The sequence below is a fragment of the Clinocottus analis genome, unplaced genomic scaffold (assembly GCF_023055335.1).
Source record: "Clinocottus analis isolate CAN_PGR_092001 unplaced genomic scaffold, fCliAna1.0.p SCAF_4, whole genome shotgun sequence".
Taxonomy (NCBI): domain Eukaryota; kingdom Metazoa; phylum Chordata; class Actinopteri; order Perciformes; family Cottidae; genus Clinocottus; species Clinocottus analis.
Genome location: NW_027176153.1, coordinates 10575711 through 10636722, shown reverse-complemented (window position 1 = coordinate 10636722; position 61012 = coordinate 10575711). Strand labels below are relative to the sequence as shown.

Below are 61012 nucleotides of genomic sequence, written 5' to 3'. Positions count from 1 at the left end.
TCCTTTTTGTCTGATCTTTGTGCTTCACTCCTGGAACCAGTGCTCGGGTTCATATTCGCTATAAATCATGGGAATGTAGTGGAAGTCATGCACTAAAATGAGAATAAAATGAAAAAACTAGTCACCTGGATGTAACTCCAGTTCTGTGAATGTGAACACATTGAAGGGCATTTACATCCAAAGAACTTCCTCTTCACTCTTTGAGCAACAAGCCAACACATAACTTGTTTTATTTATCAAGAACCTTAAATTAAAACAAACTTGTTAACAAACTTAAGGTTCAAGTTGGACAATTAACATGTCAAAAAGCAGACTAAAGTTAGTCAAGGTTGGATGTAATTTACAGCAAGATGAATAAAGCTATTTCAAAATGAAAGCAGCATTTTATATCGAAGATGTTGGTCAAAATTGTTGACGTCTACAAACACCAGTACTGCAATAAAATACAAATAATTGAACAGGAGGAAAAGCGTGTTGGATGAAAGGCTCACAGAACAGTTCCTTCGACTAAAAGTTGCACCAATCGACATTAAATTATTACCACAAAACATGAGCAATGTGGGACTCAACTCTAACACGAGCTCTCCTGCTGTTTTGACTATACATGTTCATACATGCACTGCATACTATAATGTGACATTTCTAATGACATACTATATATATGTATATATATATATATATATATATATATATATATATATATATATATATATATATATATATATATATATATATATATATATGCCATTACTTTTTTATGACAAACAATACTATTAATTTTTATGACTTGAAAAACTGCTTTATTACCCAGCACAAGTATAATGTACAAACATTTTATGAACAAGAGAAACCTGCAAAGTGAGATCATTTGCAGAAACCTGCAGCTAGTATGAATCTAATTGTTTTCATCTACGGTGTTGCTGACAAGTTGAAGTTCCACTCATCAGCATGTGTGCTGAAGTCGCAGTCACAATTGATTGTTAGTCATTTGGCCCTGGGTTTTGCCTCTCAGGTCATTGCCCAAGCTACCACTGTGTTTAAGTCGACATGGTCTGTTCACTGATCAGGAGCTGCAGTTTTAAAAAGAAGTCGATGGTGTTTACAACTGGTTACAGCTGCGACTGGAAAAAGTCTGCCTGATGTATACTGGTGTCCCACTGTCCCGGTTTTTTAATTATGTGTCTATATATTATTTTGAATTATCTCTAAGGAAATGTAGCAGAGTTTAACACGATAAGAATCAGAAGACCAATTACAGTTTGTTGTTTTAATACATTACTGGATCTATGTGTTCTCACTTCAACATCGGGGCTCTTGATTGTTTTGTAGATCCTTCAGTAAAATCAATACATCAGTGATATGAATAAGAAGCTAGGTCATGAAAAGTTTCAGTCTCAACATGTTTGAGGCAGCACTTCAAAACTGTGACAAAAAAAATACAATGATGATAATTAATTATAAACATCAGTAGACAGCAGCTTACCAGCAGCTCCTGCTCGACCTCCGACCCTGGCACACAGAAGTTGACCACCGACATGCCGAGTGCAAACACCACCAGCGCCTGACAATAACGCTTACTTCTTAAATATACACTTTTGTATTTGCACTTGTATACTTTGTATATCTGAATGTTAAGCCCTTATGAGTCAGTATACAGTCATGTTTTAAACAAATTATTGTCCTGATACTGGAACTACATTGATTTCCTTTGCTTTATTCTTATGTTGGATAAAGGCGGGCTGGTAATCAACCAGTCAGACAAAAACACACAAGGGCAAGACGTGAAGCTACCTGAAACGAGATATAAGTTGAGTACAAGCAAAACAAACAAAAACAAAACATGAATAAACATTATGTCTGCAGTGCACAAGGGTCAAGTGCTACTTGAAAAGTCACATAATAATTCCATACAATAAATGAAATAAATAGCCGAAGGTTTTACTCTGGTTTTGACTGCATTATTTTGAAAGTTGTGATTATCTGTTACTATTTTAGTACAGCACTGGATGGTTCGATTACAAACCAGTGTCATTGAGGTTAAGAGAGGTGGAGACTTACTAAACAGGGTTAAAAGATACTGTTGGCTGTTCAGCATCACAGCAGAAAGATTATCTTCTGTGGCCTTGCTTCGACCATTAATCACATTTTAATCACTATTGTCCTCAAAATATAACTCATATTCAGTGTTTGCTGCCCTCCAGTGGTCACAGTGGAAAGCTACAACTCATCAAAAATGTTTTACAGCCCTAATATTGATATACTTATTTAATGTATATATTACAAAAACATCAGCAATTTAATGTTCTAGAAATTTGATTCTACCAAATTGAAAACAACAACAACGTCAGTATTGATAAATTTAACAAGGTGGCAGGTCTGGTTAAATAATCCAAGATAGAAAATAACTTATTAGTTAAATTGAATAGATTGTGGATGATGATTTCCCCTTTGTGGTCACAGGACTAAAGTACACCTCAAATTAATTAGCCGACAGAAATGAATGTTATTAATGTCACTTTTAGGTGGAGTAGTAGTAGTGCAGCATAATGTATTCGTATACAGAATAACTGCAAATATAGAATTGTATTTGTATTGTGGTTGCTGGCAGTGTAATGTAATGTATTTGGAGTAATAACCTCCATCGTAGTCACAGTTAAGAAGTACAGACTTCATGCAGAGGCCTTCTAATTATTTATGTTGGTTCAAGTTTCTTAAAAAAAAGGAATATGGAATCAAAACATATTATGTATTACCGCATATTTAAATAGGCAACGGTTTGAACACATAATTTGAAGCACCATGTATTTAGTCTCGTGGCATCTGCAACAAAAATCGACCGGAAACGCAGATATTGCATCTTGCAAAAATAAAACCATATTTTTAACTCGAAAGATAGTAATTAACAAATTACTAATATTCTTTTCACATTTACAGAACAACAATTTCAATTTGGTGAGTTTGAACCCTCGCTGAGCTTCACCCGCGGGTGGCCTAGTGTGTCCAACTGAGCAAAATTGAAATGGCGAGTGTCGGTCTTATTTTGAAAGGGTGTTCCGCTTGAACCGTGTTGGTCTCCTGTTTTTTTCGATTCTGCTCGACGCGGCGCGCTGACTGTGATCGGCCACGTCTCAGGGGCAGGTGCACGGACTCTCGACCTGCAGGACCCCGACAGACAGGTGACGTTTGAGCAACAGTGAGCGTTGAGGAACATGGCGGACGGCACGGACGGCTCTGTAGCCCGCGCTTGTTTTGACCCCACGCCGTCGCCAAAAACACGCAACGGCTAACGTCAACGTGCATCGTCCTCCTTTCACGCGCTGCTCTCTCGTGGTCCAAGTTGAAGCAGCCCGTCGTCTCAGGGGTAAGAGGAGTTTACGTTGTGAGTATGCGTTTAACACTGATACTTGCTTCCTAGCTAACAGTTTACAGCCCGTGTGGTTGCATTAGCATGTAGTGACACGGAACCGCCACGTGGGGGCGTATTAACGATGCACAGAGAAACTGCGGCTGTGTGTGAAAAGTGGTACATGTTTGGGTTTGTTCTCGGTCTTCTTTCAGCGACATGCTCATTTCAGTTTGGCTCAAACGCCTCTTCACGTTCACAGGAGGAGCTCTGTGATGCTACGGCTGTGTGTCTGTCAGACGAGACCACGAAATAGTTCTGTAATGTAGGAGCCTTTAAGCATGTGCTTTACGACATATTTACGACACGCTTTACTGTGCTGTTTCGTCATTTAATAGTCCAGCTTTAGTCCCGTGCTGTGAGGAGTTTGTGGACATCAGTTCTATAATGTATTTGGGGGCAAAGTCTGTTTTGAAGAGATGGTTGTATGTAATATTTAAAAAGCTTCAGCAGGTGAATCATCACTGTGTGATTGTTGTCTCTCGTCTGACAGAAGCCCTTCAGGGGTCTCCAGGACATAAGGCACCCCAGGCGCTGACTGCAAGACGGACACACGGATCGCTCAGAAGATGGACTGACGCTCGAAGCTCTCGGCGAACCCTCACCTCCCTCTCATCACCCACCTGTCGGTTGGTGGGGGAGGGGGCAGGATGCCGGGCAGCAAGCAGACGCACCCGCTGTGCGGCCTGCTGTCGTCGCTCCGCACCCACCAGGAGCGGGTGGTGCTGTCCCGCAGCGAGAGCCGACCGGGGGAGCAGGTGCTGAAGCTCACGGTCACCGAGACCACGGTGATAGAGGCGGAGTCCGGGGTGTGGAACTGGCGCTCCCTGGCCTACCTGGGCCTCTGGTACTTCTTCAGCTTCTGCACCCTGTTCCTCAACAAGTACATCCTGTCGCTGCTGGAGGGGGAGCCTAGCATGCTGGGTAAATAAAAGGACACATTACGCGTCTGCTGACGAGACCAAATGAGGCAGGGAACCTTATTGTAAAGTTACCGCATCGTATGTTGTTGTGATTTAGTAACGGCTCATAGTACCGTGCTGGTGGTTTTATAAACGCATGTGTATTTTGTGATACTGCTTAAAGTAGAAGTATTTAAATACATCAAATTGTTCACTATGATGGGTGTTTTAAATTAAATTACTGTTGCGACTCCCCAGGGGCTGTTCAGATGCTCTTCACTACGGTCGTAGGCTTCATAAAGATGTTTGTGCCCTGTTGCCTGTACCAGCACAAGTCCAGAACTGAGTACCCCCCCAACTTCATCATGATCATGCTGTTCGTTGGGCTCATGAGGTGGGTGCCCTCTCTCTATCTTTTTTTGTTTTCGTAATTTAGTAAGTCATTTATGTAGTAATGTATTGTGGAGTTGCTTATAGATTTAAAAATCCGGATGCAATCCCCATGCAATGGTTTTCATTTGTCCAAAGTCCAGTATCTGCGTCCTCTTTCTCTCCGTCTGTCAGGTTCTCTTCAGTGGTTCTGGGCTTGGTGAGCCTGAAAAATGTGGCGGTGTCCTTTGCAGAGACGGTGAAGAGCTCGGCACCCATCTTCACCGTCATCATGTCCTGGCTGATCCTTGGGGAGTACACAGGTAGAGGACAAACTGGCGTATGTTATGTATAAGGGGCTGGGGCGGAAGATGTCAGGATACAGGGGCTTTAGGGAAATGGACTGTCTTTCACTTCTGATTCATTGTGTGGGTTTGGGCGTCCGATCAGGATTTCTTGACAATAAGAAAAATTTAACACCTTTTTAATTTGACTTTTTATGAATCTCTCGTTGTAGGCATCAAGCCTAAAATAAATAACACTGTTCAATGGTGTCAAGTGTCAAGATGGGTCAAACAGCAAGTCCCACAAACCAGATCTACTAGTTTAACTTGTCAGCTGTTGGAACACTGCGATCAGCCATTTTGACTTTTTTATGTTTGTAATAATGCATTAATTACGGTCCTACCTTAGAACAAAAAGTTGTTTTGTGTGCAAATAAGTGGGGTGAATCATGGCATTGTGTCATCCTTTGTGCAGGGCTGTGGGTGAACCTCTCCCTGTTCCCTGTCATGGCTGGCCTGGCCCTCTGCACCGCCACGGAGATCAGCTTCAACATGCTCGGCTTCTCTGCCGCCCTCTCCACCAACATCATGGACTGGTACTGCAGCCCTCAACGCGGCTATCCCACGGCTGTGTGACGCTTTTCTTTAACCCCTTTCTGTGTCTGATTTCAGTTTGCAGAATGTGTTCTCCAAAAAACTGCTCAGTGGAGACACATACAAGTTCAGGTAAAAGACTGCGGACCCTTCGATTCGTGAAGGCAAAGTGATTGAATTGTGTGCAATCAAACACGTGTTATAAAGACTTTTTCCAGCCCTCCAGAACTGCAGTTCTATACCAGTGCAGCGGCAGTCATCATGCTTATACCGGCCTGGGTGTTCCTCTTGGTAGGTCAACACACAACCGCTCCAGTTATTGCTCTACTGAATCACTGTTTATAATGTGTTAATAAGCTAAAGTCTCTCGTCATTTGCAACTTTTGTTTCCTTAAACAAAAAGCAGAATGACACTGCTGACTTCTATCAGACAATACGATAGCAATATTTGCATAATAAAACTCGGCAGGGATCTGTGAAAACAGATGCGTTAGTATATTAGGAATTAGATGTGCAGTTTGTGATGTTCATGTTTGTCACGCTGCGTCTCTTTGTGTCCAGGACATCCCAGTGATCGGGAAGAGCGGCCGGAGCTTCATCTTCAATCAGGACATCATCCTGTTGCTGCTCTTCGACGGCGGCCTGTTCCACCTGCAGAGTATCACTGCCTACGCTCTAATGGGACGGATCTCCCCTGTTACCTTCAGGTGGGAGACATTCCTGACGCGGCTTTCAATCTTTACTGAAGCCGTCCACATCGTTTTGTCTCTTCTAGTCGCTTGTGTCACCGTCCCTTACTCGCTCATATCAGCTGCAGGTTTTAGTGTTCTGAAAAGGCTCGATAATTATACACCCTGTTGGCCCCTGTATTGGGTAAAAAATACCTGAATATGATCCCTTTTTATCTCGGTACAGAGTTCTAGGTAAGGTTTTTCAACATGCTGAAAGTGGTTTGTGATTAGTGGATAACAACATGCTGCGTGTGCTCATATTCCAGCCATGCATGCTGCAAATCCTCTTTTTCAACTTATCTTTAAAGGGAACTACACCGATTCCACACGTACCCTCTCCACACAATACTGTGGCACTGTGTTTTTGTTCATACAGGCCTGTAACTAAATGGACGTGAGCCAGACGTCTTCATCATGTTTCTCAGAGCAGATAATAATCTCATCCAGGCCATATTGATCATGTTTGGAGTTCATGCCAACAGTAAAAACGCTTTTCTCTTCCTCAGTGTGGCCAGCACCGTCAAACACGCCTTGTCGGTTTGGCTGAGCATCATCATTTTCAGTAACCAGATCAGCATCTTCAGCGCCATCGGGACCATACTCGTGTTCATTGGGGTCTTTTTGTACAACAAGGCCAGGCAGATCCAGAGGGCGACCTTCCAGGCCATGGCTGCTGAGCAGAGCCACAAACAACCACTTCTGCAGGACGAGAACGTGCAAGCCCCTCATTCCCACTGAGCACTCAGAACCTCCGGATGAAATGCTGGCCTGAAACGGGATCACACCGTGATCATTTGCTTTCCTGTGTTTGTCCAGCGAGGATGGCGGGATATTGGTTTGTTCTTCACCGTGCAGACATTCCAGTTAAAGAGGACCCACTCGAGTTTTGCTTTCCCAGGATGCATCAGGTGTCATTGTCCCGTAGAGTTTGAGGATTACGTTCTTGCACATCTTTGATACTTTGCTTTGTCTGCTATTGGTCGGTAAAAAGGGGGAAAGCTCAGGGTGTTTGAAGGGAGTGACTTCTGTAAACTCCCTTTTGTCTTGCACGCCCTCCAGAGTGTGCTGGTTTATTTTTTTATCTCACACTGTGGTTCTTTTGCCTTTGTGAATATCTGTAAATCATTGACACTGTCAACATTTTAAATTCTGTGTTTGTGTTGCCTACACTGTATCATAAAATGTAAAAATAGATCTTGACTGCATCTGAGGTGTTAATAGAGCAGTGGTGCCTGAGACCAGGAGGCCTTTTGGAGGCTCTTTTTTAAATTTTTTAAACAATGTGTGGAACATTTGAAAGTCACATACTGCATTCCAGGAATGCTCATCCTCCAATCACTATGTGTGACTGGCTGCTGCATGTAGTGGTTGTACTTACCTTTCTCTTTGTAAACTGACTCTTTTCCCGATGCATGCTGGGATTGCAGCCTTCAATAGCCAAGGGGCCTTTGGGAATGAACGAATGGATCGACGAGGTGCTGTAGACCACCCTTTCATCTTTTAGAAAAACGCTCTATTACAGCTTGGGTTTTATTTTTCACGACTCCGTCCAGCTGTCACATTCAAGCGGGTTTAAACGGTCCAGAGCTATTCTCATCAGTAGGCAAACTGTGGAATGAATACTCAAATGGTTTGTCCTAAACCTAAAGTGACCGACTGTACTTGCTGCAGTTTATCTGCACCCAGTTTTCTTGCGCAAAGAGGCGGACTGTGAGCGACGTCGCAAACACACTCATAATTGTTTTTTCCACCAAACGTAGAGTCAATTTGTGGCAAAACCAGTTTTAATTTTATAAAAATGTTTCCTGTCTAATGGATCAAACCACTAGTGATTGATCCCAGTATGGTTCAGTGTGAAACCTATACCATTCATGAAGGTGTCTTCCCTGTGAGCGTTGGTATTTTTAAACGCACATCGGCTGCTCATGAATACGTCTGTGATCATTTTGAATTCACATGACCCAACTGATATTTCACATTGACACCTTACCAAAAATGGTTGCATGGTGCCGATAATCTAAGGTACATATGAATTTTATTCTGACCATACGGTTTCAGTCACACAACCTCAAGTCTCCTCCACATGGTGTGTGTGTATGTGTGCGTGCAGCTTCTCTCTTCATATCTCCTTTTAGTAACTAACTAAATCCATCAGGCGTCTGACAGGACACATCTGTGTTCATCATTGTCAGTCTGACAATCATCGTTTTAGTAACGTTCTACTTTTGCTGCAGTTTTTGTGCCTTAAAGCACTTTTTGGGATGTGTTATGTGCTCACACTTAGGCATCTGTTTGAATGTGGGCATATGGGTTGTCTGACTTATTTTTTTAACTAAAAATTAACATTTTCTTTCTACCTGGTTATTTCCTGATATTGTTTTAAGAATGTGTTTCTTTGGAAAGGGCTATAAAACCCAAGCCTCGACTTGAATTTGGTATTGATACGAACATATCCTTCATATCTTCTCTTCCATTTTAATTCTTTAAAATGCTGCCTCGAGGAAAGTCCAAAGGAATAAATTAAATGTTGGTGTGTGTGTATTTGTTTCATTAAAAGTGTAGAAGAAAGCATTTTGTTGCGAACGTGCAAATCAATTGGGTAAAAGGTATTCACTAATGAAACCCGTTAGTGAAGCTGTTTGATGAACACTGCAGGAAATAAAAATTAAAGTATTTTCTCTTCAGCACATTGTTTTCATTTCTTTTTTATTTTGAGTTACAGTGATCTCAGTTTGCATTGCAGATTTTGACACCGTCTAGTATTTGGATTATAAATATATTTGCAATTCATTCTGTATTTGCAGATGTAAAACTTACTTTTTTATTCATTCTCCTACTTGGAAAGTGTGTTTTGACTCGCCAGAGAGGAAGCTGAACGCAAAACATTATCTGGGGAAAAAAAAGTGTGTATAAGAACAGGTTGGAGGACATGAAGAAGCCTTAAGATACAGTTAGTCATGCTTTTGGTCTCCAGGCGAATGCAAGTCCAATATTACTCTGCTCCGTATGCTCACTAACTATTTACCTTTCTCTATTTCTACTGATGATGAGATGTATGCAGAGCTGAGGGAAACCGCAGAGCCGGTTGAGAATTTACTTCCTCTGAATGTCACTACAAGTGACCTTTTTTACATAATGCAAAGTCAATTGACCTATTGTTAATGTCATTATGTAAAGTACAGCAGCTTTAACTCAACCACAGCCTGACTTTTAAGATCAGGACGGATACCTCGAGTCTTCAAGTCACAAGGAGGCGGAGCTTAACTGCTACTGCAAGTGGCACAAAACTGATGAGGAAAAACAGAACCACTGCTCCAACCAAAAGAAAACTTTCGTGAAGTTTGACGTCACTGCATTCAACACTGCATGGATGACAACAGCAGAGCAATACACGTAACTGCTCCGACCTGAGAGCACAAAGGATGGAGTCCATCACGTCCACATGCAAAATAAAAGTCATGAATACAGAGAGAAATATCAGTACATTAAAATGACATTAAGGCTGTTATTAATAAGTTGATTCTTTACATTTGGAAACTTTGTGTAGGCATAGTTGTCTTCCACCAGTTGTGGCGAAAATTACATGGAGAGACGTTGATTTGGAGTTGCAACCCAGTGGGAAATGTTTAATGACCTCAACAGGCACATACAACAAGACCACAGTTTAAACTTTCACATACACCAGTCCGCTTTGCACGGGAGCAGGCAGGGCTTCAAAAGCTGCATTCCTGAACAGAGTGGTTTAGGACAGGGCTGCTCTCGGCCCCTTCCTTTGTCCCATGCTTCCATATTTTCAGCTGTTTGTTAACATATGCAGCAGAATTCTCAGTTTCTGCCAGAAGCTCCCCTTTTCGTGATTTTGGATCTATTTTGATTGGGTACGCCACCCTTTTTGAATAGTCCTGCAGCTGTTTTATTTTTGTCTGTTTTAGTTCAGCTAACCCATCTCTTACATCCTTCTTTTGGCCAAGATGGAAATAGTTGTTTTGTGTGACTTGTCCATTCTTCTGAAAAACTCTGGACATTCTTTGCATGCTCTGGGTTCTTGACCCCTTCAATAGCAACTAGTGTCACACTCATTTACTCCACCGTCCCACCCTCCTTTTTTTCTTTTCTTTAAATGTACTTATTATTTGCAAAATTCCAAATCAAAAGGACAGATTATTTCTCGTTACTTCTGGTTTAAAAGCTTATGCTACTGCTACATCAATACAGGTTACACTTGTGCTTTATATTGTCTATTCATTTAGATTGCTTTTATTAAATTCAAATATAATTTGTACGATAATGTAGGGTATTTGAGAACATACTATGATCAATGTCTCTGTGTCGTATGATGGCTTTTGTAAAATTGAGTCTGCGTCACTCAACAATTTCTAGTCGTTCAGCCAATAGTCAACACGAGGCGATAAACAGAAAACCTCCACCTTTGCTCATCCAGTGCTACCTTTCAATCATAGACGCACATCAGGGCGTCTGGCCAATACACAGAGAAAAAATACATAACTAAACAACCAACAACGACACTACTTTTAAACTTTAAGTAGCAAATTTAACTACAATATTTGTAAGCTCTGAGCTTGTGTACTACTGACGATTCTCCAAAGAAAATCACAAAAATCCCTATTAATCTTCTACGACCGACTCCACAGAAACTTGATTGAACGTTTGCAAAAGCGTTATTATTGGGAAAAATCACATTTGGGGAAACATGCAAAAATAAAAACAAAGCCAATAGCTCATGTAGAGCCACCTGAGTGTATTGATCATCAATAGTAGGCAGTCAGTCAGATTTTATTCAAGTCTTTGTTTGTCCTCAAGTCTTTATTAAAGAGAGGTTCTTATTGTTTTCATTTCCTAAGTTATGTCTTTCCCTTTTCATCACCTATAAGTCTCTCCTTTATACTTTTCCTTTATCAATACTGTCGCCGTCGTGTACACATTCATTTAAACTGTATTCAGTTACTTTATTGTCTATTAGTTAGATATTGCTTTTCCTGCTCATTAGTTTTCTGCACAAAACATTCTGAGTCTCTTGTCAGCGTAGCTCCCTGCTTTTAGACAGAAACCACTCTTAACAGATTCCCTGTTTTCTACTTATGTATATTGAAATCTAAGCCAGTCCTTGATGATGAAAAAAAGATAGCAGCATAGACCTGTGCAGCGGAGGCCGGATTGCCCTGCTCGCGGTTCACATGCTGAGACTAAGTGATGTAATCTAAGGCGTTACTGTATGAGCCAAATGCAACAGAGTTGATGATGCTAGTCGTCAGCACTGGGAACGCCATGCCCTTGAAGAACCCATACAACTAGGATAACAATAAAGCATAACAAACAGATGAATCAGCATGCATTCATACTTTCTCTCGTAACTGGTTGCTGGCGGAGGTTGACGTGACACCTACGCCTTCTTTCGAGTGTGTTTTAGACACACAGTGAAATATACCTTTATAAGCAGACTGACCCTGCAGGCGCACCTAAAGTAGTAAGCACAAGGTGTCAGGATGAATATTGTTTTATGCATGTTTTTTTATTTATTCTATATTTTACAGATTTCAGTGTGTATGATTTAGATCATGCAACCTTCACAGTGTCCAATGGATGTCCGATTGCCACTCCCAGTGCACCTGCAATGACCAACGAGCAGATGTTTTTTTTTTAAATACTGCAGTAAGTCAACTGCTGTAGTTTTTTTTTTATTTTTTATTTTTTTACCGGAAACACTCCCAGCTATGAATTCCATTAAAGGCATGTCTTGCAAAAATGTCACAACCTGCAAAAAACAAGGAAAGAATAAAAGCACAGGTGTTTGTTCCATTTACAGAGGTAGTAACCTTGTTTTACAGTTGCTCTAAATACCACTGACTTTGAACGAAAACCTGTTGAACACACACACACACACACACACACACACACACACACACACACACACACACAGAGACACACACACACACACACACACACACACACACACACGTGCGTACGCACGCACGCACGCACGCACACACACACACACAGAAATAATATTGCATAATAAGACACAACGTTTCATTTCACACACGTTAACTCTATTTGACTTTTCTTTAAATGTTGGTGTTTACTGTTAGTACGTCTCTAAAGTAAAACACAAGCACATTTTGTTTACACATTTAATTGCTGCACCTGAAGAAACTGTTTGGTTGGCTGAGAAAACAAACCGAACACTGTATTCTGATTCAAATCAAATACCACACATTGATATACAAAGTAATAAAGCAACTGTTAATAAAACCGCGATGAGGATGTTTATTCTTTACTCTCTCGCGGTTCCGTTTCTTATTAACAATTTATTAAATTGTACATGTGCATTTGTTGAATAAATAATAACACAAAAATAATACGTGTATTTTTTCTATTCACAATATTCTTAATAGTTGTCAATACACCCAAACAAGACAGTTAACCCATAAATGCGCGACAAAGCAACGTCGTCACCAGTGGACGGTGAAGCAACTTGTAAACAAATAGTGACGTCAAAAGAATGCGCCACCAAGCTCTGAACACGGCTCGGTGAACGGGAGGGAAAAGCTGCGTTCCGGTCCGGGTTGTTGAAACGGGTTTTGTCCTCGGGTCGTTTCGGGCTCCACATCGCTGGGAAGACGGTTTACTTCTCGTCGCCCCCTCCCGTCGGTTGTCATCGTCGGTCTCCAGCAGCCACAACAGAAGCACAGCAACTAAAACCCGCCTCGACGTAATGGACGCTTGACAGAGCGCCGCTTCCATCACGTCAGGTCGCTCTGCGGTGTGTTGGTTTCACCCCACAGTTGTTGTTTTTTCTGCGGGGTGATAAAAAACATGACAACTTTAACGAGGCAAGATCTCAATTTTGGACAAGGTAAATCTACCACACACACACACACACACACACACACACACACACACACACACACACACACACACACACACACACACACACTCATGCGCTGGATTATGAGTACACGTTAGATTATGGGAACACACTGTCCCATTATACATGCCGTCCTAATATGGGTACATGCTGTCCTTTTGGCATTGCATATTACATGACTTCTGTCATTATATGAATCATGTCTGTCATATCCATTGAATGTGTTGTAACTTTGTTTTGTTCTGTACATGTGACATCTATTGTACTTCTCTCCATCCTGATAGAGGGAACTTTAAAAGGTTTTATTTTGGTAGGGGGGCGTTCTTAACCAAAGGGCAGATGTGAGGATAGAGGATGTCGTATGTGTCCGACATCCTGTGTATACAATGTATATTTTGAGCAAAATTAATTTAATTGAATAACGGCAGTTTATTTCTGTAAATTCTTCCTCCCTGGATGTCGCCCCATGTTGCCTTTCGTGACCTAATACGGCAGCACTGAATTGCCGGGTGTTTGCATTGAGTTCGGGGTTACTTTGTCTTGCATGAAATTTAATGAAATGCATGGAGACGTGATTAACTCGTTTGACTGCTCCTTTCCAGTGGTTGCTGACATCCTGTGCGAGTTCCTGGAGGTCGCCATTCATCTCATCCTGTACGTCCGTGAAGTTTATCCCTCTGGAATATTCCAGAAGAGAAAGAAATACAATGTACCTGTGCAGGTACAGTTGATTATAATGCGTAATCATTACACGCTCACCTGGGTAAACTCACCTAGTTGGATCTCACAAAAATATGTCTTCAGTGTTTGCCGTGTTTCTTTTTTTACAGATGTCATGTCACCCGGAACTGAATCAATATATCCAAGATACACTTCATTGTGTAAAGCCCCTCATTGAGAAGGTAAGTCATGACCGGACACCGAAGTTTGTTTGGTAAACATACTTCTGAGTCTTTCCATTCCCTCCCAGAATGACGCAGAGAAGGTTGCGGTGGTCATCATGGACAAAGAGCATCATCCAGTCGAGAGATTTGTGTTTGAGATTTCCCAACCTCCACTACTGTCCATCAGGTTTTTTCCCCCTTTTTTTTCACAAAATAGAAGAGAGTTTAAACAACATGCTTTGTGTCATACATTTCCCGGTTGAACATGGTCATCTGACAAGCTGAAGTTTTGTTGTTGCAGCTCGGACACGTTACTATCGCACGTGGAGCAGCTGCTGAGGGCGTTTATCCTGAAGATCAGCGTGTGTGACGCAGTTTTAAATAACAACCCACCAGGTAACGCTGCCAAGGATTAGGCAAACGCATGGCAGACGCAATCAAATATGTATTCCTAAAACTTTAGGGAGAATCTGTGGCTCCGATTCCCTGGCGTGAATCAGCTGAGTGGTTCCCAAAATGTTTTTTAAGCCCCTCTCTGGAAGACTAACTTCCTTTACAAACCTTTTCTATAACTTTTAACTTCACTTTGAGTAAATTGTAACACCGGATTGACAAAATAAATTAATCAAAAATGTACCGACGATGATTTCTTGATGCATAAGTTGTAGTCTGGTAGGAACAAGTACTAAATCATTGACTTATTTGTGACCTGTTGTTTGTCACAGGGTGTTCATTTACAGTCCTGGTACACACTAGAGACGCTGCTACACGCAACATGGAGAAGGTTCAAGTCATCAAGGTGAGCTTCTGACAGATGAACACACGACTGCGAATAAAAAACGATGAGCTCATCTTCCTTCTCGCAATTGGCTCCAATAATATGCAAACGCTGAACAACGATGTGTCACATTCTTGCATTTTTTCCCCCCTCCAGGATTTTCCATGGATAGTCGCTGACGAGCAGGAGGTCCACATGCAGGAGCCGAGACTCATCCCATTAAAGACCATGACGTCGGACATCGTGAAGGTGAAAAGAAACAAGCGTGCGACAGTCGTGATCTGTTTCATCTCCCCTTAAAACAAAATCATGTCGTCAGTTTTCATTACGTCGTGTTGAAAGTCCCCCACTTGCTTTTACGGATCCTTTGATCCTTCTCTGTCTTTAACAGATGCAGCTCTACGTGGAGGAGAGAGCCCAGAAAACGTAGGCCTGCGATGACGTTGACTCATCAGCAAAGTTTATCACGCAGTCAAACAAAACAAAACAAAAAAAACACAACCTGAGTTTTTGTTGAACACGTGAGATCATCAGGAATGAGAGTGTGTGCGGGTGAGATGTGTGGGTTGTGCTGCAGCTGGCGTCGAGGGTCGAACAGATGCAGCACTCAGACATTCATCAAGAATCTCACCTGGCTCAGGTTGTTTGTCCGCCGTTAGTGGTTTGATCGCATGCCATACAAAATGCGCATAAACGCATTTGTCATTTTATTGCCATGTCGTGTGTTTGATCGCTTTGAGTTCGATGCAGATCCGAATGTAGCTGCTGCACCATGACGATAACATTCCAGCGTAAATCCAGTAGACCGGATATCACCTCAAACGTGCACAAACTACAGGTAAACCCTCACGTGTGCTCATGCTTCCTAGAGGTTGTCTATTCACATCCACAGGGAGGTCAGAAGTGAGGCTGTCTTGCTCTGTTTTAAGATTTTTTTCCCCCTCACTATAATGTCACACTGAGTCATCGCAAGACTTTAGTGGTGTTTTCCCAGTCTGACGTGCAGTGTGAGAGTTGTGGGTGGAATACTATGAAATAAAAGGGGATGTTTGTGTATGTGTTTTTATGCAACCAGTCATATTGTTTGCCTTCATCCTCATGTGACAAGTTTAAAGTTGTTATGTTGTGACAAAGGAACTGTTTTACTCCTGATAACCATTTTAAAAAGTAAAATTTAACTGTAATTTTAAAAAAAAAGAAAGTTTTTTAAAGTACCACCACTATTAGTGTCAGTTGTGTATTAAAGCAAAAACTTTGTCGAATGACTCTTGGTGAAATCTTGGTGACTCTTGGTGGAATAACTTCAACAACACACACACACACACACACACACACACACACACACACACACACACACTGTGCAGATAGAGGTTTCTGATTCATTGTTCATCAGAGTGATGGCCAGTGAAAAGAAGCCTGAAGCAACCAGAGGAAGACTGTAGATGTGTTGTTGTTGCTCATTGGTTGCTGGTGACGGATGTCAGTTCAATATGCACATAACATAATAACTTGCACACTGCTGCCCTCTCATGCACAGACATCAAGCCTGCTCTGAACACCTGCATCACCATGTATTTGTATATTGTTTTTACTCTTATAATGTAACATTTTAAACACATTCACATGCTGCACATAGGATCAGGAAATACACAATCATTCTCAGAAACGGTTGGTTGACCTTTGTATTTCATATATTGTACCTACAGATATCATTGGACCCAAATGATATCTACATTATCTACTAATGTACTACATTATATGCTATATATGATATTTTAATGTATTAATTGACATTGTATCGCCACTTGTTCACAATGTAGCTCTCTTGCATGTCGATCTGTCCTGGAAGAGACATCCCTTGAAGTGATGTGTGCAACTGCTGTTTATCCAAATTAAATATCTAAAATAGACAGATAATAAAGACTTCTGTGAATTACAAAAACAGCAATATATGAGATGACGTGCCTCTCCAATGGCGCAATAACCTCCACTATCTGCTTATGAGTCAGACGGCCGAGGGCCTCTGCTCCACCGACACTCCTGGCGACCTTTGGTCCATGCAGCCGCCGCTCTGTCTCCTGCGGGAGCAAAGCTCGATGCCGAGGCAGAAGAGCTGAGCTGATACTCAACTCACAATCCACTCCAGATTTGGAATATCCACAAATCATGGTTCCTTAGTGCGTGATTGCCACAATCACATTTACATCCATCCAGGTTTTTTTTCCTCAAACCTGTGACATTCAAAAGTTAAACGTTGGCACGATGTTTTCCTTCTTCACGTCGCTTATTCCGACCTCCTACTTCCTACCGGGATGGTTGACTCTCGATACAAATCCAGTAAATAGTTTACTTCAAGGTGAGCTTTTTATTTTCTCTGACGTCCACATTACAATAGTGTCTGTGTTTTTGGTGGTTGGAGTGTGTGAACATGTGCTATGTGACCTACAGGACTGATCGGTGCTTGTGGGATCTCGGTGCTATGCTCAATGATAAGACTGCACTTGTTTCTAGAAGAGCAGAGGTGATAATAATAGATAGGCATAATAGATCAGCGCGAGAAGATCAATGCAACGGTGTTCACATTCTCAACAAAATCCTTTTGAAATGCTGCTATATATTTACTTCCATGTGTCTTTCTTGACTTGTTTCCCCACAACCCACACAGGAGTGATGAAAATGACACATCAAGCGAGAGGACTCCCAGTCATAAAAGGAGGGCTAACACTGGCCTCGTTGGGAAGCTCCAGTTTGTCCTTGTGACAGGGACGCTGGCTGTGGTGGGCTCCCGTGTTGCCTCCCTGGTGGTGCTGGAGTTTTGTATTCGAGCCATATCTGGATTGGCCACAGCAGGACCTGTAAGAAACCATGTGATGAAAATATGCCTGATCACCCAATTTAGACGGACGGACGGACGGACGGACGGACGGACGGACGGACGGACGGACGGACGGACGGACGGACGGACGGACGGACGGACAGACAGACAGACAGACAGACAGACAGACAGACAGACAGACAGACAGACAGACAGACAGACAGACAGACAGACAGACAGACAGACAGACAGACAGACAGACAGACAGACAGACAGACAGACAGACAGACAGACAGACAGACAGACAGACAGACAGACAGACAGACAGACAGACAGACAGACAGACAGACACTTGATTTATCCCCAAGGGAAAATTTGTTTGTCACAGTAGCAGCAACTTAAATTATATATATATATACACAGACACAACAAAATAGCAGAGCGGGTTAATTTAGGAAAAGAAAGTGCAAAAATGCAAAATATGTGCAGTGTATATAAGTATGTACAGTGACTAACTCGACAAAAAGAAAGCTGTGCAAGGGCTATCCACGTTGATGTTGAGTCAATTGACGGAGGATCTGGCCGGAGGTGACCTATTATAAGATCTAATAGCAGTGAAATGTTCTCCTGTATGCTGTATAGAATGTTGCTATAGAGTTCTGGAATCTACCATAACAATAGCACTCATCTGTTCTGATGAACCCCCCCCCAGGACCCAAAGAAATTTGTGCAGCAGCTGCTTCTTCAGAGCCAGTTCTCCCTCGGCTGCGCCTTAAGCTGCAGTCTGCACTTCCTCCACGAGGGGGCGGCGCAGCGCTGGCTGTGTCTGCTCCTGGCCGCGGCGCTCAGCTGGTTCTTGGCGAGGCGGGCCACGCTGCTGCTGCACCACGTCCTGTCTCTGTACAAACTGCACAGCTCGCAGCGCTACTGCGGCATCTGCATCGGCCTCCTCGCCTCGGGCCGCGGCCTGATGCCCGCGCTGTGCAGAACCATGCTCGTGGCCTTCTCCGTGGCCGCGGTGGCCGCCGTGTCGGTCATCAACCAGCACTTCCTCTCTGCGTCTGAGGCCCTCAGGTTTTGGACACCGCTGACTATCTGCTACACACTGCTGGTTGTGTACATGCAGGGTGAGAAACGTGTGGAAAAAAAGAGATTATGGCGCAGCACTCATGAGACACACTGATCAATCTCAGAGTTATAGTATATGTAGTGGTTCTTAACCTTTTTTTCAGCCAAGTACCCCTAAACAGTGCAAATAATTTCTGGTTGAAAAAAGAAAGAAGGCACAGCGCTGTGCCATTAGTCGTATTTAATATAGATTATATCAAATTCTGTTTATAACTTACACCTATATTTTATTAAATACTTAACTATTCAATATAACTATTTTTAAAGGATTGTTTAATGTATGCTAATTTTAAATAGATTATTTACAAATCTCACATACTTCCTGGAGTGCCTTCACTTACCCCCAGGGGTACACATGCCCCCATTTGAGAACCTCTGGTGGAGGAAGTGGACCCCTCTCACGACCGAAAGACAGCCATCATTAATTCATCACGCGTCTGTTTTGTCTGACCACTATTGCATCAATCTTTCATTTGTATAGATCTGTCCTAAATTGTGTAAAACTCCCACCATATGCCTCTCCAATACTGTGTTTCTGTTGTGCAGAGGAGCAGCACCGTCAGCCCGGCAGCCAGGCGGTGCTGAACACGGTGGTGGTGCGTCTCGGCGGTTTGATGGTCCTGATGCTGACTGTTGGACGCTGGGCTGACGTGCTCCACATCCTAATGTGCTTCCTGGGTGAGGCCAGCTGTCTAATCCCCACTAAGGATCTGCTCGATGCCGCATTATCGCAGGTCAGTGATTCTCCCCGGGAAGCGGCGCTCGGTCCGCCGGGACCCCGGAACTGGGGCGGAATACCAATGTGTGCGTTAGGCAGCGGGTCCCAGGATGAGAATGAACTTCTCAAACTTGTGTCCCAGGTGGAGAAGGTATAAGATCCCCAAGACAGATTCAGGCCAAAGTATATCACCTGAGCCTACTTTTCCCTTTGCCACTGAGCTAGCCTGGTTAAAAGAAAGTTTTGCTTTATATGAATTTGCTTTGAAAGGTTGAATATATTTAGCAAAATATATAGGTTGACACAATTTGTGCTAACAGGGTTTAACTTTAAAGACAACAATACATTGGAGCCTAGTTGAAACCCCCACACCAGCGTTCAATATAACATTGTTTGTACTTGTACAATGTATAATATTTTTGGAGAGTAATGATGGTTCCTCTTGTCATACTTGTACAAACAGGAGGAAGAGGAGTACACACACTACATGAAAGAAGAGCCTCGACGAAGACCACATAGACAAGAGAAGGAGCATCGGAGATAGACGCCTCCTTTCAAGTCACTAAGGCCATACAGCTACACCAACAATGAACACTTGTATTTAGAATGTGATGTGTTTTTTTCAAGGAGCATACAGCACAGCAACTCCGAAATGAAATATCTTTTATTTCTTTCTTTAAAGGTTATGTAAAAATATAATAAAATGTGGAATATGTGTGATAGGTATATGAATAATCGGCTTCATTGTTTTTCTTTTCAAACTTTGCCTCAGCATCGGGGGTCTTCCTGTCCGTTTTTCTCTTCAGACGGATTTTCTTAGTGATTTTGACTCAGGGGAGAGGCCTCTTCTGGCTGGACGTTATTCTAGGAGTCGGTGTTACATCTTAGATAAAGCAATTCTGTCATCTTTGGGAGATGTTGCTGTGCCAGTCTTAAACTCCTCATTGTTCCAAAGAGCTTGCGACACCTTTTTTTTCTCTCCATCATAGCCTGATAAGATGATCAAAATAAGACAGTTTTGCATTTGGGTGTATGTTCAATCTGCTGATTCTTATTAAGACTAACTGGTGGGATTTAAGGAGGCTCAAGGATGTTTTATAAATTTTATTTTCAGCAATAAAAGTCCCATTTTCATCTTCACCTCTAAACACAGTAGACAAAACAATATTATTATTCTATTATAATGTAGATGTACACATATTGTGACCATCAAACACGAGATTTTTGTTTCTTTATTTTAGCGTAAAACAAAACACGTTTAGCATGTATTTAGGACGCGTCAGCCCGGTATGCAGGCACATAAAGCTGGAAACCCTAAAGAAACGCAGACATTAGGTTTATTCCAAACGTCGTAGGGGACGGGTGAGTTTATTTTAATTACACTGCACCGCAGTGAGCTCCATCTCAACACAACACCATGGGCCTAAAAAAAAGGCTGTCATTCCGCTTTCAACTCGTCTCTCCTGTGGCTGTCCACTTAAAAAAAAAAATGGAAAGGCAAAATGGCTGACGACAACATTAGTGCAGTGAAGTCACACACAAAATGGCGTTAGACAAAAGAAACGGATCGTTACTTTGGTTTTCCTTTGAAATTAGCTACCTCTAAATACAAGATACTACTACTACTACTAATACAAAACAATTCGCCAACATCCATTCATTTCATGCACTCGCTTTATAACACTATATTTTCTTAGAGATGTGTGTAACTGTCGTCGCTGTTTCCAGCACATCTTTGCGACATTCTCACAACGACATTGACGCCTGCTTGTTGTGCTGGTTTTATAGAAGCAGTCGCATCTCATTGAATCCTCATGTTGGACTCATCCTCATATGCCCAAATAGATGTGTCTTTATTGAGAGCTCTGGACCGACACAAACATATTCCAAGAGATGGCTTTTTGTTTTATCAGTCCCGTCATTCCTTGTCAAAAAAAAAGAAGAAAAAAAAAAGAAAAGGCGTGTGAAATGACAGTGCATCGGCACATTTAGCCTGACGGGTCCAGTTCCCAAGATAATCCAGGTCTGAGAATCACTGAAGCGGACTTTACGTTTTGGTGTCTAGTCGATCCACCAAAATAGGAAACTGTACTCCCATAGGTTTATTATTATTTTTTTTTAAAACTGCATTAAAGTTCCACATCAAGACGTTCTCCACGAGCGGCCGAGCACGGCGCCACTGCCCATAGAAATGACTGCGGAGTCGCTGTCAGCCCCCTCAGTACATTTCCAGCCTTTTTTCTCTCTCCCCTGTTCTCATCTGATAGGCACGCTGGACGCATGCGCAAAACGGTTGCGCGTGTCCCTTGTTACCGCATTTCAGCGCAAGCGCACTTCGGCCGCTCATATGCGTGCTTAATATAGCAACAGAAGCAGAATAATGCCGTCGTGTAGTAACAGAGCTTTGACTGGAACAAACTTCAATTCAACAATCGTTTTTTTTTTTTTAATGGAACATTCTGCTCCTGTAGGCAAAAATGTACAAAGGAGGAAATTAACCCCATAATTCAGATGGAGACCCCCAGATTATATTAACAATGTTTTCTATGTTTTCCTTTTTTATATAGGCTACACAAGAACTATCATAAAGACATAGATGGTCTTACAAGGAAAGACAGAAGAAGAAAACAAGCGGCGCTTTTATTTACCCATCATTAATGTTTATCACTGTCTTCTGTACCTTTGGACATGGACCTGATTGCTCACGTTACTTATTAGCTTACAGAAGAGCTCACACCAGGTTTTTGACTGAAGAGCCACTTTGCAGCCCACTACAGCAGTAATTTAGTTCAAGCATTATTTGTCCTATGAACTGGACGCACTACAAGCAAAGGGCAGACAAGGGATTGTGACACATTATAAACCTCATTTTGATGAATCAACGAGCAGATGAATACATAATGTTGTCTCATTGCCTGTTACATTGCTCTCATTGCCCAATTATGTGTTGAACTGGGTCAAGTTTTGCATATTGTTTTGGTGTGTCATCACATCAGCCAGCATGATTGTTTTATTTTGTGGTATTCGTTTTGCAGCTATCCCAGCAGATCTAACAATGCACCGCTCAAGAATTACAGGTTTCTTCTTCTGAAATATATAAGAGTCAAAAGCATATCAAAGGCATTTATTTTGACTAAATGCTTTGTCTTTTTGCAACACGCGTCAATCCCATAGCTGACAAACCACCCTAAAGGACAATAAGTTTGAACTGTAGCTATAGGCATTTCCTGGTTAATCTATTTGCCAGTTGGTAAGAAATACAACTCTTAAACAGATAAATACAGTTTCCAGACCGTAATCTATTCTGTTTACAGTCACGAGGCTGCTCTGCACCCTCAGAGCAATGACTGGGGTATTGCACTTTGTACAGGTCTTAACTACATGTATGTCACAACATATTATTTTACTGAAGCTCATCGCAGCCTCAATGTTTTAACACTGAGAAGGACCTATAATCGGCCCTTCGTTTCCGGTTTCCTTCAGGCATACGTTTCCCATGTATGAGTCAAAATGTTCAACACCAAATGTTCTAGACTGCAAATGAAGTAAAATCGGCAAACCCTCACGTATGTATTGAATCCCTTCATGCAATTTGGTTTTACTGATGTAAAATGTCGACCTAAGTTCTGGAGGCAAGTGGGGACTACGTCATTGGTCCATCCATCCATTTTTCAAACAGCATATTCTACAGATTCACAGGAGGCTGGGGTCCATCCCAGGACCAAGCAATTAAAAGTATTTAGTCAATGATGAATGATTGACAGCCTAGATGCAACAAGCCTGCTACTTCAAAAAAATAATTATGTGGGCATATGATTTACAAATGATATGATATGATAAATGTGGGGTGATGGTGTTGCTGTGCATTGATAAAAAAAGAGTCTATTGACAAAACCTGAAAAAAAATCTAAATCGGCTTAATTTAGTGTCTTACTGTATGCAATACGTAAAAAAACCCAACATTTGCCACACCAGACGGGCAGGGACGGGATCCTCTTGCAGAGTCAAAGCTTCTCAGATGTCAAAGCATTCAACCAGGGGTTTTCTCGCGCATGCGCAAGGGGCGGGAGACCGTCTCATCAGGGGAGGAAAAAAAAGAAGTTCACACACAAAGCCACGCCTGCGCGGTGCGCCTCTCATTACGAGAGCGAAGTTGCTGCATCTTTTTAGGAAGCTACATGCTTTTCTTTCGACACCCAAAAGGTCGCATGGTGTCAGGGACGCGCCTAGTCACGGGAACAGTCCGGAGCGCGTTCACGAGGTGCAAGATCGCGCTTTCAACAGTGAAGAGTATCTGTACAGCGTGTGCGGGGGATCCAGCCTAATGGTTTACATTGGGTCACAGCGACCAGTCAATGATTTGCGCCGGGTAATTTTGTGTGTGTTTTTCTCTTCTCTCGTCCGGCGTTTTTGTTTTTGCAAAGCTTTTTTTATTTTTTCCCCTTCATTTTTTTTGCACGGGAGAAACTGACATCGCAAACTCATCTGTATGAGAGGGGAGCAGGAGCTCACAGTATGGTCCGGGAAACCAGACATCTATGGGTGGGAAATTTACCCGAAAATGTGCGAGAGGAGAAAATCATTGAGCACTTCAAGAGGTGAGTGGAACCAGTAATGAACGATGTGCGCGCGTGTCTGTACATTTGTGTAATGTAACGACGAGTGCATGGCCAGCATCCCCCTCTCTCTCGCTCTCTCTCTCGCTCTCTCTCTGTCACATTTTTAGTGAAGTCTGGATGAAGCAGGAGGTTCCCCCCTGTAGCAAAGAGTCCCGTTTGGCAACTGTGCTGTCATGAGCGACAACGGTGCGCTGCATTTCAGCTGAGATACAAAAAACAACACACAAACGTCCCTAGCACGCGTCAACCCCCCCTCCGCCCCCTCCACTGCCACCCCGTTCGCGGACAGATGTATTTTTTGTTGTTGCCATTTTGACACGCTTACTATAACTTGTGGGCTGCAGCGGCAACTTTCGTGCCGCGCGGCTGCTCATTCCCGCCAGGTAACCCCGGGACCGCGCAGGAGCCCCGTGTGTTCACCTGGGGGGGCCGTGAGATAGAAAAGGCATTGTTTTTACATTGTGTGTGTGTTTTTCTACAACGCCAGCAGGCACGCGGTAAACAAACTTCAGGCTGCCCGGCGAGGTGCTCGCATCGTGCACTTCTTAGTCCGCATCTTGTTGGCACATCGGGGTGAAAAGTCTTGATCGCGGCGTGCGCGAGCCGACCGGGGACCCGGCGTTCCGCTCGGTTCGTTGGGTCAGCTCTTCCAGCAGACCGCCCCCCCCCCCCCCTCCACACACACACACACACACACACACACACACACACACACACACACACACACACGGAGGAGAGAGTCCGTCGGCACACGACGTACCTACTTATTATCAGCGTGCACTGGAGCTGCTGCAAGAAACCGGATCTATTTGTTTTCTATCTGCTGTGTCCTCCTCTAAATGGTACACGAGACAGTAAAAGCTTTTAAAAAAAAGAAGACAAGTGTGACGCGACATCCACGCTGCAACAACGTTGTTGCAAATTGAGGAGGAGGAGGAGGAGGAGGAGGAGGTGCTCCGCGTTAACTCGCATGCAACGTTGTAACGTTACAGTACTCGTGTTTACTTTGTGCGCGTATGAACACATCAAATGTGTGTGTGTGTGTGTGTGGGGGGGGTCTTCGCTACAATATTACCGCGTTTACCCCCCCCCCCAACACCTCCCCACAGCTGCTGACTTGCACAGCCCCGCAGCGTGATCTGATTATTTGAAAGAAAATCAGCCAACACATCGATATGATAATCTCGATCGATCTTTTTTGTGTGTATGCTGCATAACAAAACCACAATGCTTCATTTATGGGGCTTTCGGCTCTTTTGTTGTCATCCCCAGAGGGAGAGGAAAATGTAAATATGTCGTGTGTGTGTGTGTGTGTGTGTGTGTGTGTGTGTGTGTGTGTGTGTGTGTGTGTGTGTGTGTGTGTGTGTGTCTATCACGGTTGTCTGCGCGCCCTGGTCTCTCACTCTCTCACTCCCTCTCTCTCTCTCTTCGGCTGTCAAGGAAATAGCAGCCCTCCTCTCCGTCCATATGCCGTAGCCCAGACCTCTGAAAAACAGCAGTCTGCTTCTATACGATCGACGTTGCGTTCCTTAGTGTTGCTGTGTAGGCGGCGCCATATGGGACGAAGGCTGCCAAACTCACCAACATTAATCATAATAAATCATTTAAAAATGTAATATATATATATATATATATATATATATATATATATATATATATATATATATATATATATATATATATATATATATATATATATATCCAAATGATGATGCATATTCCCCCTGCTCTCTCTTGGTCTTGTTTTTTTCCAGAGGGATGGATGCAGTGGGTGAATTGCAAACATGGTCAGTGTCTCTGATTCATGCCGCCTCGCACAGTAATGGTCTACCTATATGCCTTTTTTGTTTACATAAGCGCGCTCTTATGTGCGTAACGTTATGTTTTTTTGTTTGGGGGTGGGGGGTTTGGGGGGGTGCAGCAGCATGTTAATGCCATAGCGGAGGTCTTCGGTGGGGGCGGGTGGATTTGGAGCCGCGGTGAGCGCGCCGCCTCGGCTGCAGCTGAACCCATGCAGAGGTAGTCTGAGTCTGCAGGTGCACGGCAGCCCCCGATGTGTGATGGAAGTCATTGAAGATGGGGGACGGGCAGAATGAGTAAGCAGTGTGAACAGCTTTTTCTAAAATGGCGTCGTCGGCGGCTGTTCAACGTTGGGAACTGGCGTTGCCAATAAATGTATGGGCCAACCCGACTGTCTCTGTCGGACAGCGAAAATACAGTCCCGAAAGGCGGGGTGAGGGAGGAGGAGGGGATCAACGGACAAAGATGATGGCAGGCTTTGTAACCCCAGACTGGGATCGCACATTTCACATCAGTTAATTCAACCATCTCTGAGCGAGAGAATGATTCAGGAAACAATGGGACGCTTACCTTCCTGTAATAATACATACAACAATAAACCTTTTTAGCAGTTTTTTTTTGTTGTTGAGGGAGGGGAAAAAAAGGTTGAATGATGTTATAAATGCAAAATGTAAGACCTTTATAATAGTGCAACAGAAGAAGCTATATAGACATGCATAATGCATTTTGAATTTGAATTGATTTTTTTTTCCAAACCAACACAAAGCAAATCAGGAAATGTCACGTCTCTTTTTTTCTGCTTCTGTCCAAACCTCATCTGTGCGCTTTTCAGTAGCTATTATATTACGAGCACACCTCCTCCTGTAGACAACATGCTAATGTCAAAAAAGATATACATTTACTGACGCACAATGTGCCAGTTGCTGGGTTACTGTTGCCTTGAAGGAAGAAAGTACCACAGTGCAGCAATGAAGGGAGTACACACGCACAGACGGTATTACATTTTGAAAAAAAGGTGTCATCGTTTAGCATTATTTTTTATGTGAATTAAACGGTACACTTTGCAAATGCATAAACCCTGAAGCCCCGTCATTGCAGTTGAAAACCTGGTGATCACCTTGTGTTTTCCGCTGTGTTCTCTGCAGGTATGGACGCGTGGAGAGTGTCAAGGTCTTGCCCAAGCGGGGTTCAGAAGGTGGAGTCGCAGCCTTTGTGGATTTTGTGGACATTAAAAGTGCTCAGAAGGCTCATAATGCTATCAACAAGATGGGGGACAGAGACCTGCGCACAGATTACAATGAACCGGGCACAATTCCTACTGCAGCGAGAGGGCTGGACGATAGTCTGTCCTTAGGCTCTCGTGGCCGGGATGTATCAGGGTTCACAAGGGCGGCAGGGGGGACCGTGTATGGGCCCCCCACGTCGCTCCACAGCAGAGATGGACGCTATGAACGCAGACTAGACGGGTAAGTGGACAAAGTTTCTCTGAAGACAGGGGGAAACCGTGGTTTCTTACACCTTGCCTCCAAGCATCTTTCCACCATCTATTCATTTACTTGTTTAGCGCGGGGGAGGGGCGCTCTCGGGTCGACACAGATACATTCTATAAGTGATGAAAGCATGATTATACACAAATGCATCTATTACTTTCAGGAATAGCCAATAGTTTATTCCCTCTGGGAATATCTTTGCGATCTTAAAGCAACTCTGTGAGGTGGAAAGCACGGGGCAAAAAGATTGGATGTGGTAAAATTTCCCAGGATTATAGGAGACTGCTGGAGAGGGCGGTTGGTGGGGAGGGGAGGTGAGAAAAAGAGAGAGTGGTCCAGCAGCCGTCCCTGGGATTCCCCTAATCTGGAGTTACGCGCCCTGCTCGGTGGATTAATGTCGCTCTTTTTTCCTCCATGTAACAAAACAATCACACGTTATATGTAAAAAAACAAACAAAACAAAAACACCATTGTTTGGATTAGTCTAATTTGGTTTTCGATTATCGTTCCCGCCTCACGGAGGTGTTCACATCTCTTGCGGGCTGGAGTCACGAGGATAACCGACACAGGATATTTATCCCTCTCTGTTGGATTAACGCTGGCCAGACACTTAAAGGATAAGCTATCATGCTAAAGGTATGGGTTGCTTTCTTGGTTCTTTTGGTTTTTTTTTCCCGTTTTATTTGGGATCATGTTTAAAATCAGGGCATTACAAATTGAGTGCTGGGAGACCTCCACTGGTGATCCAACTAAGTACAGACAACAAAAACAGTGAGCAAGCAACTTTTTTTTTCCCTTGCCTCATTTTTGTGGGGATTATTTTTCCCCTTTCGATGAACGAGACATCAATCTAATGAGGACCAACACACGGACTATTGTTTGGATCGTACAATTCGAAGAAGAATGCTGGAAATTGAGACTGAAAAGTAGCCGCTGGAGTTAACCTGCCTCACGTCTGTGGATTACCCAGATTACCAAATCCTTTCCTGAACTTGGAACTATCATTTAAACATGGATACAAATGCACACAAAATCGGTAAACACAGTCACACCAATCGACGGCATTTTCCCATTGACTTGGGCTTTGATTTGGACTGCAAGAGGCACTTCCACTTGTCACGGAGACGGACAACAGACATAAACATCCACAAGCTTCAGAACTGTTATGAATGAATACAGTGCTACGGGGAAAAATCTGGATTACCGTTAAGAGACATGTTTTCACTCTTCATCTGTCACGGGCAAATTTGATTACTCCACAACGCTACTACGGTGCACTGTGTGCTGTCATGGCATGCCCAAGACTTCACAAACTGAAGATGCAAGACTTCATTTTTTTTCCACCTTCATTGCCGTTGGGGAATCAATTGTGCACTACCTTCTGAAGAGGGACTTATGGATATCATACATTCATTTTACTGGACTCATTCCCCGCCTCCTATACGTTTGGATGATTATATGAACTCAAATTGACATTTTTCAGCATACAAAACATCCCGCCCTGGATCCGTACACGACCAACTTTGTTTTTTCCATCGTTAAAACGGACACTCGTTAAGTACAAGATGTCCCTCGCCCTGAAGACGAGGATTACATTTTCTAATGTGAACAATTTTTCCTCCTTTTTTTTCCCCTCCTCTCCACTCAACATTTTTGCCCTTTTTTTCTGCTCACAAAGTTCTGTCTCCCTAGATTGTATTTGGAATAATAGGTCAAGTTACCACTCTCTCAAAAGGTTGGTATGTCCTGCCCTGTGTATTTTAGCTGTCCTCTCTAACCCCTAGTTTGAACCCCTGTCTCTCTCCATTTCCCCCACTAACCGAAGTAGCCGGTACATAGACTGCTATTACTGCCAGTCTGTCTATATGCCGAAATCTTAACTTTACCTTGTGTTGTTTTCCTTTGCTCTTCCTCTCACCTGACCCCACGTTCAGCTCCTGCCCCCACCCCTCTTTTTATTTGATAAAGCTGTCTTTAATATTAAAAAAAAGGACTGGGCTGTGGAAGATTCAAAAGATTTTAAGACTCAAAGATTCATAAAATATTTACAATATGTGCAGGGAAAAGTGGGGGCAGAGCGCCACAATAATAATACGAAAAAAATGATCTGAAATGTTTTTTCTAATGTTTAAATGGTGAGACAGAATGAAATAACTCCTAAATCAACCTTTTAGATTTCTTCGAATTCAAGCTTTGTCGAGTTCAATTTAGGAATTTTTCTTTGCCAGTATATTTTATGGTAAAAATGATCAGTTGATTGATAAGGATTATTTATTTTATTTAATTATTTTTTTTATCAAGCAAAAATACTAAACATTTGCATGATTTTTCATCATTTTGAATTAAATCCGTCCAAAACAGAATTTTAAATGTGGCTTTAGGCTTAGGAGGAAAAAAAACATTGAAAAAAATCATTTCATCAACCAAATGATTGATTGATTGAATTAATTAAAAAATAATAATCGTCATATTCATCAATAAAGAAAGCAATCATTAGTTCCAGCACCAGTATCTTTTGTTCCTGCCTCGCAGCTGCAGTTTTAAATTGTCCTCAGCTTCCTTTTTCTGGGACAAGAGAAGAATATGAATCCGGTATAAGCCGCCACAGGGTGCAGATTCTACATTTGATTCGTAAGCTCCTGAGAAATAAAACTAATTTAAGATTATTTTTGTAGAATTTCACTCTTACTAGTAAGTTGGCTATGCAGGTAGAGAGATTACAAGTCCCTGACTGGATTTTAATGTCACCATGTACAATAACACGATAATTACCGTGAGATGGTAGAAATTTCCCAACGGTCAGACTTTTCTCGAACGTTTATACTGTGCTATCTGTGCCTATTTAATTTCTGATTGTATTGAACTGATTGTATTGAACTGTTGAGGGGAACATTGCAAATCTATAAACGGGACTGATTCATGGCAGTGCCGTCTTTACAGGATTGTCGCTTCAGTTTGATAGAACCCCTTTAATTCACTGGATTACTCAAATAACTTCCAATTATTTGGTTAATACACTATTTTCCCCCTTAAATCTCTTCATATATATATATATATATATATATATATATATATATATATATATATATATATATATATATATATATATATATATATATATCCATCCATCCAACTGAGGCTCTGTGGTTTGCTTTAGCCTGCAAAGATTTTCAAGGTGCCCCACAGCTGCACAGTTTAACTCTTGGTTTGCACGACAGAAGGATATCTAACATTGAACTACGTATAAATAGTTATAATTTATATGCATGTATTGCTCTCACGCGAGTCTCCACATAAGATACCTTCTTAGCATGCTGCTGGAATGCGTCCATATAATTATGCTGTCCCCGTAATCCCAAAACAGTTGATGTGCTTAGCATGCACCGGAGCAGACTAATAATCAAACACTGATGGAAAATCTGATGAAAAAAATAAATAAAAAAAAGTCCAACTGAATTATTTTAAGCTTCATGAATAATGTAGAACCTGTTTTGTGTAAAGTGAAATTGAAGTGAAATTGAAGGCTATCTATTGAGCAGTGAGCCTGCGCCACCAAATTAGCATTTTTGGGAGCATCTAGGGGTCAAGGTAATCCATCAATTTCACTGCAGACATCGTTATACCATAGATGTTATTCATGAATCCAGCAGACGGATGATTAAATCAAATAAGATGAAACAGAATTTGCCCCTGACCCGCTGTACTTTACGTATAGTGCAGTGAAATACAGACATCGTGCTGCTCCTTCAACCAATTTATCCTCAGCATCCAGTCGACTATGTGCACAGCATGCAGTCTTTTGTTCTCACGCCTTATGGCAAAGGCCTTTTGTTGGAAAGACTTCCATTTCTAACCTAATACATTCAAGTTGTTTGTGTCTATAGGTTACATATATTCCATTGTTTTATACGGATTGGCCACGTCACACAAGTGTTCAATTATTGCAGTCAATAATAGTCATTGAGATTTGCTGTGTAGCTAAATAGTGTGTCCTCGAAAGGGTTAAAAAGAAACGTGACAAAGGGTTAAGCTTAGCGGATAAATGCAGTCCATCAAAGTCTTCTCAAAGGCTTGTGAATATGAGTAACACATTCTCAGCCAGTTGTAAAGGTCAGGTTGGGCATTTTAGGAAACTCATCTTATGGATCATTTACCAAAGTGCCTTTCAAGACATCACAGGGCATCAGTGGTGCAGAGGAAGATGCTGGAGTAATATATCTTCACAGAACAGCCAGCAGCCTCCTGTTCGCCCCTTGTACAACCCACAGTACATGGTTTCTAAAGCTCAGGCCGGGACCCGTTTCCCCCCATCAGCTGGTGATTTCTTACACCACCCAAAGCAATTTGACACAGCTCTCGTGAAAAGAAAACACTACACATCTTTTAAAGGTTGGAGCACAAAACGGGTGGGAAATCATGAAACAAAAAAACACCACACCAGAAAGCCTGTAAAATGAATTACACATGTTTTCCTTGAAATTACAAACAAAAAGCATTGTGGCCCCATTTCCACAACCAAAGGATGCGGCTGACTTCTCTTTTAATGAGAAACACTTTCAGAAGTTTCTTCATCTTGCGAATGTCTTTGATTTAGACGTAGTGTTCTTTGTTGGCGTAGACGGTTAAGCAGCATGCAACCCAGCAGGCAAAACATTTGACGAGACGTATCCTAACACAGATGTAATCAACACATCTCTGATGGTCCAAATCAATCAAAAGATCCAAAAGGTTTGGATGCCCGCCTCAATTATCAGCAAGGAGACACGAGTCCAACAAGACGCTGCTGGGCACATATGGACGTGATTTCTGGTATTGACACGACATCCCATTACGTTTTACCCACGCCGAAAGCTTTGATTTCTACGATTAGACAATTTATTAAGAATTTAAAAACCCAACATTTGGAATTTGGTTTTGTATGGTTTGAAAGTAAGTTTTTCTATATATTATATAGAAAGGATTATATTGAAATTCACGTTCAAATACAGAAAATATTTATTTCTCCATATATATATATATATATATATATATATATATACATACATATATATATATATATATATATATATATATATATATATATATATATGTGTATGTATATATGTATATATATATAAATATATATACATATTTATTTATATATATATGTGTATATATATATATATATATATATGTGTGTGTGTGTGTGTATATGTATAATTTCATCACACACAATCTCAAATGTACTGCAGTGAAGGTTTTTTACCGTTTCGACAGTTGAGGTTTACCGTTCCGGCACCGTTTACCGTTTCAACATCCGGCACCGTCGTGACTCTTGATATTTATTCATTCTCTTGTTTGAATCGGACAAAGAATAAAATCATAGAAGGTTTGTAAGACTTGTTAAATCAAACCATAAACCGCCCTGCGTTGGAACATCGTGGCTAATTTGCTGATTATAATTTGATCTGAATTCAAACAGAGGTAATTGCTGTCCTGTCCCGCTCATTACTGGGAATTTGGTAATATGAATACTGTAATGACGCAGCAGTCGTATTACCAAATTAAATTCTGATTGCTTTATTCAGAAGGATGTTCGTGTCTGGGCAGAATGTCTTTAATAACACCTGTTTTTCTATGTGCATAAAAGTTGCTTTGAAGACTTTTTTTTCAAGAGAACAAGGTGGAGTTAAATTGTGTAACATTATAAAACAAAAGACTTGTTATACGTCTAAAACAAAGCCTCCCTGATAAACGATAAAACGTCTCAAACTTGTGTTTGTTGTAGTTACAAGACCAGAATGACTCGACAATCTATCAAGGCATGAATCTCTCTTTCTTTTTTTTTCTTCAAATACAGCTTTTTGCAAGTCACACATCCTGCAATAATACTTAGAATTACTCTCCAGATCTCTCTCCTTTTTTTTAAACACTAAATGCATGCCTTTTGCTAAAAAATCTTTTCCGGTCATACTCTGCTTTTAGTGCTTTTATCACAGTGTGTGCAGTTTACATGAGGGTATAGTTATACATCATCTCTTTGATGCTTTGAACTGACAAAACATTGACTTATAACACATTTCCGTTCAAAGTAGTAGTTTTAAACAGGTTTCTCCTGAAGGTGTTCACACAAAACTGACGGCATCTTTGTGGCAGACGGCTCTGATCCATTTCATCTTCAAGCCGTAGACGGTTCAGCCATGCTCAGCTGCCTCAACCACTTCATCAATTGAATCCTCTTGTAGTTCAGTCTGTAGGCGAAAAGAAGAACGATCCCTTTAGATTCTTAGAAACTTCCCTTCTCCAAACACTTAAGTGCCGTGTCTTCCCATGTGTCTAATTAAGTGAAAACCCACCAGAGACACCTGATGATTGTTTGCCCAGTGTGATGCTAGCAGCTGTCTTGAATGCAACCGTAACGCGATGCTCTGTCTCCCTGTTTGTTAGGACGGCTGAAAGCCGGGATCGGATCAGTGCCTACGGACATCACGAGCGTCCCGGTAACAGTTTTGAACGCCAGCGGCACTACGAAACAGACTATTATCGCGACGCGAGAGAGCGGACTCTGAGCACAGCTGGCAGCGGGTCCGGCACCTCTAGCGGAAGTGGCACGGTGGCGCCATCGGGAGTCAGTGGGACTATCGTCAGCGCTGTTGCCAGCACCACAGGAACGGGCGGACCGACGGGGGCCCCGCCGACAGGAAGCGGAGGATCTACATCCAGCGTGGTGGGCTTCTTCCGCTCCCACAGCAGGAGCCCGTGTCGCTTTGAGACGCCGGAGCCTCGTTACGAGTCTCGCACCAGAGAACCCTTTACTTTGGCCAGTGTGGTGCACAGGGACCTTTACAGGGAGGACAGGGGTCGGCGCGGGGAGCGGTCGTACCGCCACAGTCGCAGCCGGTCACCACACTCTACGCATTCGCGAAATCCATCTCCTCAGAGGCTGGCGAGTCAGGCGACTCGTCCGCCGCGCTCCCACAGTGGGTCAGGCTCGCATAGCCGCTCCTCCAGCTCAGACTCAGTCAGTAGTACCAGCAGCAGTACGAGTGGCAGGTGAGTGAAGCTGTCAAGATTTCTACCCTTGTGCGTGGCTGTTGTTTACCTTTGTGCATCCAAGTGTGTGCTGGACAGAGCACCGAGTACTTTAAGAAGGAAATCTGCACTCTCTGGTTGTAATCCTCCACTTCACAGAATCCAATCAGCCAATTATGAAGGGACACATCCAAATAACAGTGCTACTTCATGTGTGCATCGGCACTGTTAAGTTATGGCTCGTTTTGAAGGTTAAGTACCCACTATTCCAGTGGGAAGTTGACATACATTAGTCAACTAAAACTGACCATGCGATTGAAATTAACGGCCGTTTGCCTTCATTACATCGCCTGAAAGCACCAGGCTGCTGCAGTATGACCATACAGATGTTTTTTAGGCACATCAGTCTGCTCGGTTATAACCCGATATTCTGCATTTTTTTGGTTACCACGGCTGATCCCGGCCTCTTTTCCAATATTTTCCTTTTTTTTTTCAACAAAAGCAGCTTTGAAGCACATTGCAGTGTAAACCCTGCTGTGGAACATTAATTACTAAACTATGTAACCATGTACAAGGCCGCATTCATAGGAATGTATTGCTAAGATGGTGTGGTTATGATGGAACCATATAAACACCAAATCAATGTCTTGATTTTTCCATCAGCGACTGCTTTATGGAAAATAAAAAACTCCATCTGTCTTTGTGGGCAGGTTGGTGGTGATGTGTGTTCATGTCGTGGCGCTCTAAAGGAAAGCTTTCCGTTCTGCTGAGTGATGTAACTGAGAGAGAGTATCCAAATGTTTGGAGAATTTCATTGAAGAAGAAAAGGGAGAGGAAATATTTTTATACGGGTAAATGAATCAGGGTTTATTACAGAACGTCGTAATCTCTGCATGATGCCATCTTTTACGACTTGATGCAATTTCCTCAACGTGTACTGTATATCGGCTGTATTGAACTCTGCAACAGAGCTGTTGTACTTTTAAGTCAAAACGTTTTTTATAATAACGTTAACCATCAGTATATCATATCTCCTAATACCAGGTTGTGTTCGTTTCCTCAGCACATACTGTAACATGTATTTTTATTGTTTTCAAAAAGAACCATCTTACACGACAACATGGCCAAACTTCACGTTCATTTGACTGTTTTCCAGCATTTGAACACGCTGCTGTGCTCCACCCGGTAGGGGACACACATTGCATAGAATTTCCAATTCAAATTCTGTCAACCTTTTGAGCAGTGCTACGTGTGCAAATTTTGTTCCACCCGTTTTGTATGAGTGAACTTTGTACTTGTGAATCTTTCAAATGACAAATCTGCTTTTACAAGGTTGTTGACTGAGTAATTGATTGCTGGCTGGAGTCCGAATGTGTTTATTACCGCTATACTTTAGACTAAAGTCCGTCTGTCAGTTTTGTGATGCCCGTGGATCTAAAGCTTTGCTATATTTGTGTCACGGTTATTGTGAATGTAGATGTTAGGTTATTGTTGAGCAGTAATTGTTCAAGGAATGCCTAAATAACAAAAGGCTTAGATGATCAAGTGGGATTTGCAGTTTTAAAAACATTACCGTGTCCATCCATGAGATTTACTCCACTATATAACCCCCGCTCCCTCCAGTTTTATTTATTTTCTGGATAACCGCATCACCTTTTGGACACGGCAGAGTCGCCGGCTCTGAGTAGCGTGTAGCGACACATGTGGTTTTACGAGGAAGTGGTCTGTGGGGAATTTCAGGAGAAGGCTGGTATATTATTTTTTTCACTGCCTACCTCTGTGTATGTGTAATGGCTCCCCCCCTCCGTGAGATCCAGTTGGAACTGGAAATTTCTGGCCAGTGCTGGCTGCCTGCCCACTCCCACAGGCCAGCCTCCGTCAGCAGCACTTCCGGGAGTGTCTGAGCACAGGAGGAGAAAGTGAGAAGGAAACAAACATCAGAGGGCTTTGAACACTGAGACAGGCATGGGAACGGTTGTATTATAAAGGCGCCCAGGGCAGCCATGAATTTGTCAGTGATGTGCAAATCTTATTATACCGATGATGATGATGATGATAAATTGGGGAAAAAGGTGTTTTTCCTCCATTTTTAAACAGTAGGACAGATTCATTTTCAGTGCATTGATCTATTGTGTCAGTTTTCAACAAATATTATCCAATCTATGAACGATTTTTCAGAGACAGAGCATTATGCACTTAGTATAGCACTGCAGAAGAATATTTGTGTATACAATATACATATTACGAATTAGAACATTTTGGATTTTATTGAGGTAAAATTATAAATAAAGTCTTAATAATAATAATAATGAATAAATATCAATCCTAAGGCAAAAACCAGTTCCAGTAACAGAGAATGATGACAGCGTGCAACAACATCTAAGTCCATGTTTCTCTTTTGCTCCAGTGATTCTAGCAGTAGCTCAAGTGATGACTCCCCGGCACGTTCAGTGCAATCTGCTGCTGTTCCAGCACCCTCAGCACTTCCTTTATCCTCCCTTGACAAGGATGAACCACGTAAAAGCTTTGGCATCAAGGTCCAAAATCTTCCTGTGCGCTCTACAGGTTAGTCATAAGGTGCTCCCGTCTGCAACAACTAGCTTTTTTTAATGCAGAAATAGTAGTGCATTGTATTTCTGTTTATCCCTTCAAATAATAACAATTTATGAAAGACACTATATAGCATTTAATAGTGTGTTACATTTTCATTAAACATACGTAATACCTCATTTCACTGGTTTACTACAGATACGAGCCTGAAGGATGGTTTGTTCCATGAATTTAAGAAACATGGAAAAGTCACATCTGTACAAATCCACGGAGCTTCAGAGGAGCGCTACGGGCTTGTCTTTTTCCGTCAGCAAGAGGACCAAGAAAAAGCACTTGGAGCATCAAAGGGGAAGCTTTTTTTTGGCATGCAAATCGAGGTCACAGCCTGGAATGGGCCCGGTAAATTCTGATCTTTAACTGTATTGCAGCACAAACATGAAGCGACAAAACGCACAAGGTTCAAATGGGCATTTGCTGTATTTTTTTTCAGAGACTGAAAGTGAGAACGAGTTTCGGCCCTTGGATGAGAGGATAGATGAGTTCCATCCAAAGGCCACACGGACATTATTTATTGGGAACCTGGAGAAGTCCACGGCTTACCATGACCTGCTTAACATCTTTCAACGCTTTGGAGAAATAGTGGTAGGTTAATGCTGTGAAGTAATTGGAAATATCTCTATACAGGCAATGGTTACCATGCTGTGTAGTTTGAGATGATAATGCTTAATAAAAGCCTTTTTCTGTTTTCATTATTGTGCAAAGGACATTGACATTAAGAAGGTGAATGGAGCCCCACAGTATGCCTTTCTACAATACTGCGACATTGCCAGTGTCTGTAAGGCTATAAAGAAGATGGATGGAGAGTACCTTGGTAACAATAGATTAAAGGTGAGATTTATCACGTTAATTACATTTAGAATCTTGCCTTAACTACCACATTCTTGTCTTTCACGACCATACTAGTATTATTTATGAGCTTGATTTTTATAAACTGTTTTTTAAGTTTTGATATGGATCAAATATTTGCAATCTTTTTATTTTATCCTTCCTTTTTTTCAGCTGGGCTTTGGAAAGAGTATGCCTACAACGTGCGTTTGGTTGGATGGATTAGCTTCAAACACAACTGAGCAGTTTCTTACTCGTCATTTCTGCCGCTACGGACATGTTGTCAAGGTAAGTCTTTTTTCCACGCCCTTACAGTTGCACACTGTTTACTTTCTGGCAATATAAGACTCTATTTCCTTCTGTCTTGGGCAGGTTGTATTTGACAGAATGAAAGGAATGGCCCTTATCTTGTATAACAACATTGAATACGCACAAGCCGCCGTCAAAGACACAAAAGGTTGGAAGATAGGGGGCAGTAAAATCAAGGTAAGTGGGGGGAATAAAAATCTTCTCTTAAAATTTATGTAATGTTTTTTTTCTCGCAGTTCCTGACAATTGCAATTGACCTTTTTTCAGGTGGACTTTGCCAATCAGGAAAGTCAGATGGCGTTTTATCGTTCAATGCAGGCATCTGGGCAGGATATTCGAGACTTTTACGACATTCTCTCTGAAAGAAGGTTTGTGTAGTTTCCTTCAGGAATAATACTTTTAGCTAATTACTATCTAACGTTAAACATTATTCATGTCAATGAGTGAGAGATTAATAACTTGGTTTTTGGTTTTATTTCTTGGCAGGGATGATCGACGAACTCAATATGAGTTTCAAGCAGAAAGACAATATTACGAAAATGTACGAACACCAGGAACGTATACTGAAGATCCACGTCGCAAATTCCCTGCCAGAAGTCGGGAGTTCTACACAGAATGGGACCCATATCAAGCAGATTACTATGATCCACAATACTTTGAAGAACCCCGTGAATATCGAGAATTCAGAGCTGACCCATATGAGCAGGACATTCGCAAATACAGCTATTTGCAACGGGAACGTGAGAGAGAGAGGGAGCGCTTTGAAACGGATCGTGGCCGTGATCATGGACGGAGGACCATTGAGCGTAGCCAAAGCCCATCTCACATTGCTGCTCGTCGACCTGCCAGCCCTACTGCATCTCCTTCGCTCTCTGAGAGGATACCAAGCGATTCAGATCGTCGTGTTTGTTGCCGATCTTCTGAAAGAAGTGGTAGCTGCAGCTCAATCTCCCCACCCAGATTTGAAAAAGTTGAAAAGGCACGCACTGAAAGATATAATAAAACTGACAAACTTGAAAAGGATCGAGTCTTTGAAGTTGAAAGAGGGAATTTGGTTGAAAAGGAGAAGCGGGTTGGACGTAAAGATCGAGGGGACAAAGACAAAATTGAGAAGCAGAGGCTTAAGAAGCTAAAAGTAGCATCACCTATTATCCAAGCATGTGACATGGATCCGGAACCTGAACCCGAACCCGAACCTGAACCCGAACAAGATGCTAGCCCTGAGTCAGTCCTTCGAAGCAAAATCACTAAAATTCCAAAGGAAGGCCTGAGCAAAGGCAGGTTAGATCTTCTGCCGTGTGTTGTGCAATTAACACGCGTGAAAGAAAAAGAAGGAAAATTGATTGGTCATCCTGTCCAAGAAAAAACAATACCGAGGGGTGGGAGTGACAGTCCTAGATGGTCATCACCTTCTGTTGACCAGAGGAGTCCTCCATTCTGCTCAGAACCATCAAAAAGTGATATTTCTAAGCATGTAAAGTTGCCTAGAGACAAACACATGCACAGTTTAGTGGAGGTTATTGACAAGGATGCTAAAATCAAATCCAAAAAACATGGGAAATCTGAAATTGGATTTGACAGTTGTATTTCTGTCGATATTGACCGTTTGGCAGCAAGGAAAAGGCGTTTTGAAGACTCTGGGAAAACTGATAGGCAGAAGAGAACTAGCGAGGAGAATGTTCTTAAACCTGGACTTCACAAACTATGGAACAATGCTAAAGAGACAGACTTGGATACGAATATTTCGATAAAAGGGATTCATAAAAAGGAGCACCATAAGGATAAATCTGTCAGGATTGTTTCAGTTATCAGTCCTAAAGATGGACAAGACTGTGAAATCAACTCTGTAAGCTTTTCTCTGGAGCACCAGTCACGGCTCAGGGAGCTGCCTGAAGATTCCACGGATGAGTTGGACTCTACCTACCTAAAAATGGATTTAACAGGATTAAGAAGTGAAAACAGCTCCAGTTTCACAAATATGTTAGATGATGGCAGCTTTAATTTGGATGAATTAAAAGAACAGAAACAGGTTTTGTCTGAAAATGAACAAGGGAAATGCAAGGACTCAAATGACACAGATGAGCACAATGTGCACATTGACCAGAACATTTGCACAAAAGAAGTTGAACAGAGTACCTGGCTCCGGCCCAAGCTTGCCGATCCTGATAATTTAGTCAAATTTAAAGACCCAGCAAGTATTGAGACTCATAACTTTGGGAAGGATTATATCATGCATGATGTTTCAAAATCAATTCCGGACATGGTCAATGATGACTTGTCTTGCAGTAAAAGAAAGAAAGTTGAGAATTTGGGCTTTGAAATAGTCACTGCAAAAAGAGAGCGCAACTTTCCAAGTTCCCAAAAGTTGAATGAAGACCTTTATCAGAGTATAACACCCTCAATAGGACATGGTCACTTTTGTGTAAATGAGGAAGATGAAACTGCCGAGATTTCTGTTTCAGTTACAAACAAAGACAGAAAATCTCCAACAAAAGATGAGAAATGTTCACACACAGAGTCATTAAAAAACTGTTTGGGACTAACACATTTTCAGTCTTCTGACACTGAGCTTCCAAAGCTGAAGACAACTTTGCTTGGCTGTGATGAGGAGTTAATGCACCGCTGGGAGAGAAGGATAAAGTCAGATTCACTTAGAATGGATATGACTTTCCCCAGTGATATTGCACAACACGAAACCATCCGCAAACGCCTTGGCCAAGATTTGGAACCTGGAGAAGTGCAGTCTGATTCAGATGAGGACGGAGAAAACAAACACATCTCTCCCAAGTCCAGTACTTCCTTGTCTTTTATTCTTCGGGAACGTGACGAGAGGATGACAGATCTGAAGCTTTCAGGATCATTGGAAAAGAACAAGTTTTATTCTTTTGCTTTAGATAAAACTATAACTCCTGATACCAAAGCACTCCTTGAAAGAGCAAAGACACTGTATTCATCCAGGGAAGATAATTGGTCCTTTCTCCCCTCACGTTTTCCAACCTCCCACAGCTGTTCAGATAAAGACAAGGTAGAGCTAGCACCTCGGCCTATTCCTTCTTGGTATATGAAAAAAAAGAAGATTCGTACTGACTCTGTCGAAAAGCTGCACGATAAAAAGGAGGAACTTAAGCCACAGGACCAAGAACGACGAGACCTGTTTGCCTCTCGCTTCTTGCACAGCTCAATATTTGAACAGGATTCCCGTCGTTTACAGCATCTTGAACGTAAAGACCAAGATTTGGAAACTCGAGTTAGTAGACCTTTTGCTAAGCCAGGTGCTACTGAGGCGTCGCCTGAATCTGGAGTAGGTGACATGCCACAAGAGCCCATAGTGCTTTTCCATAGTCGTTTTTTGGAGCTTCAACAACAAAAGGACAAAGACCATTCGCCACCTGATTCTGAGACTGATTCGTTAGTGGTAGAAATCAAAAGAGAAGAAGGGCAAAATAGTGATATTGTGCTGTCTGATAAGGAATCTGAGCCTGTAATGAAGGTTGATCACAAATCAGCTAGCCCCCCATTAACCATGTTAGTTTCCCCATTTGCTTTTCCCCCAAACGTAATGTCTTCACCAGAAAAGAAAGAATCTTTAATTCCTAACTTGGATCAACCTGAGTCATTTGTTAAAGAAGAAAAAGTAAAGCCAGTTTTTGAGCCATCGCCGTCACATATTTTCCCTCAGGAAGACTTCAAACCAGTTGCTCCTCAGCTAACTATAACCCTCCCAGTTGACCTTTTGGGGCCAGAAAATGAAATGGAAACAAAACCTGAGTTAATTGAATCCAACGCAAAAATTGGAGATGGTTTGGCAGTGGTACATAATCCTCCTGTCGAAGATAAGCCTCCCACTCTTGGTTCTTCCCTAAGTGGTTTAGAGAGAAAAAATGCAGAATTCACTTACTCTGACTATCCAAAGATTGATGAAAAAAATGAAATTATTAAGATGGAGCCTAAAATAGAAAGTCAGGAATCAAAACATTTTGAGGAATCTCAGAAAACTGAGACAGATACTGAGGCATGCATGCCAGAGCTAGAAGCTGAAATAAAACCATTACCAAATCGAAGACGACCCAAGAGTAAAAGGGCAAAACCAATGTCAGTATTACGTACTTCCCAACATTCCCAAATTGTTGCCACTGAAAAACCTGCAACACGAAAGAGTGAACGGATTGATAGAGAGAAACTCAAAAGGGCCTCATCTCCTCGGGCAGAAGTACCAAAAGCTTCTGTTGAGTCCAAAGCCACATCCAAGTCACCAATTCATGCATCAGATTTAGAGCAAAACCTTGAGTCTAGTTTGATCCATGGCAGAACACGTCGCAGGAATGTAAGATCAGTCTACGCCACACTACATGAAGATGATCCAGCTGGTAAAGAGGTAGTTGAGCCGGCACGCTCCATGCGCAAACGTGGTGCAGATAAAGATACAATACAGCAAGATGTTCCAATGCCACACACCAACGCAAGGCGAGGACGCCCACCTAAAAGAGGCATCAAGCGAGGTGAAGATGCATCGCCGGTGAAGGGTGATCAGCAGAAAATTATAGAAGAAGACACAGAGGTCAAAGAGACCTCCACCACTGTAGAGGTTATAAAAGCCTCTGAGGGATGGCGTTCACCCCGCACCCAGAAAGTACAACAAACACAAGGGACATCTCCTGCTCCAGTTAACAAGAAAGGTTGTAGAATAGACAAACAGTCTGGGAGCACTTCTGACCTAGCTGAACAAGCTGATCTGACAAGTCATGATGAGTCAATACTTGATCTTAAAACTGATTCTGAACTGTTTGTGAAGCTATCGGAAAAGGTGGAAAACGAAAGCTTACAAGTGCACAGGAGGGGAAAAGATTTAAAAGATTCAGGTGGAAAGAAATCTAGTGATGAGAATATTGAAAATGTAGACACCCCCTTCTCTGAGCGGAGACAACAGTCTGAAAAGAATGTTAAAATGAAAACACCAAGGCTGAAAAGAAATACAAAACAAGTCACTGAAGATAAATCACACACCTTAAAAAATCTTGAGATCCGTGTAAGTGTTGACGATGTAAAAGGTTTACTACGTTCAGGGGATGATGAGCTTGAGTCATTTGAAGCTCCCATCGTTACACAAACCAAAACAGTAATACAAAAGAATGAGGAAACAAATATTATAGGCTTTCTAAAAGAATCAGAAGAACTTAACACACAGGAAGAAGAAGACGACCTATCCGAGCCTGAACTTCCTGCTAATCCGGCAGCTCTCTTGGCACGGCAGATGGAACTAGAGCAGGCAGTTGAAAATATTGCCAAACTCACAGTTGAGCAACCTCCTCGACCATATAAGGAACCACCTTCAGAGCAACCTGCCACATTGCCTCCTGTCATAGTGGAGCCAGAAGCTGAGGTTGAGGAGAAGCGAGTTTATCCTGCAAGCGAAACTGAACTTGCGGCCGCTATTGATTCTATTACAGCTGAAGAAACATGTGCAGATACAGATGGTTTCACAGCTCCTCCTACTTACACTGGTCGTATCCCTAGCCCTGATTCATTGACATCTTCCTCCTCAAATGAAATTATGGATCCGGAAACACACATGGTGATCAACAATATTCTTGCTGCAGACTCAGATGATGGTCCTGTGACACCCACCCCAAAGGGGCTAATGGCGGAGACTAAGGCAGCTGAAAATACCTCTCCACTTGAAACACCCAAGAAAACGGGCAGAGTTAAAGCCAAAACTCTGAAGAAGCCGAGAAGTCGCAAAGGTGCAGCTAATAAGAAAGGGGATACTGTTGAACATGTTTCGCAACCAGAGCCCTCCCCAGTCAAGTTACCAGAATCAATCCCAGAAGATCCAGAAACCAACAATTCAAAAGCAGCCACTGTTACAACAGGGGCTACTGCAGCATCTTCCGTGGTCACTGCCGTTGCAACTTGTAGACGTGATGTTACAAGTGCTATAACTGTAGACACACCCAAAGAGGCAGAACAGCCTGAGGTTGAACAGCCTATACCCAAAGAATCTGCATTTCATTCAGGCACAAGCAACATATTCAGTAGTAAAAAGCATCCCCAAGCAGAAAAGCCATCTACCCCTACTCTTGCTCTTGCCCGCCCACAACCTGTATCTCACTTCAATGTACCCTTGCTCCGGCCTGCCAAAATTCCACTTTCGCCTGACTGGCCTCCTAGGACTGAAGAAAGTAGAATCTATGTTGCTCCTCCGTGTCACGTTACAGTGGTAACTCCTTCTCCACCTCAATCAATTGCACTTGGAACCTCTTCAACAAATCCCCCAATGCCTCCTGACACAAAGGCTTCAGATATTGACCCTAGTTCTAGTACCTTAAGAAAGATTCTAATGGAACCTAAATATGTTTCTGCACCAAACAGCAATTCTATACCTACCACTATGGTGACTTCTGCACTGTCCGATCCTTCACGGATGACAGAGAATGAAAATCCCTCAGATATAGTGGGTTCAAGACACCCCGAAGAGAGACCACCTTTACCCCCGCAGCCTATACACCATAAACCCTTTCCACTGACAGAGTCCCAACAGAACTGTGTCGAGAAGATCCAGCATACGGTTATTTCTCCTGCTACCTCAGTAATAAGTCGAATTCCAATGCCTTATGATACAGAGGAAACTCCACGAATTTCTCTCAGCAACCGCAGCATTGGTCTGTCTTTTCCCAAGCAAAAATTTAGAACAAACCCTAATGAGAATAATCGCTACCATGGCATGGATATTGTAGAAGATGCGACAAGAGGGCGCTCTGTTGTTGAGACCACTTCCTACAGTACAGGCAACAGTCCTGGCCTAAGGGTCAATACATCAGAGGGTGTTGTTGTTTTGAGTTATTCTGGTCAGAAAACCGAAGGACCTTATAGGATGAGAGCAAAAATTAGTCAAATTCCTCAAGCAAGTGCTGGTGATATAGAATTTCAGCAATCTGTGTCCAAATCTTCAATAAAGCAAGACCCACACATCACATCATCCCAGTCCCCTACCCCAAAAGTAACCCCGACACCCACAGCGTATGGGCACACAGGGGTTCTCTTGACAGGTCAGTCTTATAACACCCAACCTGTTATATCTAGTATGAAGCAAGAGAGTATTAGGTGTGACAAATCTGATGCCCCGTATCACACAGCATCTCAAGGTGGCGTTGTAAAGATGTACCAACAGCCAGTTAGTTCTCCTCAAGTCTTGATGTACAACCAAGCTGTGATACAGCAGCAGCATGGCAAGCGAGGACTGGCGTCTGAACCCCTACCCAAAAAGATGGACATTGGTAAAGCTGTTCAGCAGTCTAACCTTAGCCCAGTCATGAGTCCACACCACCCATCACTATCTGGAACCCGCATGAGCCCCAGCCCCAGCATGCCAACTGATCGTTCAGCTCTACACCTAAAGCAAGAACCCCATTCCCCACGAATAGCTGTCCACTCGCCTTCACACTTTGTCAAAGCCTGTCCCCCAAGCAGTTCTCCTCGAGGCACTTCTGTTGTTCTCGGTCACGGCATACCACCAATCTCTACATATCATTCTGGTATGCATCACCCGCACTCTGAACAGTCCTCCGTCATCATTCAACCTCACAGTGTCACTCAGGCAATGGCTCATGAAGCCAGAATGAACACCCCACCAATATCTGGGATAAACTATGGAAGGCGAGGTGACTCCCTGTCTTCTTCCCACCCAGGGCCTCCACAGCGGTCAAACACGCCTCAGCCTAATGTCATTCGAGATTTGGTACTGCAGTCCCATTCAAGTACACAGGGTTCACTATCCGGTAGTTGTGGCAGCAGTGTAAGTGAAGAAGACCCTAGACACTTTAACCAAGCCCTGAGTAGAACTTCTGTGCCCCAGCTCCAATCAGATGTCAGGATGATTCACAGTGATCACAGAGGGCTCCACCCAAGCATACGCATGGACCAGTACAGAGACATGCACCAGCGCATCCTCATGCACCAGCAATTGGGAGAGCAGGTCGCTGTAGAGACAAGACAGTCACGCACCTCAGACACTGGAATATCTTCAAGCAACATCTCTGGGCCTTCAAAGAGTCCTATAGTGGGAAAGACCATTGACCTTTCTGCAAAAGAATCTCTCAAACCACTAGAAGGAAAGCTGATACACGCACCTTCCAACGAAAGTAGAATCAGGGGAGTCCATGCATCTTCTCCGGTCTTGGTGTCTCCTCACCCGCTTGGGGTTCAGCTGATGCATCCAGGAGGTGCCGGCTCCTTTCCAGTATATCGGGACATCCGGGGCTTTCCATCCCAGTTTCCAGGGCATCCTTCATCGGGACACAACCTGGCGAACCAATGCATTACATCTTCACAGGTCACTTGATATGCTTTTGTTATTTACATATTCCAAGTATTTTAATATTTTATTATAATTGTATTTCATAGATCATATACACATACAAAATATGCATTACTCTTTTCATTTGTTATGTCCTTTACCAGGTCCCTCCGGAGCCTGAGCTGGGTCACAGGACTAAAATGTCTCAGTCACATGTGGGAGGAAGTGGTTCCAAACCTGAGAGTTCCCATCTCCGCCATCCTACCTCTACAGAACTCTCACACATTTCCAGAATATCACGGGATACAGTCTCCCCCTCATACCAGTCTCCCATGACGTCCCCTATGAGTCTTACTCATAAGCCAGATCTCGCTCTACAAGAAGGCCAAACAGCCTTTCTGCCAACACCTATGCCAGCAGTACCCCCATCAAGTTCTCTGCACTCTCGACCTGATGCTAAGTTGGAACATTCGGGACATCGTTCGGTTGACATGGTTCAACTCATGACGGTAGGAAGACAGATTGACCAGCAATGTCATCATATAAGAAATATGTTTTTAAGAGAATACCAAAGACGAAATAGGTTCAAACCCCTTTTTTTCTGTACAGAAATATCCTATTGTATGGCAAGGCCTGTTGGCGCTGAAGAATGACCAGGCTGCCGTCCAGTTGCACTTTGTTTCTGGTAATACCATACTTGCCCAGCGCTCCCTGCCGCCTACAGAGGGAGGTCCTCTCCTACGTATTGTCCAGAGGATGAGGCTTGAGGCTTCCCAGTTGGAGAGTGTGGCACGCAGAATGACTGTGAGTATTTTTGGTTTTGACTACCTCTGATTTGTTGGGTGCTTAAGTTTAGATGAACATATTGATCAAATAGAGATGTATCGCAGATGTATGGATTGTCAGCCTATAACCTGATTAACACTCTGTGGGATTTGCTTTTATGTTTACATTTATGAAAAAGACTTATCATTCATGGCAGGTGGAGAATGACTACTGTTTGCTACTGGCTCTACCCTGCGGTCGAGACCAAGAAGATGTCCTTGGTCAAACCCAAGCCTTGAAAAGTGGCTTCATCACTTACCTGCAAGCCAAACAGGCAGCTGGCATTATCAATGTGCCCAACCCTGGCTCTAATCAGGTCTGTAGTCTTTTTTAATTTTTCTTCTTCTTTTTAAATTGTGCCTTGTGTCAAAGTCCTTAAGGTTATGTCTAATCATGTTATTTTCATTTTTTGATTCGCAGCCAGCTTATGTGGTGCAGATTTTCCCGCCGTGTGAATTCTCAGAGAGCCACCTCTCACGCCTAGCCCCGGACCTTCTCAACAGCATCTCCAGCATTTCCCCTCACCTCATGATTGTCATTGCCTCTGTTTAAATACCTTCATTTTTCCTAAACAAGCCAACACCAGCCCATTTTGACTTGTTCAGTTTTGTAAACTGGAATTGCCTCATATTTTTATGAGTTTGACTTAATATATATATATATATATATATATATATATATATATATATATATATATATATATATATATATATATATATATATATAATTTAGCATGCACTCACCTTTTCTCCACCAAGTCCTTAAGTCCCTTCAAAAACTTTACCTCTACAGAGAAGGATCTGAAGGGTTGAACTGGATTTTTGATGATCATTTCTGATTTATCATTTTATTTTTGCCATTTTTGGAGGTGTTGTGCAGCCTTTTTCTAATTCATAGCGCCTATAAAGCTATGGATTGAGGCCTTCCTATGGGATATTTTTTACCTTCATAAAAGTGATTGTGATAATTTTTTTAAAGACAAACAATATGGGAAGTCATTGCACTATGTTAAGGAAAAAATTGTGAACTCTACAGATTTGAGTATAAAATGATACATGTTATGAAATTACTCTTGTGATCAGCAATGCAGGATAAAAAACCAATGCCTGGAAAATGATCACGGATCAAGGATCATTTCAGCCTGATCAATCATACTGCTTTTGCTCCTTCACCATCAACCAACTTCTACATCATTTCCGGACTCGACTCCATCCCGAAGTGTTCCCTACCCCAGGAACTCGTGAGGGGACTTCAGAGTTACATTCAATGCCTCAACAGGGAACTATATAAAGAATATTCAATTTGTTTATTTTTGTTTTCATCTTCTTTAAGTCTAAGGCTATTGTGGACAATTGTGAAACTGTAAATATTATAAATATTTAAAGACTGAAGCAATGTGGTGAGACCAAGTGAATTTTTTTGCAAGACTGATCATCAAATTTTTTTTCTCTATTTTTTTTCCTTTGGGCTGGGGTAAGAAGGGGAATGGTAGGAAGGATCTGTCCATGATCCAGTAGGGATATTCAAGAAAAAATATTTTTAAAAATTGATTCTGTGCCAAAATGTCTTTTGCAAACGCTCTCCACACGCAATGTATCTAAAACAAAAATTGATCAGAACCTATTTTCATATGTGACTTTGTATTTTGCCTCTCAGAGGGCAGACTTGATTCCTTTTTTTTGGTATTGTTCATCAACCCAACTCTGTTACTACAGTGCTTTTACATTATGAAATTGTATCCTCATTTTGAAGGAACCATTGTATTGAAGGGGTTGCATTTCTGTTAGTATTCCTGTTCTCCTTCTCCCTGATGTGGTCCTCTACTGCCCCCTCCTGTCTGAAAACCATTCTCTCACATATTAAGGACTGCATCCTGAGGTCATATAAGCCATGAATGACTTCATAACAGATGTGCTATAGCATGCTTTATTTTCAAATCTTAAAGGGTAAACAGAAATCATAAGTAAAGAATGTGACTTAAACTTGACATCATGCCGCTATTGGATGTGTTAATCATCTGTCTCCATCCCTTTCCTTAACTCTGTTGAGCCAAGCTGTAAATACTAATATCCTTATCTGTGCTCTTGTGTATTTTTCCCCTTCATAATTGTCTGTCTTCAGGGTCCTTATGTTTGTTTTGGGCAACAAAACAAAGCAGTCTGAAAGAGATGGAAGTTGAGGTGTGTGAAACCGATGCTGAAAGTAAAACCATGCTCGTCAGTTTTTGTGTAAATATTTATATGACTGCAAGCTGAGTACTCTCATGGTTATGTTGAAGGCACTTATAATTTTTGATAAACAAATGAGAAGAAAAAAAAAAACTTAAAACGGTGATTAGTATGAAAACTGTCTTTTGATCAATCTTCATTTTGAGTGTATTTTGCTGTTCCTCCATGAGGACATTTTAGACTGTAAAATAAATGGTTGTTTAACTTACTTATGAGGATCATAAAATGGTCTGCCACTCTTTGTTTGTGTTTTTGTGACTTGCCTTTTAGAAACTGAAGTTATTTCAACACTCTGACTGGTAAAGAAAGATGTATTCAAAATCTTGACTGGTTTAAAAAACAGAAGACTTGCATCGTTGTAATCAAACATCTGCACACTAATCAGTTAATTGTCTGAAAGACTCACGTTTGGCAACAGTTTAAATTGTATAAATACTCAAAATATCATTGCATATCAGAATTAGTGCTGCAGTCCATTTAACAGTCAGAAGAGGTCAGTATTTGCCCTTAATACATTTTTTTTTTTGCAGCAAGCAGGACATTGATTTAATTCTGATCCGATCCAGAGGGAATTGTAGAGGTTTTTTTTTGACTAAATGTGCCTGTCTTGGTCAAGAAATATTCTACTTTAAGTATTAGGATGTATGGGTCTGCTTGTCTCACTACGTAGTCAATTCTTTACTCTTACATCAAATTATGATTGATTTGACATTAAAAAATCACTAGAGAAAACATGTGTGCAGAAAGGAAAATATTACGAGCACTTAGGATTATCTAATTCAAGCGCTGTCAAAAAATTATTAAATGCCAAAACTTGAATGTCAATGACAAAAAATCAAAATGTTCTTGCCATTCACCATATCTAGTGGTATTTAAATGGCTATGCAGCAAGACAAATGAGCACCACGGCTGTCAGAGCCAGTTATGAGCTCAACCCTGAGGGCAAACAGCTCCATGGGTTCGGAAATTTTAAAACCATGGCTTGAACGTTAGGGTTTCCGGCTGCACCAGTCAAATTCAAGAGTTCACTGGCTGACAGATTCCCCAGCGGGGAGGCCTTTGGGGATTTAGTGGTGATTGGACTTCTATTTGGAAACATTTGGTGGTCAAGGCTGCGTGATCTTTCCCTATTTGTATTCCTGAGAGTGCAATTCATCTCAATCAAGAGCAGGCAGCCCGTGAGAGACACTAACTTATTGTATTTAGTTTGAAGTAAACCTCCCAATATTAGTTATCAAAAGATATGCAGCAAAAAAACCCTGCATGACATGGACTATGGACCATTAGTTTCCGTCTTCAAGGCTGATCCAGTTGCTCAGGACTTCCCATAAAAAAAGGATGACACAGGAAAACCAGCTGCAAAAGCACAAGATGATTGAGCAACCAAAGGAGGGTAAAGAGGGCCTTAACCGTGCTTCGCTCATTTTCTCTCTCCTGTCATTATGCCTATAGAAAGAAAGGAGTGTGACCACGCAGAAGAGGTGAGGCACAAGTGATTTATAGTGCCCCGGCAGGCCAAGACTTGGAATTTTAATTGACGCCCTGTGTGCAGCGTGAGAAGAAGCAGATCAGATTTTGACAGTGAAAAGGCAAAGGACAAGGAAGACTTGTGAAATTCAAGAGGATTTCCTGTGCACTGTTCTCCCTCCTTCTCCAGCTTCATAGTTCTTCTAAGATTACAGGCTCTGCCTTTGATCGATGAAGCGCAGTCGAGGGGGAGTCCTGGGCCGCTGTCCTGAAAGTAGATTCATATTTCTGAGACATTAAATTCTTTGCCACAAGACAACATTTTAAAAGCCCAATTTGAGCTAGAAAATGTAAAGAATGTGGACAATTCAGAGGTTGGTTTTTCAGACTGTGATACGTACTTGTTTTCTTGTTTGTGTCCTTCTGGCATTGAGCTGCAGGCATTCCATGCTGGTGTTTGGACAATACGTCCTTACATGTGAGCAAAGCATAAACCTGGTAAGAGGGATACTTTGATTAAAAATACTATTCTTACTTTGATTTATGCTGTTGCATATGTCAGAGTGTTGGAATGAAGTGATCCATGCTGCATCGACATGGTCATGACGAGTCTTTGTAGACAAGCTCACGCCTGCTTTTGTTGAGGCATTTAACAGTTATCAAACTGTTAATAAGGACGCTTACAGAAAGAGCTGCAGAGTTACACAATGGAAGAAGTTCAAAGGGTTTTAAATTAACTTCTGCTCAGCAGATGGTTGCCATGCTGCTTTTCATGCCAGAAACCTATGCCAGCCTTATTCTTCATAACCAGATGCACCAGTAATATCATCCTTTTAGAAAGTCCCAAGGTGCTTCAGCAGCCATTTTTTTACTGCAGACTTGTGGGCTTGAAGTGTGATGCATGACACGTGGTTGCTTTGATAGAGCAGTGTTGTGATTTGTTCCAGGTATTAGCCATTTCGAAGCTTTTTGTATTTGTGTGGACTCTTATGTGGATACTGACTCCCTCTTGTGATACTAAATGTTGTGCTTCTTTCAGCCGATAATGCAGCATTTATGCAACATGATTTACTTCTCGTGTTGCATATTATCACGACCAGTGGTGTACTTATGTCATATTTTTGGATATCTGTACTTTACTTTACTATTTATATTTCTGGTGACTTTTACTTGACAAAGAAAACTGAAACCTTCTTTACTTGCTACAAAATCAAATCTATCTTTCTATCCGTCAACGGCTCCCGGGGATATATGTCACTCTTGCCTGTCTTCAAAACTTGAGAGCCCTGTACATGACTCTAGGATGACTGATTTCACACGATAGGATTGACAGAAGCCGCAAGAGTGCAGCATTACGATTTGAACCAGTTTGTAGTTGGAGTGTGTGTAGCAAGTGGGGCGAGCTAAAGTTGTTCTGCTTACAAAATGTCTTTCTCTCACTGTTTCAGAGAAAGCTCCTGTTCTTAAGTAAAGTAAATATCAAATACTTTAATACCCTTCCTCAAATGGTATTCTAATAGGTGACTTTCACTTTTACTGGAGTAATTTTCCAGTAAGGTTTCTTTACTTTTACACCACTGATCACTACTAGAATGGTCTATTTTACTTCTATAGACCAGAATATTAATACCCAATGCTATATTCATGCTAGCAGCCGTTCCATTCCACTACCTTGTTTGATTCTGGGAAGTCTCTCATTCAAGGTTTCTGCCATCATTTGTGTGAAAGGGATTTACTTTTCATATTTTAACAATAATATATCTGCCACAGCACTTGCTATTAGAATTTGAACCCTTTGTGATTTTAGTAAAGTTTAACCACAATTACATTGTTAACACTCCAAACACTACAGTTCCCATGAACAATTTGCAATGCATTGGTCTGCCATTCTAATTTCAGCTCTATTTTGTCTATTTAGTTTTCACTATTTGGCCTTCTATAGCTTGCCACAGGGCTAGCCTCAGTCTGGGAAGCTGGAGGCATTAAACCCACAACCATCGTGGGCTTGTGGGAAATAATTATTTTTTCAGTTATTGCAAAATGTGTTGTGTGTTAAAATCTTGGACCATAACCCAGACATTCTGGGTAGCTCGATATAGCATACTGTATACTGAAGCTTTTAGCATGGATCTTCCATGAAAAAGCTTTTTATTTTTTGGGGTCAGGGAGATGCTTTTGATGGTGGTCCCTCGTGACTTATTGGGCAGCGATACAGACCAAACTCCAAAGATGTCCTCTTCCCAAAGAAAGGACCCGTGAGATGTCATGTCCACTGGTGTCAGCAGTCCCAAAGACAGCCCGAGTACAGATGTCACTTTCAAATGAAACAACCACTAACACAAAATATGATAAGGTACTGTAATACAGAATGTGGTATTTATTGTGATAACATGACTCTTTGCTCATGAAAATTATCAGAGTATGTTTAAGAGATAACAATTGCCTGGAGTCTGAGTGTAAATGCTTTCAGCCGAGAGCATAAACTGAACATAAACTGTGGAGGAAAAAAATAGGAATGAGTTAGATAACATGCCCTTTTAGAGTTAGACTGGAGCATTGCAATCAGGGAAAACAAAGAGGCAAAGTTCATGGAGACAAATACAAACAGACTCTATCAAGTAATTTTGGAAATTCTTACAAGGCTTTCCCAGTAACATTCCCATTGATTTAGGAATCTGTTAACACTCCTTAGAGCACAACATTCGATTCATCTTGTGACCCTGTAAATAAGTCGTCGTGCAAACAATACAAGACATAGCTGACTTATAAAGTAAAGTCCACGTAAAGGGAGAATGCTTCTCAAGGCTAAATATGAAAGGTCAGCGTCAGGCAAACACCACTGAATGAAACGCAATGATCTGTTAGATCAAGTGACTGATGGGGTCACAGTACACGCTAGGCGTGGACAGGCAATGCTGCAGCTATAGGGCCTCACCATGGTGATCAGGACAATTAAACACAACACCTTTCAATGAAATCATGGCTTTGTTTCCTCTTTGCGATCTTATATCTGCGATGTAATGCTTGAGCTTTCATGCTCTGGTTCTCACATCCTTCATTTGGTGTCTTTGTTTTGCGTTAGACAGATATCATATGTAAATGTAACTGCATTTTGATGCATGTAAATACATTATTTACTTGAAACTATTTAAATAGTTTCAAGTATGCTAAAATACAAAGGGCTTGTTTCGGTCTCTTGTAGACTCGAGTCCCCACGGCTGAAACACAAAACTTGGCACACATAATTATAAGAAGTATGCTAGGTTACAAGTTGATAGATGTTTAAATGGAAATTATGTTGGGGTTTTTCCATTGACTTTCATTTTCTCCTCCAGTCTGTTTAAAACTTGACTGATTGTCTGAATTCACGTGTTTCTTGTCCCAACAATGTACTTCTTTTGAGCACTACCCCTCCAATTAAAGTTGCCTTCTCTTATACTCAAACAGAAGTTATGTTTACATTTAGTGTTATTCAGCAAACACATTTTACGTATTATTGAGGTCTAAAAAAAATAATTTGCGAAGACGATTTTTAAAAAATGTTAAAAAGTTTCACGTTCATTTTTTATAAGTGCAAATAAAAAATAAATGTGCATGAAGCCTTCACAGGACCCAAATGCATCAGCACAGACTGTGATGCATTTCAAAATAAAAACAAGCACACATATACAGTAGAGATGAATTATGTTAAATCAGCATTTTTCAGTATGAGCACTATGGTCCATTTAGTGCAGTGGGACTTTGGACGTTTCTTTTTCCATTCCCTCTTTCCGGCAGGGTTTGGGTCATGATCTGGCTCCGGGGAGATGTGAAGTTGATTTGCGGTTCTCTCACTTTTTAAGGATAATAAAAGGCTGACTTGTTAGTTCCCTCCATCTATTCTGGATTCAACCACTCTCTGCCTCCAGAACCCAATATGTCAGTCAGTGTGAATTAAGTGTGAGAGACTTCTCATTGTGCCTCGAGTTGCTCGGATGGCAAAACTGGACACAGGTCACTTGAGGTGGGTGTAGGTTTGAAAGCAGAGCGCTTGTGCTTGACTCATTCTGAAAAAGGTTTCCAGAGGTAGGGTGGGGAGTACAAAGAGGTATTATGCCAGTCAGGGTGTGTTGATTATTCTGCGTGCTCTGCCTGCACAGCGCTCAGAAAAAAAATGATTGCGGTTGGAATTAAGACTGGAAAATGCAAAAGTGGAATTAAAGAAGAGGTAATCGACAAAGGAATGCATTTAAACAAGAATAATCTGGATTCCTCTGCGGTGCTCTTTCCCATCGTGGGCCTGTTTGTGTTTGTTGGACAGCTAATTGTTCAGTCTCTGCGATGCCGACTTTTGAACCTTCTCTGCTTAGCATCCAGGGCAACAACAAGCTGTTTACAAGAATATCAGTGCTGCACTCAAACCTCCCCCATGTTATGACTTATGGATATCTGTGGCCTCAACAGATATTTCGGAAGTCCAGTTTCACATAGATTTATGTGTTGGTGGAAGACTGTGGCCTCGTACAATAGTCATGGTTTTCCAGTATACACTCTGAGAGAAAGTTGGTAAAACTCATTTGTATTTATTTTCACTTTTATCTTTCAACCTCACGACTATATTGCTGAGCACAGACCAACCACTGATGTTTTATTGATCTCCACGTTTTCAGGTGAATCTGTACCTCTTTTGTTGCTTAAAGTGACCAGAAAAAGAGCCGTGTAAACCAAAAAACGCTACGATGCGGTTTTTTTTTTGTTTTTTTACTATTTTATCATTAGGTAGAAATCTTTGTTATCATAAAAGTTAGCAGCTCCAAGAAGTAACTTTGAAAAGTTTGAACGTCAATACAAAGCCCCTCTCTGATCTGTTCTACAAAAAAAGGAGACATGAGAGGTTAAAAGTGCTCAATATGGTTCAGAGCATATCTATTTTCTCCACATGGCTCTTGACATGGAGATGGCTGTGATAAAGGAAATGTTGTTGTGAAATCAGACGGAATTGATGGGTTTTCTCATTTTTCACTTGAATGGGTTTGGCCTCAAAATATTAATTACAACCATTAGCATAACACTTTTTTTTCTTTATTGATTTTTTTTTGTTAATTGGTGTTTCACATTTAAACTATACAAATCTCCAGATTTATTTATGTCTGCAAATGTTCTGTCAACTATGTTATTGACAAAAAAATCCCCAAACACTTTTGAATACATTGTGTATAGTTAACATGGCACTACTGGGATCACTGGAATATCCTTTCCCCCAAAACATCAATAAAGTTGTTAACGTTAAACTGCCCAATGGAATATTCTAATTCAAACCATTGATTGTTTTTTGACATAGCACATCGTTTGTTAACTTTTTTTATTTGCGGTAAATGTATTTAATTTCTCAATCTGTGCACATAGCTTTCCCTGGACAGAGGGGAGCAGATCAGACCCCTAAATCACATCTGGGCCATTTAAAGCTGCCTCCACCATGGGAGCTGCCTTAAGGTGCAGTCCCACTAATGGTTAGCAGATGCTGGCTCTAGAATAGCGCTCGCTATTAAAACCCATTTTAAAAGTCCCCATTTCGCTGTTGAAATATAATGTAAGTAGCCGTATTTTCTCTTGAAGTTAATGAGTTAAATAGTTTTTACTGAAGTGACTCATGGGTACGGCTTTCTTACTCACCTTGGCTCGGATGATGTCTTCAATACAAAGCAGTAAAGAGAAAACTGTCAGATCATGAGTGATGGATTATCCAGAGCACCCAGGACACCATTTTGGGAACGTCATGTTGCTGCGGATATTATCAAATGTCACTCTTCAATGCTTTGATCACTGAAAATGCAGTTCCATTAGGCTCCAATGTATTTTGGTGGTGGCAGAAATCTCACAGATGGATATCTCAAAACCTCAGCAGATACAACGGAAGCAATCTGCATGGCTACTCCCTTGTGTATGTAAGGAAATGCGTTTTTCTGGGATAGGAAATAATGTTACAGGCCCACTCGGTGATTTTAGAACTGGTCAAATCCCTGCACGCCTGTGTGTGGGCCGGAGTTACAGGAAACTTCGATAATCACCTAAAAAAAGCGCAGTCATTGCAAAGCACATTTTCTGTTTAATATCCGTCCCACGTCCACGTCATCAGCCTCAGAAGTGCAGAGCAAGACTTGCTGTGGTATTTGGGGTTTTGTTAAAAGACACCAACAAGCAAGAACAGGCTCTCGGCGAAGCCGCCCTGACAGACAGGCATTGAAATGAACTGCCATTCCACAAACAGCTGCGATGCGTATCACTCCGCTGAACCACTTCCACCACAATCACCAGCACCAGCAGCTCCCTCGGCGCTCAGGTCTCTAGTGTTGCGAAGGAGCAAGCAGGTACACAAATGCACCCGCCTGTTCTGTGCATGCTCACACATGTATGCATGCATGAATGAATGCATGCATGCATACATGTATGCAAGCATGCGCTCACGGCCCGCATTCCCACTGTTGAATCTTTGGATGTAACAGCTGCAGGCAGGCTGTCTAAACATTGAGATGTTACAACTTCTACTGGCAAATGAAAGTGGACAAACATGTGTGCTTGTATTCTGGAAGGTCATTTTAGGTATGTTTATGGTGGCAAGAGGTTAAGAGATGGCAAACATATGGCACCACTGAGATCGGTCTGTGAACAATGAAATAAAGTGTTAGCATCTAATATCCTGACATTTTGGAGCTACCCACACAGACACGACTCAGCTTTTTCATTTTCATTCCGACTATTTTGTCATTCCCACTGGCCCACCAAGATGTGGTTACTTTTAAATATTACGTTATTATCTAAGGTTTACCACAGGAATTTTGCACTTGCAAAGTAGAAACTGAAACATTTACACAATAGGACAGAGCATGGATAATATTACAGTAACCACTACTGCTACTGCTACTACTGGTGGTTCTGCATCTCGACAACTGCTGGGACTGCCTTACTGCTGCTATCAAAGCGTGTGAAACGTGACCAACACTTAGAAGTGCTAAATTCAATATTCAGACCATTACTACAGCAGCAAACAACTATTTCCAATATAGAGCACTTCAGTCCTAGCTGCGAGTCACCATCTCAGTCTACGTCATTTGAGACAGCTGTTGACAGCCAATAGAAAAGCCCCCAATCTCATTTATAGCACCTTTAAGAGCCAGTGTGTCCCGTTGATAATTACTGATGACTTGCCCAATTGCCCAATAATAAAGAAATGTAGTAAATAAGTAGTTAGCCCTTTTAGAGGCATTTACTTAATCTAGGGGACAACACAGCAAATACATTGATAAATAAAATACTTGGATATATCATCACCTTCCCTTGGCGAATGTTAATCAAATTCACATTCTTTATAGCTTTATATTGTTCTCCACCTCCACCGGTGGGAAATATCTGTCTCTTGAGCAGAATCCTACACTAACATGACCAGCTAGTTGCTAATTTTACTGTGTCTGCCAGCCGTTTGGTGCTGAACTCTTTTTCTTCCATCACATTGTATCCCTCCTCTCCATGCCTATATTACATACTAGAACCGTAGTTATAATTATAGCACACGTGGGATGAATAGTTTCCGATGTAATTTTGTATAGTGTCCCATAGTTTTCTGTCTGTATCGATCTGTGGTAGTGGTGAAGACATGAGCGTTGTTGTTGATGACTAATGCACATTTCTTAATTGTGTAATTTGTATGCTTTTATACTGCTTCGTTGACATGAGGTCTCACTGTGCTGACAGGCTGTGATTTACTGTAATTTTATTGGCTGAATCAGAAATGCATTGCAAGCATAAATTGGAACCAAATGGAATCCGTTCAAAAAGATATTGTGAAGGATTGCGATGCAATGGGTGCAGCTGCCTTTTACAAATATTTAATTAATGAATTAATCAGTTTATCCCAGTGTGGTTTTTAATGATTAACGAACACTAAAAGAAACAAATACTTAAATCAATAAAAAAGGCTGGAGAAATGAGATGCCGGTCTTCAAGACACGTACAAGAAACTGAGTTTTTCAGAATTCTTTTGTTGAAAACAAAGTGCACAGTTGTATGATCATTCTTGCTTTCAAATTACACATAGATCAATCCGTTTGCTCCATTGTTAACATCAAAATACTGACTGGGGCTTTACATTTATAACAGTACTTCATTAAGCGCCGTTCTGTAGATGTGTTGTGTAGCAATAAATGTAAATGAAAAGTAAAAACTTTACAAAATGCAATACTTGACTGTAATCGGATTGTTTGGACAATACCATCTTGTCCATCAAACATATTTTTTCACCATCTGTATTAATGCCTTCAATTTCATTGACACTGATGCTTTAACAATTATGTTAAAATAGCATGCACAAGAAGGAGACTGAGATCCTAAAATACACATCAAGCCCGTGAGGACATGCACACAGCTGTCCCAACACTTTCTTTGGGATAACAGCACTTTGTTACTGGGAGTCAGAGCTAGACATGCTTCACATGCCTACCTCTAACCACAACCCACCGCGGGGCGGTTGTCTCCTACCAACCGGACAGGTGCTGCCGATATGACTTCACTGTTGGTGGGTGGGTGCAGCTCGAAAAACTCTCGCAGCTCCGGGACCGAGCAGTGCTGACAGCTACGACTGTCAGATAATGGGTATATAATAATCAAGAGAGTGTGACCAACAATACACCGCTGTAGTCTCTTTAGGTTCTGGGAGCAGGAGAGATTAACTGCAGCCATGACAGGGATTTATGAGTCAGGCATGACTTTGTGGGATCACAAAGAAAGAAAATGATGCATGAAAAGGCATGAATCATCCCTGACACATTAACTGGAGTATGCATTCATATTTAATACCATTTTTAATATCATTGCTGGCTGCCTATGTGTTCAAATGACAAAAGAGCAGGCTGAAACTTTTTTTTCCTCTTGCAGGCAGGTTTTACAAGTGGATATTTAGTGTGAGCTGAACAAACATTACGTTGTGTGAACATACATAATTGATTTAATTTGTCGGAATCTTGGCAGGGTAGACAGTCCTCTGTTTGCTTTCAAAATAAAATGTGCAGCTTGGGAATTGGACCAAGTAGGATCAACAGTGAGCCATAAAGGCTGTCCCGTGTTGTCAATCGGCTGTTGCTAATTGCTACTGGCAGGGAGGGTGGAGGTAGGAGGAGAACGGAAACTACAAGTATTTATCTTACAGTTGATCTTTAAACTTACCTACCACAGCTTCAACATCTGCGGAGCCTTTTTAGACAAGTTAACTGCAGATTCTACTTAGTCAGCTGGACTGAGAGTAGCAATTTTAGATTTAGTAATTGGACGGGTTAGAGGGTCCTTCATTTAGGAAGGGAGAGGGAGGGGGGGGAGGATCAGGGAGGGAGAAGATGGAGATGGAGCTTTGAGCTTTGAGATGGGAGGCTCTCAAATTACCAGCACATTTACAATCAGCTAACTTACAATTCAACCCTCATGAGTAATGACCAAAAGAATGTTTTATTGGTCACAATACAATTACAATTTCCCTTTGCCGGGTGAGGACCTCAGAAACCCGGAGGGAGCTTTTGAATCATCCTTTTTTTTGTCAATAGAAACCATTTTAGGTTCATGAAACATGGAGGAGACCAGATCATGCGAGAGGGATGTCCCATCTGACCTGGGAAAACCTGAAGATCAACTATATGAGTAACTGGAGGACATGGACGGAGGGCATCTTGATTGGCTTCCTGATAACTTTTTGCCACAGAGGCTCAAACTTGGAAGAGCAACAGAAAATAAAAGGATGCATAGTTGCATAGTGTGGGATGCATGTTTGAATGAAATTCAAAAGGGGCCTTAAGTAGGACCCTGTTGAACGCCGTAAAAGAGAAAGATGTGACTTGAATTGCCATCGGAGATAAATATACCTTTGGGATCTATTTGTGTAGAATGCTAAATTTATTTTAATAATAAGCTGCAACTCAAGGAGGACGGTTGGTATGGCTGTATAGACTTTTAGTCTCGTTTAATTGGGTTTTGTTCAATATTACGCTTACTTATTTTACGTGTGATCTTGTGTTTGACCAACA

General features: G+C 41.8%; 4 protein-coding genes across 7 annotated transcripts; all 4 read left to right on the top strand.

Moving 5' to 3' along the window:
- The first annotated feature begins 3061 nt into the window (after positions 1-3061).
- On the top strand, positions 3062-7070 carry LOC137801086 (solute carrier family 35 member E2A-like). 2 transcript variants are annotated; one of them, XM_068598495.1, is made up of 9 exons: positions 3062-3361; positions 3897-4327; positions 4564-4699; positions 4870-4997; positions 5434-5554; positions 5631-5684; positions 5771-5843; positions 6114-6259; positions 6790-7070. In XM_068598495.1, exons 2-9 carry the CDS (start codon positions 4054-4056, stop codon positions 7019-7021), a joined length of 1164 nt encoding a protein of 387 aa, XP_068454596.1. In that variant the 5' UTR covers positions 3062-3361; positions 3897-4053; the 3' UTR covers positions 7022-7070. The 2 variants fall into 2 exon arrangements, with proteins under 2 accessions (XP_068454596.1, XP_068454597.1); XM_068598496.1 differs by having other exon boundaries at positions 3062-3379.
- Positions 7071-12800: 5730 nt separating this feature from the next.
- Positions 12801-16381, top strand: mad2l2 (mitotic arrest deficient 2 like 2). Its single transcript, XM_068597650.1, has 8 exons — positions 12801-13157; positions 13772-13890; positions 14000-14071; positions 14140-14240; positions 14355-14449; positions 14779-14852; positions 14988-15080; positions 15223-16381. Exons 1-8 carry the CDS (start codon positions 13118-13120, stop codon positions 15259-15261), a joined length of 633 nt encoding a protein of 210 aa, XP_068453751.1. The 5' UTR covers positions 12801-13117; the 3' UTR covers positions 15262-16381.
- Positions 16382-17020: 639 nt separating this feature from the next.
- Positions 17021-20195, top strand: tmem82 (transmembrane protein 82). Its single transcript, XM_068597875.1, has 6 exons — positions 17021-17187; positions 17280-17354; positions 17496-17698; positions 18368-18773; positions 19321-19508; positions 19956-20195. Exons 1-6 carry the CDS (start codon positions 17094-17096, stop codon positions 20034-20036), a joined length of 1047 nt encoding a protein of 348 aa, XP_068453976.1. The 5' UTR covers positions 17021-17093; the 3' UTR covers positions 20037-20195.
- A 3491-nt stretch (positions 20196-23686) lies between these two features.
- spen (spen family transcriptional repressor) lies at positions 23687-47895 on the top strand. Of its 3 annotated transcripts, none has more exons than XM_068597211.1 (15): positions 23687-24090; positions 27057-27377; positions 33828-34433; positions 36820-36977; positions 37161-37361; positions 37453-37604; positions 37725-37850; positions 38022-38135; positions 38220-38333; positions 38424-38524; positions 38643-46485; positions 46614-46958; positions 47059-47253; positions 47432-47590; positions 47695-47895. In XM_068597211.1, the coding sequence occupies exons 1-15, from the start codon at positions 24008-24010 to the stop codon at positions 47824-47826; spliced, it is 10650 nt and encodes a 3549-aa protein (XP_068453312.1). In that variant the 5' UTR covers positions 23687-24007; the 3' UTR covers positions 47827-47895. The 3 variants fall into 3 exon arrangements, with proteins under 3 accessions (XP_068453312.1, XP_068453311.1, XP_068453313.1); XM_068597210.1 differs by having other exon boundaries at positions 47414-47590; XM_068597212.1 differs by lacking the exons at positions 23687-24090; positions 27057-27377 and adding an exon at positions 27382-29136 and having other exon boundaries at positions 47414-47590.
- Positions 47896-61012: the final 13117 nt, after the last annotated feature.

Coding starts and splice junctions, on each gene's coding strand:
- LOC137801086 (XM_068598495.1), top strand. CDS start 4,054: ATGCCGGGCAGCAAGCAGACGCACCCGCTGTGCGGCCTGCTGTCGTCG. Junction 4,998..5,433: donor GATCCTTGGGGAGTACACAG/GTAGAGGACAAA, acceptor TCCTTTGTGCAG/GGCTGTGGGTGAACCTCTCC. Junction 5,555..5,630: donor TCCACCAACATCATGGACTG/GTACTGCAGCCC, acceptor GTCTGATTTCAG/TTTGCAGAATGTGTTCTCCA.
- mad2l2 (XM_068597650.1), top strand. CDS start 13,118: ATGACAACTTTAACGAGGCAAGATCTCAATTTTGGACAAG. Junction 13,158..13,771: donor AGATCTCAATTTTGGACAAG/GTAAATCTACCA, acceptor GCTCCTTTCCAG/TGGTTGCTGACATCCTGTGC. Junction 15,081..15,222: donor TGACGTCGGACATCGTGAAG/GTGAAAAGAAAC, acceptor TGTCTTTAACAG/ATGCAGCTCTACGTGGAGGA.
- tmem82 (XM_068597875.1), top strand. CDS start 17,094: ATGTTTTCCTTCTTCACGTCGCTTATTCCGACCTCCTACTTCCTACCG. Junction 17,355..17,495: donor GTTTCTAGAAGAGCAGAGGT/GATAATAATAGA, acceptor ACAACCCACACA/GGAGTGATGAAAATGACACA. Junction 17,699..18,367: donor CAGGACCTGTAAGAAACCAT/GTGATGAAAATA, acceptor CAGGACCCAAAG/AAATTTGTGCAGCAGCTGCT.
- spen (XM_068597210.1), top strand. CDS start 24,008: ATGGTCCGGGAAACCAGACATCTATGGGTGGGAAATTTACCCGAAAAT. Junction 37,851..38,021: donor TTGGTAACAATAGATTAAAG/GTGAGATTTATC, acceptor CCTTTTTTTCAG/CTGGGCTTTGGAAAGAGTAT. Junction 46,959..47,058: donor ACATGGTTCAACTCATGACG/GTAGGAAGACAG, acceptor TTTTCTGTACAG/AAATATCCTATTGTATGGCA.